The sequence below is a fragment of the Mustela nivalis genome, assembly GCF_964662115.1.
Source record: "Mustela nivalis genome assembly, chromosome: 11".
NCBI classification, from domain to species: Eukaryota; Metazoa; Chordata; class Mammalia; order Carnivora; family Mustelidae; genus Mustela; species Mustela nivalis.
The window spans coordinates 85,875,693-85,946,114 of record NC_139030.1 but is presented as its reverse complement, the minus strand read 5'-3'; the positions used below and the strand labels follow the sequence as shown (position 1 = coordinate 85,946,114).

General features: G+C 46.9%; 2 protein-coding genes across 8 annotated transcripts; one reads left to right on the top strand and one right to left on the bottom strand.

Moving 5' to 3' along the window:
- The first annotated feature begins 19,673 nt into the window (after positions 1 to 19,673).
- On the top strand, positions 19,674 to 54,693 carry CYP27A1 (cytochrome P450 family 27 subfamily A member 1). Of its 2 annotated transcripts, none has more exons than XM_082691493.1 (10): positions 19,674 to 19,874; positions 20,062 to 20,499; positions 48,512 to 48,702; positions 52,013 to 52,212; positions 52,335 to 52,532; positions 52,706 to 52,878; positions 53,452 to 53,618; positions 53,775 to 53,856; positions 53,937 to 54,149; positions 54,303 to 54,693. In XM_082691493.1, exons 2-10 carry the CDS (start codon positions 20,236 to 20,238, stop codon positions 54,420 to 54,422), a joined length of 1,608 nt encoding a protein of 535 aa, XP_082547619.1. In that variant the 5' UTR covers positions 19,674 to 19,874; positions 20,062 to 20,235; the 3' UTR covers positions 54,423 to 54,693. The 2 variants fall into 2 exon arrangements, with proteins under 2 accessions (XP_082547619.1, XP_082547618.1); XM_082691492.1 differs by having other exon boundaries at positions 19,674 to 19,895.
- Positions 54,694 to 57,447: 2,754 nt separating this feature from the next.
- On the bottom strand, positions 57,448 to 66,264 carry PRKAG3 (protein kinase AMP-activated non-catalytic subunit gamma 3). 6 transcript variants are annotated; one of them, XM_082691503.1, is made up of 14 exons: positions 66,212 to 66,264; positions 65,837 to 65,876; positions 65,230 to 65,385; positions 64,481 to 64,893; positions 63,277 to 63,358; positions 62,712 to 62,770; positions 62,546 to 62,591; positions 62,260 to 62,314; positions 61,955 to 62,081; positions 61,654 to 61,819; positions 61,333 to 61,370; positions 61,017 to 61,163; positions 60,433 to 60,666; positions 57,448 to 59,861 (listed from the first exon to the last, which is right to left on the bottom strand). In XM_082691503.1, the coding sequence occupies exons 1-13, from the start codon at positions 66,230 to 66,232 to the stop codon at positions 60,550 to 60,552; spliced, it is 1,467 nt and encodes a 488-aa protein (XP_082547629.1). In that variant the 5' UTR covers positions 66,233 to 66,264; the 3' UTR covers positions 57,448 to 59,861; positions 60,433 to 60,549. The 6 variants fall into 6 exon arrangements, with proteins under 6 accessions (XP_082547629.1, XP_082547625.1, XP_082547628.1 ...); XM_082691499.1 differs by having other exon boundaries at positions 61,654 to 62,081; XM_082691502.1 differs by having other exon boundaries at positions 60,433 to 60,594; positions 61,654 to 62,081.
- Positions 66,265 to 70,422: the final 4,158 nt, after the last annotated feature.

Genomic DNA, 70,422 nt, shown 5'->3' with positions numbered 1-70,422 from the left:
ACTCCGGACTCCCCTGTCTCACAGGATCCGTGCCCATAACACAGCCGTTGTCAGTTTAAGTCGCTGAGTGTTTGGACAGCTTGTTACACAACGGTAGTGGAAGTCTAATATAAATTGGTTTTAATGCCTAATGCTAGCTATGCTAGGACACGTGAGCTCCATTTACCCTTTCCTGCCTCTTGCATTATTATTGCCATACTGTGACTTACGGGATATACCTAGTCTTGCAGATGACCAAAATATATTTCTCATATACATTTGGTCTTTATCCATGGTTCCTGGCTCACAGTGCTCAAGGCCCTAGGAATTTCCTGAGCAGTAAGAACAATGGGAGAATCTTTTGCTATAATATTTGCTCTCTGGTCCTCAGTTCCTGAAACCACTCCAGAGCTGTAAAGGTGCAATGTGCACCGTGTGGTTGCTTTCGTTCTTTTTAAAAAGATTTTATTTATTTGTTTGACAGAGAGGGAGAGAGTACAAGTAGGGAAAGCAGCAGGCAGAGGGAGAGGGGGAAGCAGCGTCTCCACTGAGCAGGGAGCATGAAGCGGGGCTCCATCCCAGGACACTGCAATCATGACCTGAGCCGAGCGCAGCCAATTAATGACTGAGCCACACAGGTGCCCACGTCTTATGTTTCTAATGAGCCCCTTTCCACCCCAGCTGGGTTTACATTCATAAGGTAACTTTGGAAACACCTAAGAATGGAGGCTAGTTGCTAGGGGAACCAACCATGAATAGAGGATTGGAATTTTCAGTCCCCACCCCTGATTTCCAGGGAGGTTGACTCAATCACCAGCGGCCAATGACTTAATCAACATGCCTCTGTAATGAAGCCTCCAGAAAAACCCCAAAGGATGGAGTTCAGAGAGCTTTCAGTTTAGGGAACCAGAAGGCTTCTGAAACATGCCACCATCCTGGGCCCAAAGTCCATGGGGACTCCTTTGTTCTGGACATTGTCCTATGTTTCTCTTCATCTGGCGGTTGGTTTATCTCCTTTAAACTTCTTTGTAATAAACTAGCATCCTAGTGAGTAATTGGGTTTCTTGAGTTCTGGGAACTGCTCCAGCAAATTAATCAAAGCCCAAAACCTGGGACCCTCTGATTTAGAGCAGAGATAACAACCTGCTCTTGGGACAGGCATCTGAAGTCTAAGGATGGGGTCACGGGAACCTCCAAACTGCTGCTGGGTGGTCAGAAGCCCAGATCACCTGGGCTCGAGTTCAGCATCTGCAAGGGTGGGCGGCAGTCTTGTGGGACTGAGCCCCTCACATCTGAAATCTGATGCTGTCCCCCCAGGCCATAGATAGTGTCAGAATCCAGCTGAGCTGTAGGACACCCTGCTGGTGTCCAAGCACTACGTGATGGTGGTCCCTCCCAACTCCCCACCCCACCGACTCATTGGAATTAGGTGAGCAGAACATCTTGTTTAAAATTACATTTTAGGGGCTCCTGCTGGCTCAGATGGTTACGCGTCTGCCTTCGGCTCAGGTCATGATCCTAGTGATCCCAGGGTCCTGGGATAGAGCCCCGCTTCATGCTCCCTGCTCAGCAGGGAGTCTGCTTCTCCCTCTTCATTGGCCTCTCCCCTGCTTGTGCTCTCTCACACTTTCTATCATATAAATAACAATTTAAAAATAAAATAAAATTACATTTTAATTCTATATATATCATAAGACTGCTGAAAGCAATACTCTGCTTTTTGGAGGCTTTTCTTCTTTGTTTTTTAATCTCTCACTTTGCCACCTTAGAATCTGGCAAATATCCCCAGAGAGAAACTAGCTGTGTGCTGGGAGTCCCCTCTAAGTTCTGCCAACATTCTTTCTAGTTTCTCTGTCCCGCCTAAGTGGCTCTCCTTGAAATTAAAGCCTGGACTTTCAACCTCCAGCCTGTTTCGAGAATTTCCAAATGCTCCCAGCATGAAAATACCTGTAGGGATCAGCTAGACATTCTTTCCCTCAGTGGCTTCATCTCTCTGGACCTGCTACCCGAAATGTGGTCTGCAGGCCAGAGGTCTTGTGGTGACCTGGGAGCTTGTTAGAGATGGAGAATTCTGGCCCTCCTCCAGACCTCCTGAATCAAAACTTCCTATCCATGGTGAACAGAGCCCTGGCTTTAGATTAAACACAACACCCTGATAAATTACAATAATGGTAATCATTACTCGAGTGATGAACTTTACTTATATTATCTTTCATCCTCACAACAGCCCTGTAAATTTGGTATGCACTATTCTTATTTAATTCTTGAGAACTGAGGCTCATTCAAGGGGTTATGTAACTTGCCCAGAGTGTCCTAGCTTGTAAGTAACAAAGCCAGGACTGTGTGTCCATTACAACCCACAGGCTTTACTGCCCTGAATATTTTTATCTTATGACAAAAAATTCCTTTAAAAAATTAAGACAGCATCCAGAAAAGTATAAAGAATAAAAGTCACATAAAATTTACCACCATTATTAATTTTGGCATGTATATCTCCAATTGTGTGTGTGTGAGAGAGAGAGAGGGAGGGAGAGTAGAATTGTTGAAATGGTTTTGTAACTTGTTTTTGTTTCTTCTTCATGAAACATCGTGAGCATTTTAATACAACCCTTGCTCTTTTCGCCATATCATGCTACCTCTTGTTTCAATAAACTCTTTTGTGTCAGGGTTGGGAGCCCCATTCAAGTGTCAGAATATAACACTCCCAGTGGCTCCCTTTTGCGTGGGGGGTCCTCCCCCAAGAAGGGAGCAGAGGCTGGAGTGTTTCATCTCCTTCCTTTTTGGGAAAGACCTACCACCAGAGAAGAAAATAGTCATTTATTTGTTGCAAAAAATTTCAAGTTTAGATGTGTGATGGAATATTTAGAAAAAAACATATTTGGCTCCTGAGAGCCAGAATGTCCTGCTCTGAAGAGCCGACAAGTTCCTTGAGGTGGCAGAAAGGGAGGCACTGGCAAGGAGGTCTGGTGGAAGGAAGTCAGTACAGAGCATTGTAGAAAGTAAGATGGAGTCGCTCGCGTCAAGCAGAGGCCTGAGTCCAGCAGTGGTGCGGCAGCTGAGGGCACTGTGGTTCAGACCAGCTCTGGCGGAGAGCCGTCCCTGCTGACAACACACCCACAACTGAGAAGGGGCCGAAACAGAGCAGGTCTGCAAAGGCCAGACGCTGACTAAATCTATGTCTGACCACATCAGGAAGGCATCTGCAGCCAAAGGCTGTGCCCCACTGAACTCTGAACAGAACCGAGATCCTCCACGGCTTGGACACAATAAGCAGCAAGTGAGAGCGGACCTGCTGCACCTTGGCCTTGTATCAGGCCTTATCTCAGGGGCGGCTCAGACCCGCTGCACTTCTGATTCATTAACTTCCTACACCTAATCTATCTTGTTTGTTGTGTGAGTTGCTTGGTACCTTGCACGACTTTATTTTTTTTATTTTTATTTTTTTTAAAGGAGGCTCCACACCCATGGTGGGGCTTGAACTCGTGATCCTGAGATCAAGAACTGAGCTAAGATCAAGAGTCAAGCACTTGGGGTGCATGGGTGGCTCAGGAAGTTGAGCATCTGCTTTGGGCTCAGGTCATGATCTCAGGCGGGGGAGGGGGTTAGTCCTGGTATCAAGCCCCGGATCTGGCTCCCTGCTCAGCACCGAGTCTGCTTCTCCCTCTTCCTCTGCCCCCACCCCCCACCCCCCACCCCCCAGGCTTGAGATCTTCCTTTCTCTCTCTCTCAGGTGAATAAATGAATAAGTAAAATCCTTAAGGAAAAAAAAAAAAAAAGAAGTCAGGCACTTAACCAGCTGAGCCACCCAGGTGCCCCTCTTTGTGTAACTTCCTAGAAATCAAATTAAGCACGTGGTGAGATGCCATTGGGTTTGGAATCCTGAACGTGCTAATCATGTTACCCTTCCTTTGTGACTGAATGACACTGACATAGTGGAAAGACACAGCTCATGTGCAGGTCTACACAGCGTGCTCACAACCGTTCACAAGCGTTCATAATCACTGCAACTCCACTTTTGGAATTCTGGGCTCTGATTTTATTAGCTATATGACTCGGGAAGATTCTTTTTAATCTCTACCCCTCTGCTTTCTAAAATATTAGGATAAGACTACAAACTGTAGTGTTGATGGGGAATCAAATGAATTTAGAATACAGCCCAGACTGTACAGAAAAGTATCAGAACAGTGCCTGGCATGTAGCAAGCCCTCGAATGTTAATTCTTTCTCCTTCTCCCTTCTCTTTCTTCCTCCTCCTTCTAGGCTGATGTGTATCTTGAAATCAGGGCCCGTGTCCTGTACTCTTCCTCTGCCAGTGATTTTGAGAATCAGAGAACAGAAAAGACCTGTATCAGCTTCCTGGAAATGAAGTCCCCAAGATTCCCTCATGCCCCATTCAAGGCCCCCTGAGATATGTAGGCAGGGGGCCTGAGACAACCTCAAGGTTCTCCTGGCCCTGAGTTCAGGAAGAGCCAGATGCTCCCAGGAGACCATGAAGGATGTGGAAGTAGGAGAGAGGGGTGTGTGTGTGTGTGTGTGTGTGTGTGCGCGCGCGTGTGTTGGGTGGGGAAAGAGCGAGTGGGAGCCACATCTAGGAGCCCTTCAGTCAGGAATAGGGGCCAGGTTTGTGGCCAGGCAGAAGTGAGGGTATTTTAGGAAATGGCAGCAGGAGCCAAGAGCAGCTGAAGACCAAGTCCGGATCCTCACAGGCACTGGGCACAATGTCATTCCTTAAAATTAGACCCAGCCGCAGGGTACATACTGCAATTCTGACACGAACTCCTGACGTTAACCCAGACTGTACCGGTTAAGGTACGCATCCCCAGTAAGACAGTCCTCACTTCTCATGCCAGCTGTTACTTTGGGGCTCCCCAAGCTACCTATGCTTCTGACCAATGGGCTCCCACAACTTTATGAGGCTTGATGATTCACCAGGATGATTCACAGAACTTGGGAAAGATCTATACATAAAATTAGAGTTTTACTGGGGGACCTGGGTGGCTGACTCTTGATTTTGGTTCAAGTCACGATCTCAGGGTCCTGGAATTGAGCACCAGGTTGGGCTCCACGCTCAACAGGGAATCTGCTTGAGGATTCTCTCTTTCCCTCTCCTCCTGTCCCTCCCTCCCCGAGACCACAACTATCTCCCCAGGGGTCCCACCTTCTTACTGACCATTACCCAGCTCTGATTATCAGTGTAATAGTGTAACAGTATCTACTTCCCATTTCTGCAGTAGAAATGTTCATACAACTTAGTCCTTCTCCTCTTACTGCAAACCTGGCGGAAAGAACATGAAGTTCAGTACCTGAGTTCTGGGGTTTGTTCCAAGTCTGTAGTTACCTCTCTGAACTTCAAGTGTAATGACCTCTAACTATTCCAGGAGGCTGTGGTATTCACATACATTGTCGTGAGTAGGAAGTCTTTTTTTTTTTTTTTTAAAGATTTTATTTATTCATTTTACAGAGATCCCAAGTAGGCAGAGAGGCAGGCAGAGAGAGAGAGAGAGAGAGAGAGAGAGAGAGGAGGAAGCAGGCTCCCTGCCAAGCAGAGAGCTCGATGTGGGGCTCGATCTCAGGACTCTGGGATCATGACCTGAGCGGAAGGCAGAGGCTTTAACCTACTGAGCCACCCAGGCGCCCCATGAGTAGGAAGTCTTTTAAAAAAGAGGCAACAGGGCACCTGGCTGGTCAGATGGTTAAGCAGTTGCCTTCGACTCAGGTCATGATCCCAGGGTCCTAGGATCGAGTCCTTCATCCGGCTCCCTGTTCAGTAGGAAGCCTGCTTCTCCCTCTCCCACTCCCCCTGCATGTATTCCCTCTTTCACTCTCTCTCTCTCTCTCTCTCTGTGTTAAATAAATAAATATAATCTAAAAAAAAAATGCGGTTTAGACTGTACCATCTCTAAGGGGAAGAAAAGTAATTTGTCTCAGGTGAGATGCTCTGTCTTAGAGGTCAGCCAGTAGAGAAACCATCCCAGCAGCGCTGTGCCATGCTCACGGGCAGGAATATTGTGAATAAGACAGGAACTGGAGGTTCTTCCTTCACGCTCCCCCAGGAGCTGGGTGCCCACCCCCTCCTGCACCTGGTGTGGCCACTGGCTGCATCTCAGAGTTGAATGAAACCACCAAACCAGGACTCAGAACTTTATCCGAAGAAAAGAATCCAGGCTCCTTGGGAAAGAAGTGGGGAAGTAGAGGGAAGTAGAGTTTCCCTACTTTGAGACTTGAAGAGCATGCAGGCAGGACAAGCAACAAACCCAGTTCTGGAGAAGCCAGTTAGAAAGCTATTCGAGGGTGCCTGGGTGGCTCAGTGGGTTAAGCCTCTGCCTTCCGCTCAGGTCATGACCTCAAGTTCCTGGGATCAAGCCCAGCATAAGGCTCTCTGCTCAGCGGGGAGCCTGCTTCTCCCCACCTCTCTCTGCCTGCCTCTCTGCCTACTTGTGATCTCTGTCTGTCAAATAAATAAATAAATAATCTTTTTTTTTTTTTTTTTAAGATTTTATTTATTTATTTGACAGACAGAGATGACAAGTAGGCAGAGAGGCAGGCAGGCAGAGAGAGAGGAGGAAGCAGGCTCCTTGCTGAGCAGAAAGCCCTATGCGGGACCCGATCCCAGGAACCTGGGATCATGACCTGAGCTGAAGGCAGAGGCTTTAACCCACTGAGCCACCCAGGCGCCCTAAATAATCTTTAAAAAAAAAAAAAAAAAAGGAAGAAAGAAAAAGAAGAAAGCTGCTCTAGAAGCACCTGAATCACAGGGTCCTGAATGTCTAGGCTACCAGCTGCCCACCCTTGGGCAACTTGAGGGAGAACATTTGCTTCTGTGTAGAAATGTGTAGTTCTGTGAACTGTGTAGCAGTTCCCTTCTGGAAATGTCCTTTTGCTCAAGGAACATAGACTGCCCGCTCTGTTGGGCTTGTGAACGCTGAAGAGACGGAGCGGCACAACATGGAAGGGTGTGTCCCTTCCCACCTCCTCCCGGGCTCCAGTGAAGATAAAGGGTCACCCCTGGGCGAACTGTAACCCTGAGCTGCAGGTGGTCATTGCAATCTCAGAGGACGACCCGGGGACAGCGCCTGAAAGCTACAAGGCACCGAAGCCCTGTTCTGCTGTGAAATGGAAGATCAAATCTGCTGAGTCTTATAAGTTAAAGGCTCCTGCTGCCAGATGCAAGATGGGGGCACTCGGCATACTCCCGAGCTATTGTATAAAAAAAGATGTTGGAATAATTAGACGTTATTTAATTTAATGGTGCTGGAATAATTAGATATGTTAACACCTTAGTTCGCACCACAAATGAAAACTAATTCCAGATGGATTGGATTGCTCATTGTGAGAAAAAAATAATATGGCATATAAAAAACAAAACTATCAAATATAGAGTAAAATATATGAACTTTTTTTCTGCTAACACTCTTGGGGTAGTCCCAAGCAAGATATGAAACCAAGAGGTCATAAAAGGAAAAAAATAATGCCAGGCTGGACCACACAGAAATGAACAAAAGATACCTTACATGCAACCAAGATAGAAGGAACAGATGACCAGGAGGAAACACTTATAATATATAACAGTAAAAGGTTAATCTCCCTAAATAGGAAAAGAACACCACACTAATAAGAAAGACAACAACAACAAAAAAAAAAACACAACAAAAACCAAAACCAAACCAAAACAAAAACCCAACAGGAAAAAGATCAAAGGATATAATTAAGGACTTCAGAGAAAAATAGAAATGGTCAATAAGAATATATATTTTAGAAACCCTGAGCCCTTATAATATTTAAAGGAATTCACATTAAAGAATCAATATGACCCTTTTCACCTATAGGTGAAAAAGATTTGTAAATCCAGAATAAGGTCTAGAAGAATATGTGCTAAACCCTGAGCAGTGCTTCATTCTGAGGGAATATAATTGACCAAGCAGAGCAGGGATCTTTTATTTTGTTACTTTCTATTCACTGTCCATGTGGTGAGATTATGGGTGATTTTTACCGTGGGGATGTTTTGCTGTACAATTTAATTTCTTTGCAAGCTGTGCAAACATAAATATACTACTTTCGGGGTTTTGGAAAGTTTCTGTTTATTTTAGTTTTCAAAATCACACAAAAAAGTGTGAGTATATTAGACTCTCATAGCTTATTTTTTTTTTAGTGCAGGAGGGGCAGGAAGAGAGGGAAAGAGAATCTTAAACAGACTCCAAGACCTTGAGTTCATGACCTGAGCTGAAATGAGGAGTCGGACCTGAGCCTCCCAGGTACCCCTCAGATCATTTTTTTTTTAAAAGATTTTATTTATTTATTTGACAGACAGAGATCACAAGTGGGCAGAGAGGCAGGCAGAGAGAGAGGGAGGAAGCAGGCTCCCTGCTAAGCAGAGAGCCCGATGTGGGGCTTGATCCCAGGACTGTGAAATCACGACCTAAGCCAAAGGCAGAGAGGCTTTAACCCACTGAGCCACCCAGGCGCCCTGCCCCTCATACCAATTTTTATTCACTCTTTGTCCTTGTACTTAATTCATGGATATCTTTAATTATACATTTTCCCCAACATACTTCTTTCTAGATATCCCCCCCAACAACTGAAAATAGAAAAGAAAAAAAAAAAACAATGAAGAAAGGAAAAAAAGAAAAAAGATGGCACCATGTACATACGGATTTAATTATTTTAATATATTATCATTGCTATCACTAAAGTTTTGGCACTGGTGAGGACCAAAGTCACCAAGATAATAGATAGCCAGACAATACTTTGGGAAACAATTTTTCAGAAAGGTCAAAAAGAAATGTCCTTGCTATGTAACTTTTGAATAAGCCACTTGAAAAGAAGTCAGTATTACATGCACATATTACATAACTTAAAGAATCCAAAAGTGCATGTTGGAAAGTTGTGTCCCTGACACCTTTGCTCCTAAGGCATGTACTATTACAAATAGTGATATCTTATATATCCTTCCAGAGATGGTCTACCCACGGGCAAACGTTGGCATAATTATAGGGTAGCCCTCCGTAACATGGGTTTGCCTCTTGCTTATTTTACTTGAAAAAATATCTTAGAAATTGTTGTATATCAGTATCTATAACGCTGTATCATTGTTTTCAGTGATATGTAAATGCAAATGATTTCAGTCTGTGGATTAACTATAATTTAGCTCATCATTCCCCTACTGATAGGTGCTTATGTTGTTTTTAATATTTTATCGGTTCAAGAAATGTTGTAATATCCTCCTGTATTTGTAATTTTGCAAATGTGCATGTATATTTGTAGAAGAAATCCCTGCCAGTAGGGTTACTCCTTCATAATGTAGGTGTGTTTTAAATTTTAACTGCTCTGTAGTAATTTCTATTCCTTTGAGTCACAATTAAGAGTCTGTTTCCCTGTATCTTCAGCTACACAGTGATATAAAGCTTTTGACTTTTGCCAAGCTTCTAGGTGAAAAGTGGTCTCTTAGGTAGTTTTGATTTGTCTCTCTTTCATTGCAAGTGAAGTTGAATATTTTTGTATATGTTTAAGGCCATTTATATTTCCTCTCTTCTGAATTGTCCATTTATTATATCTTAATTTTACTCAATTTCATTTATTTTGTTTTTATAAAAATAATTTTTGCTATTTAAAGATTCTCTTGCTGGGTAAGGGAAAAAAAACCCAGCTACATGGTATTTATGAGAGATACTTCTAAATCAAAATAACTTAGAGTAACTGAAAATAGAGGGATGAATAAAGATATATTGAACACCTGAATAAAAAAATGAAGTAGGAATAACTATATTAAAACAAAACAAACTAAATCCAAAGCAATTTAATATTTCAGATTTATGATGTGCTATGTATCAAGAATATATAATAATCATGAATAGTTCATGAATCTAACAACAGATTTCAAAATATAAAACAAAAATGGTTAGAAATATAAGAAAATTTGACAAACTCACAAATATATACTATTTTGGGGATACTTAAATGTACCTCTCAGAAGTTAACAAATCAAGTAGACAAAAGTAAATAAGGTTATAGAAGATCTAAATAATAAAATTAAGTTAATAAACAGAGAATATATCTTTTTAAAAAAACATATGAAATGTTCAGAAAAAGAAACAATTATGAGACTATAAAAGCATTTAGATAATTCAAAAAAGCAGAACATATACACTCTGACCACAATGTAATAGCTATAAATCAATAATAAAAGAATGGGAACTTTCAAAACAGAAAACAGAACTGCAACTATTTATAAGAAAATAAAATCACCTTTCTGTAGGACTCTTCAAATAAAAAGAGAATCTAAATGGAAATTACAAACATGAATGACAATAAGAGAGAATGTGTACTGAATCTTAATGGAATGGCCTACACAGTAACGTAAAAATGTACAGCATTAAAAGTATTTATCGGAAAATCAGAAAATTTTACTAAGTAGTCAGTTTTTAAAAGGTTTTAAAAAATACAAAATATCAAGAAAATTAATTCAAGGGGAAAGAATAAAGATAAAAGTATACATCAGATTTCTACTTATTTTTAAGATTTTATTTGTTTATTTTTATAAGATTTTATTTATTTATTTGACAGACAGATCACAAGTAGGCAGAGAGGCAGGCAGAGAGAGGAGGAAGCAGGCTCCCCGCTGAGCAGAGAGCCTGATGTGGGGCTGGATCCCAGAACCCTGAGGTCATGACCTGAGCCGAAGACAGAGGCTTAACCCACTGAGCCACCCAGGCTCCCTCTACTTCTGTTAATACTGGACTTTCCTTCTAAGGAAAGCCAGAAAAGCTGTATGACTACAAATACATCACGCATCTACTTGAAGCATAAGCATCCATAAACACACAAGGTAATAGACAATAGAACCAGAAGACCCAGAGGCAAGTTAGGCATTAGGTACTGCATTCCTATTAATGGTATTTCCCATTTTCTTTTCTTGTTCTTGTTCTTCTTCTTTTTTTTTTTTTTTTTTAACTTTTGTGGGGTTTTTGGTTTGTTTTTCTTTTAAAGATTTTTTTTTACTTAGAATGTGTGAGAGAGAGAGAGAAATCATGAGGGTGGGGGGCGGAGGAGCAGGCTCTCCACTGAGCAGGGAGCCTGATGCGGGACTCAATCCCAGCACCCTGGCAACATAACCTGAGCCTAAGGCAGACTCTTAACCACCTGAGCCACCCAGGTGCCCTCCTGGTTTTGCTAGAGGAAGCTGAGTGGTTTAGCCTCACAGGGCTGAGTGAAGAAATGCTGGCATCCGTCATCTCTTAACCCAACTCTGGGTTGGGATGCCAAAGGCTTAAGAACTGGACTAGACTTGCTTTCTTTCTTTCTTTTTTTCTTTAATTATTTTTTATTTTTTGATGGAGACAGAGAGATTACAAGTAGGCAGAGAGAAAGGAAGGGAAACAGGCTCCCCAGTGAGCAGGGAGCCTGATGTGGGGGCTCAATTCCAGGACCCCAAGACCATGACCTGAGCTGAAGGCAGAGGCTTTAACCCACTGAGCCACCCAGCTGCACCTAGACTTGCTTTCTAAAGGATTGCAGCTTGACTTCAAAGAGTCCTACTCTGGGACACCTGGGTGGCTCAGTTGGTTAAGCAGCTGCCTTCAGCTCAGGTCATGATCCCAGCGTCCTGGGATCGAGTCCCACATCAGGCTCCTTGCTCAGCGGGGAGCCTGCTTCTCCCTCTGCCTCTGCCTACCATTCTGCCTGCCTGTGCTTGCTCTCTCCCCCCTTCTCTCTCTGATAAATAAATAAAATCTTAAAAAAAAAAAAAAAGACTCCCACTCTGGAAATTGAATTAGGCTGATTCTAGATTGCTTGTGCCTTCAGGCAACTATCAGAAACAAAAGTAAATTTTGCCTGAGGCAAATGAAATCATCCTACAGATGAGCTCCAGCAGAAGCTTAAAGAATGAGTTTTTCTGGCACACAATCAAAAGCAACCAGCCCTGGGGGAAAAAAAACCCCAGCAATACAGCCAAAACCCACTAGAAATAATAGACAATAGAAATCATTTCATGTACAACCCAGATATTGGAGTTATAGCTATAATTCTTAAAACAACTATGTTTACAAAATGTAAGGGGATAATTAAAGATGAAACTAAGAATTCTGACATAAAATAAGAAATATAAAAAGGACATAGATCTGAAAAAAATCTAATCAAAATTAAAAACTGAAAAATACAGTTGCTAAAATTAAGAATTCAGTGGACAGATTTAATAGAGTTAGACACAACTGAATGTAGAATTAACTAGCTAGAAAAGACAAGAGGATTTTTAAAAATGCAGAAGAGAGGGTAAGAGACAGGAAGGATCTCTTGGAAGGTCTAACACATGTATAATCTGAAGAAGGAGGGTGGAGAAAGAAGAATGGCATAGAAGAAATATTTGAACAGGTATGTCTGAAGAACTCCCAAACTGATGAAAGATTTCCAGTCACAGATTTAAGAAACCCCATGGCCGGGGCGCCTGAATGGCTCAGTGGGTTAAAGCCTCTACTTTTGGCTCAGGTCATGACCTCAGGGTCCTGGGATCAAGCCCCACATTGGGCTCTCTGTTTGGCAGGGAGCCTGCTTCCCTTCCTCTCTCTCTGCGTGTTTCTGCCTACTTGTGACTCTGTCAAATAAATAAAATCTTTAAAAAGAAACCCCATAGCCCCAAATGGCATAAATAAAAACATAAATTCACACCTAGCCTCGTTAACCGACCCTCTCATTGTTGCCCCTTTGAACCCAATACCCCGTGTCTCCCTCTGGCTCCTTATAATTAACCAATTCTTCCAATGTTCTTAGAACAAGATTTACCATCTGTTGTACCCGAGTTTTTGGGTCCAAGAAACCACCAAGGAGCCAACACCAATGCAATCACATGAGGGTTTATTTGACAAGCTTAAGCTTGGGCCCAAGTATACCCGACACAGCAGAGTAGGGACTTGGACCTCAAGCTTAGTTAAGGCAGGGGTATTTATGGGTTCCTGTTACTAAAGCAGGGTGGGGGTTTCTGGAACCAAAGCAGGGTGGGGGTCTCTGGAACTAAAGTAGGGTGGGGGTCTTTAGAACTAAAGTAGGGTGGGGCTTCCTGAAACTAAAGTAAAGTAGGGGAAAGTTCAGCCCTTGGGCACAGGGGTTTGAGATGACTGTACTTATGCTAAGGCTAAACCTGAGGTGGGATGGCCTTAGTTTTTCTCAGCCTCCACATTTCCCCCTCTCAGAGGAACCTAAGGAAGGACCCAATCAGGGGTCCAGGCTGGTCTCAGGAACAAGGTGTGGTGGCTGGTATTGCCGTCTGAGTACCATGAGCTTAACTGTACTGACTCTGTCTTTGACAAAAGTAAGCAACATTAGTGGCATACGTGAAAGTGGTGCAGTCTTAGCTTTAGGGTATTGTCCTTGTCGGGCTGACTTTTCCATTCTGGGATGAAGTCCTTGGGAATGGCGTGTGGGTCAGCTGGTTGGACATGGGTGTAGTGGACCCAGGGAGTAATCCCATTGACCTTGAGAGCAGTGGGAGTGGTCAGGATCACGATGTAGGGTCCCTTCCAGTGAGGATCCAAGTTTTCCACTTGGGGGCAGAGCATCCAAACCAAGCCCCTGGGTTGGTAAGGATGTGGTTCTAGCTCCATCTCTGTCTCAGTGTGGGCAGTCCGGATCCCTGCGTGAGCTCTTTTGAACATTATTTCAAATGGGGTCACCTTGTTTAAACAGGGTGTACATGGCGCCCTGAGGAGGGCAAAAGGAAGTAGGTCCACCCATCCACCACCAGTCTCCAGAATTAGCTTTGCCAAGGTCTGTCTCCTTGCCCAGAGCTCTGGGCCCGGTAGGCACAATGTAGCCCCCAACTAGTGTCCACGGCTTGGCCAATGCCTGCGAGACTGAACTCACAAATGCAGGGCTGTTGTTTGATCCAATTGCGAGAAGTAACCCAAACCTCTAGTAGTTTTTTGGCTACCACTCCTGCCATCTCATGTTTTGCAGAAAAAAAGCCTCTACCCAGCCTACGGTCCGTATAGATGTTGGCGATCTTACCCTTGGCCATCTGAAGTGCCTTGGTGAGTGCAATCAGCTCCACTTTTCCCGCCGAGGTTCCGTGTGGCAGGGCTGTCGTCCAGAGTTCCTGCTCAGGAGAAACCACCACAGCCCCCACACACCTCTTTCCATCGACCATGTAGCTACTCCCGTCTGTGAACAGAGTCATCTCCGCATCCGGGAGGGGAGTGTCTCTGAGATCCGGCCTTATTCCTGTGACCTGGGTTAGGACCTCTCCGCAGTCATGTGGGTGGTCAGTCAGCTCCTCTGGCAGCAACGTGGCTGGATTTACGCCGGGGGCCAGAAAATCACTTTTGGTTCATTGAGGAGGAGGGCCTGATACCCTGTCACTCAGGTGTTTGTCATCCACTGGTCTGGGTAGAGTCTGGAGAAGGGCCTTGATTGTGTGGGGGGTGTGGTCAAAATGAGATTTTGACCCAAAGTCAATTTACTTATATCCTTGTCCAGAAGGGCCATGGCAGCAATTATGTGGAGGCAAGGGGGAACCCAGCTGCTACTGGATCTAGTTTCTTGTTAAGATAGGCTATTGGCCTTTGCCGAGGCCCCAGAGTCTGAGTCACAACTCCTTTGGCCACCTCTGCCTCTTTACCCACATACAAGTGGGAGGGCTCGGTAACATCTGGGATGGCCAATGCTGGGACACTCAGTAAGGCTGTTTGTAATTTCCAAAATGCTCCATATATGTGGGGCTGACTGACTGGCAAAGGCAAGATCATCTAAACGAGTTATCCGGCAACTTCTCTGAAGTTTACCTCAAGTTGTCTAGTTTAGGTAAACAAGCATTTTAAAAACAATTAAATCTAGAATTTAACATCCATTAAGGTGTGTTATTAAAACAATTTTTCTCTCTAGAATAACCCTCATTTCCAGAGATAGTCAAATCAAGACTAATTTATTTGAAAAACAAGTCCAGTTTTAACAAACTTGGCCTAATTATTTACACAAGCTCAGCAAGAACAGTAAGTGTGATCATATAGATCTTTTAGAATCTGCTCTGCTGGAACTTCTTATAAGGAATCTCTAGGTTGAACTTTTAGTAGCCTCTCCAGGCCAGAAGCCAAGCCATGTAGTTGCCATCAGACATGCCTGTTGATTTGGGTGAATTCCTCTTCCTGAGGTCCTGCCTCTACCAGGAACTGATATTCTTTACTCACCTGGGGAGACTGCTGGGAACTCTGTTAGCAAGGTATCAGGCCAACAGTTCCAAAGGGCTTTATAGCTCCATGTATAAAATCAACCTTAGTTCCTTTAAGCTGTCTGGTCATACCTAAGCCTTTTCAAATATGACATTCCAGTCAAAGCCTTGGTAAAATAACCAGTGTTTCCAATGGTGTCCTGTTACAAGGAGAAAAGATTCTTATTGAACTCATGTAAATGATTGATTGCCATGGAAGAATGAATACTTGCTGAGATCTTTTGGTTTCAGAGATAGAGAGAAAAATTGAATACCTTGATTCGTTTACAAATTAATACTTTTAAATCTCTGTAAGTTACAGATAACTAAAGAAAAAGTTCCCCTAGTCTGGAGGAACAAACATTACAGAACCAGTCATGTTTAAAATAAGACAAAACATTAAGAGACACAACATTACAATCTTCCAGTTCCCATGTTACTAATTCTGGTTTAGTCTGAAGGCAGCTTTTACTTCTGTAAATTCTTATCCATTTCAGTTCCAGGATTTTAACATATCAAAGACCTGTATTTGTCCTGAAAATCTTCCCATATGAATTTCCTTTAAGGTGAGGTCATCTTTCAAGAGAATTAAAACAATTACAAATGACAAAAACTCAGAGTAGATATGGTTAAATATCAAGTGATGACCTTTATCAAAACATTAAAATTTTAGGAAATGTATAGAACATCTAGAGTAGTTACAGCATTTACCCAAATGTAACCCAAGGTTTATCATTGGTTTAGCAATTCTCCCTGAGTAATTTAGCATATCAAGGAAAAGCCTTACGAGTCAAAGAGATCTCATTTACAATTTTGGGCAGGCAAAGAGAAAACCATTTACATTTTCTTAACAGCAGATCAATTAATTTAAGAAAACTTTGTCCTTTTATTTTTTTTTAAAGATTTTATTTATTTATTTGACAGACAGAGATCACAAGTGGGCAGAGAGGGAGGCAGAGAGGAGAAAGCAGGCTCCCTGCTGAGCAGAGAGCCTGATGCGGGGCTCGATCTCAGGACCCTGAGATCATGACCCGAGTCGAAGGCAGAGGCTTTAACCCACTGGGCCACCCAGGTGCCCCAACTTTGTCCTTTTAAGCGGAGAATTTCAGTTTTATACCAATGTACCTTTAAAACCCATTCATTTCAATCTTAGTCCATCCTGACCATCCTAAATTTCATTTCAAAGATTTCCCTTCACAAACCTTCTACAACTTTCCTTTGCATTCAGGTTTTGTCCCAAGTCATTTCCTTCCAAACAACCATCTCATTTAGGACAAAATTACCTTCTTTTACTTTCAACAGAAGGTACTCCCACTCCTTAAATCTTTCTTACATATCGCCTACTTTGCTACATACAGCGTTGCTTCCTTTATTTCCATCAGTCTTTTTTTTTTCTTTTAAAAATTTTATTTATTTATTAAATAAATAAATAAAGAGAGAGACAGTGAGAGAGAGCATGAGCGAGGAGAAGGTCAGAGAGTGAAGCAGACTCCCCATGGAGCTGGGAGCCCGATGCGGGACTTGATTGAGGGACTCCGGGATCATGACCTGAGCCGAAGGCAGTCATCCAACCAACTGAGCCACCCAGGCGTCCCTCCATGAGTCTTCTTTTTTTTTTTTTTAACATTTTATTTATTTATTTGACACAGAGAGATCACAAGTAGGCAGAGAGGCAGGAAGAGAGAGAGGGGGAGAAGCAGGCTCCCCGCTGAGCAGAGAGCCCGATGTGGGTGGGACTCGATCCCAGGACCCTGAGATCATGACCCAAGCTGAAGGCAGAGGCTTAACCCACTGAGCCACCCAGGTGCCCCTATTTCCATCAGTCTTAGTTACACTTAGCATTTTGTACTTTTAGAAACACCTTAAAAACCTCTAGTTAATTATTAATCTGTTGTGAATGGTTATAACAGAATTCTTTAGATGTCAATTTATGAATCAGTTAAGCACAAAGCATGTTTACTAACAGATTTAAGTATTATTTTCTTTTTTTTTTTAAGATTTTATTTATTTATTTGACAGAGAGAGATCACAAGTAGATGGAGAGGCAGGTAGAGAGAGAGAGGGGGAAGCAGGCTCCCTGCTGAGCAGAGAGCCCGATGCGGGACTCGATCCCAGGACCCTGAGATCATGACCTGAGCCGAAGGCAGCGGCTTAACCCACTGAGCCACCCAGGCGCCCCAAGTATTATTTTCTTTGCTGTAAGAAGTCAAAAGCACAAACCTATGTTCAGTAATCAGTGACTTAGCATTTTATCCTCTTTGGAAAAGACGTAATGTCCAACAAATTTAATTCCATTTGTTATCCAAGCAAAACTTTAAACTTTCAGGTTACCAAAGACTTTGAAAGCGATCTCAGCAATTACCCATTAAAACTTTGAGACAGACAATTAACCATCAGTTTGGTCATTTCTTTGCTAACAGATTTTAACAAATAACACGAGCTTATTTGACCTTTAGTAAATAAAGTTTGAAGTTTCACATTTACTGCTAGTAACTTAAAAGATGTGTATATCTTAATTAAACCAACAAACTTAACTTAGTTCACATACTGATTTACGTTCCACCTGGGCCCACTCCACTTTGAATTTTTATCTGAGACACGAGTGGGAAGATCTGGATTGGGGAGTGTTAGGTCCAGGGGGTGCTCTTCTTGCTCCTTGACAGTGAAGAACAGAACAAAGTACCACCAGAGTGCAGAGAAACGGTTCCCAGTTCTAGAACTCATCAGCTCCAAGAGAGGAGGAGACGCCATGCTTTCCACCAGCAAGGTTGGGGGGGGGGGTGGCTAGGCAGTCCCCGTCCGGCCAGAGAGGGCAAGGAATGTCCCCAAAACAAAGGTAGTTTCAGCAGCTGCTTGGGCATATTCCTTAAAGTCTCTGTCTTGAGTTAGACTAACCCCAGTTGGCTCCAGTTATAGCCATTAACACATGAAATGAGTGAAGGAGAAGCCCCACATCTATTAGGAGGAACGGAGAGGCGAAAGTCAGTGTCCTTACTCTCTGCTTGCCTCATTTCTCCAAACACAACAACAACGCAACAGACAACAAAAAGACAGGACAAAGACAACCGCAGATCCAGCGGCCCTCCCGGGGCCATCCAGCATTAAAGGATGGCCATTCAGACATGCGGAAAGTCTGAAACTTTCCCTTTCATATGTCCGTGCTCAGGTTATGAGCTCTATCCCTAACATCCGAGAAGTGGTCAATCATCAGAGTCAGAGGAGTTGTCTGCGTCTCTCCCATCACGTCCTCAGTCCACAACAAGACAAATACACTTACGACAATGAACAAGAACACACTCACAAAGACAAACGATCCGGCGCGACCGCGAAGACAAAACTGGAAGGAAGTTAAGGGAGAATCCAGCTGTAATGGCAGCGGGCTCTCTTCACAGATGAGGACCTCATCCTCCAGGCTGGAGAAAGGGACGTCTCCACAAGTCCCCCGGGTCGACGACCCGCCACGGGTCCGCTTGAGCCAATGTCGACTTCAGATACTCAGATACTCAGATACTTAGACTCGGCCCAACCACGACAGCAGCCGAGCCTCCAGATTGGAATTCCTACAGGTAAAAATGCAGATTGGAGCTCCCTAAAAGTTTGCGTGCAAATAGATTAAAAACAAAAATGATTGCACTCACCAGCCGGGGCAGGACCCTCTGGGTCGGAGTCCTGGGGTCTCTCAGATCTGGGTGGAACCTCCAAATGTAGTACCCAAGTTTTTGCATCGGAGAGACCACCCAGGAGCCAACACCAATGCAATCACACGAGGGTTTATTCGACAGGCTTAAGCTTGGGCCCAAGTATACCCGATGCAGCAGAGTAGGGACTCGGACCAGAGCTTAGTTAAGGCAGGGGTATTTGTGGGTTCCTGCTACTAAAGCAGGGTGGGGGTCTTTAGAACTAAAGTAGGGTGGGCTTCCTGAAACTAAAGTAAAGTAGGGGAAAGTTCAGCCCTTGGGCACAGGGGTCTGAGATGGCTGTACTTATGCTAAGGCTAAACCTGAGGTGGGATGGCCTTAATTTTTCTCAGCCTCCACACCATCCTGCTTTTACCTTTCTGAAATAGAAATAACTTTTTAATATACTTTGAATATATAGGAGACAAAAGATTCATGAAACGCTACTCTTTCTTCTTGGCAGTGTTTTCTGGACCATTTTACTCTTTTCCATCTTATTAAAAAATAATTCTGGTCACAGTCCCTAAATCCGGGCTCAACCTACAGCTGGAAAAACTCTGCCTTAGCTGATTTAGGAATGTGGAGGGAATAGAATTGCACTAACGGACACCTAATACTTAAATTTGTTTGCTTGTCTTTCACCGGCCAGGAATCAGATGACCTTGGACAAGGGGCTGTTTTTCTTGCTGTGCTCTGCTTTGTTTCCTTTTTTTCTTTTCTTTTCTCTCCTTGCTGGGAGCTCAGACTCCTGGATCAACTCCCGGGGCTTGGGACGGGGTTGGGGGGGGGGGGGGTAGGGTGGGTGCGCATTAGGAAAAGCCAGCGGCCAGTTAAATCCCAGCAGCCGGTTCCTGCTCTCTGGGAAGTGAGGAGCACCGGGGCGAGGGCGCTGTGCGGTGGCGAACCTGTAGGTCAGGCAAGGGCCGGGCTCGCTGGCTGGCGCTTCCTGGCCTTGGAAGGGCCCCGGACTTCCAGAACTTTGCTGGACTGCGAGTCAAAGTACAGACCAAAGAACTTGACGTTCTCGCTGCGAGTGCGCGGAAATGCAAGGTGGGGAGTCGGAGCAGCGGCGGGCGCCGTCGGCGCTCGGGGCGGCGGGGGGGGGGGCGGTCTGGGTTAATCCCGGGGCGCATCCTCTGCAGTGGCGTTGGCCGGCGCCTCCCCTGGGCCGCAGTCCTACCGCTGGAGAAGGCGGCCTATGTGTGTTCTTCGTTAGGTTACGTTGGAGAGACCGACGACCGCAAGGGAAAGTGAGCAGTAAGGGGCCTGGCCGGCTTTCGCCCGGCCCACTCCCGGCCTCTGGCGCCCTTGAACCCGCCCCTCCGGGTAGATCTCTGAGCGGGCTCCAGGCACTCTTCACTCGCGGTCCAAAGGCTCAGCGGCGCGGGCAATGGATCTCGTGGCTGCTCTGCGGGGCGCGAGACTGCGGCGGACGCTGCTGGGGCCGCGGGTGGCCCTCCCAGGCCTCTGCCCACACGGGGCCAGAGCCAAGGCCGCCATCCCCGCCGCGGTCCCGGTTACCGCCGAGACTCCTGGAAACGGGCCTGGCGACCAGAGGCTGCGGACCCTGGAGGAGCTTCCTGGGCCCGGACCGCTGCGCTTCCTCTTCCAGCTGTTAGTGCAAGGCTACGTTCTGCGGTTACACAAGCTCCAGGTACCAGAACTGGCCTCGCGACCGGGGAAGGGGGAAGTGGGGGGAGTGAGCACCAGGACGGAAGAGCAGGAGATGGGGAGATGTTGGACAAAAAAGTGAAGGACGCGAAAATTTAGCTCAGGACCGACTGGAGCTATGGTCCTAGGCTGGACGTCGGTAGGGATCATGTGTAAAGGGTAGACAGAACTCTGTGAGCTGAAATGAGTAGGTGCAGAGCGGTAGGCACCAGGGAGGAGGTCACTTGGGAAGCCAAGTTCAAAATGCACGGAGGTTGAGAGAGGCCGAAACTGTCTTGGTAACGGAATGGCAGGTCCCAGTGTCTACCCTGTCAGATGTGGTAGAACCACTATTTAATTCTGGGGTGGTGTTGACTACCACAGACTTCTTCCAAAGGAAATGGCTTTGGGGAGGGTTATGGACATCTAGCAATTTGCAAGATAAGTTTTCCCATAGGGAGAAAAATGTCACTTCTGGGGGATTGAAAGCAAAATCATAGACGTTCAGGAAAAGATGCATTTTGTTGCCGTTGTTATTATTAAGGAATCAATGTCCAGTAAGGAGAAGAGTTTATTCAGGGGAACACTGAGGCAGGGATGGATGGATATCCCACTGCGAATGGACAGAGACTGGAAAACCCAATGTGGGTTAAGGTGGAGAGGTTTTAGGAGATGAACTGAAGAGATTCAGCTGGGATCTGTCTTCCCAATGACTATTACAAAGTACTGACGTACCAACTCTGCCCCAGGCATTTTTTCAAAGGGCTGGGATTCACTGGTCGGTGGCCAGTGTCTTCATGGTTTATAGGCCCCCTTGCGGGAGAAGGAGGACAAGGGTCTGAACGAGTCAATAAACTGCTAATTTCACAAAGGGAACTTGAGTGCAGTAGGACGGACTAGACGGACTAGACTAGACGGGAGAGGTGGAGAGGGCCTCAGGGAACGAAGGCTGGGGAGTGGCCTGTCTGAGCCGCCCTCCGGACAAAGCTGGACCAGAATTGAGGATGAAGTGATTCTGGGGTGTTGAAGCACTAACCGGACTAATTTCAGAGCTTCTGCTCCCACCGGGCTGCTGTCCTCTCCTGGGGTCTTCCCTGTTAGCTCCTGCTCCTGAAACTGGGTGGGCAGCTCCCGAGGTACTCAGAGATGGTTAAAAAAGCATTCCTTCCAGGCTCAGCGTCAAGAAACCAAGTAAGCCAAGAAACCAGAATCCTGTAAACTTTTCCTATGTGATTTAACCTCTGGAAATGTGAGAGGCCCAGTGAATGCCCCAGGGGGTGGGGACGAAGGATTTCTCACCACTTCTTAGGGAGAGTTTACTGCAAGGTTTTGCTTAGGATTTTCTCTGGAGCAGTAACTACCAAAGAAATTCTAGACCATCCGAACAGGTGTAGGAGGAAGCAGGAGAAACCCGGGAATGTGTAGCCTTTTATTTTATCTTATTTTACTTTATTTAAAATTTATTTATTTATTTGAGGGAGAGAGAGAGAGAGCGCGAGAGTCAAGGGAGAGGCAGAGGGAGAGGGAGAGAGAGAATCTCAAGCAGACTCCACTCCGAGCGTGGAGCCCTGAGATCATGACATCAACTGAAATCAAGAATCATCTGCTTAACCGACTGTGCCACCCAAGGGCCCCAGGCATGTGTAGACTTTTAAAGGGGCGGCCAGGGCTAGGATCCAGGAGAGCCCCCTGGCCTCCAGCCCCTAGATCCCAGAGATCTGGAGTCACATGAACCTTCCCAGGGCATCGATGAAAAATACATTAGCCCTTCTCAACCTGCGGCTGGTGTGAATTCATGAAGAGTGGAGGGTTGCACATCTATGAAACCCAGTTAGTACCCCTACTGAGAAGGAGGATACATTTCAGGGACACACACTGTATCAGTTCAAATTTATTTGGTTGCCACTCCCACTGGCTTCAGGTAGGCTTATTGGCTCCTATAACCAAAAAGTGTAATAGTTGGTTCCCTTAGCTATGTAGTGTGCTCTGGACATTCATGAGATGATCAAAGCTATAGTTTTTGTTTTTTGGCATGTGCCTTGGCTCTGCTGTCTTGCAGAAGTTAGATGACTGACCTGGGCTACCTACCCGTCTCTGAACCCATCACAGTGGCCAGAGACATACTCTAATTAGCTTAGACACGTACAGGCTCACCCCTAAAGCTGGGATTGGGGTCCCTCCCACCTAAACCAGGTGAGTACTGCACAAGGCATACGAGTAGAGTTGCTCTAAGGGCAGGGCAGCTGACCATAATACCCCCTGTACCCTCAGTTGTCAAAAACCGTGTATCACATGCAAAAATCATAAAATCAGCTCAGGGAAGCATTGTAGGGCTTAAGGGATAGAGTGGGGATTGGAACGTGTGAAAATCGTGCTAGCCCATAAATGCAGTTCCGTTCTCTAGCTAACTAAAATAATACCAAGTACTGGAAAAATGAAATGTGAATGTACATTAAATTTATATGTAGATTTAAATTAATTTCTTTCAAAGATGTCAGCTGAGAGAATGATGAGACCGGTTACATATTCCATTGCTCTAATTGGCGACTGTCTTGGCTGGGGACCCTTCGTGTGCCCCACAGTGCCCTGTGCACATAATTGTCATTTCATATGCATGTTTCTCTCTCTCTCTCTCTTTTCTTTTTAACAGTTACACATTTTTCTTCTTATGGTGCGAACTCTAAGATCTACTCTCTTAGAAACGTTCAAATGTGTCATAAGTATTAATAATTATAGTCACCAGGCTGAGCATTACATCCCCAGGATGTAATTTATGTTGTATTTATTTTGTATCTGGAAATTTGTATCTTTTGATCCCCTTCACCCATTCCGCCCCCTCCCACCTGTGGCTTCTGGCAGCCACCAGTCTGTTCTGTGTATCTATGAATTTGGTTTTGTTTGCTTTGTTTTTAGATCCCGCATGGAAGAGAGATCAGCCAATATTTGTCTTTCTCTGACTTATTTCACTTAGCACGATGCCCTCAAAGTCCATCCATTTGTCATAAATGTTGAGATGATCTTCTCTTGTGTGGCCAAATAATACTTCATTGTATATATACCGTAACTTCTCTACCAGTTCATCCCTTAATGGACACTTAGATTGCTTTCAGGTCTTGGCTCTTGTAAATAATGCAGCCATGAGAACGGGTGCCTACATCTTTTTGGTTAGTATTTTTTTTTCTTTAGATAAATACCCAGAGTGGAATTGCTGGATTACAGGGCAGTTCTATTTTTGATTTTTTGAAGAACCTCCCTAGGGACTGTACCAGTAGCTATCCTCACTGAGAGGACACGAGGGTTCTCTTTTCTCCACATCCTCACCAACCCTTATAATCTTTCGTCCTTTGGAGGTTCATGCTTCTTTTTTTTTTTTTAATAATTTTTATAAAGATTTTATTTATCTATTTAAGAGAGAGTGAGTGAGAGTTTGAGCAGGGAGGAGGGAGGAAATGCAGAGGGGGAGGGAGAAGCAAACTCCCCACGGAGCAGGGAGCCCAACGTGGGGCTCGATCCCAGGACCCTGGGATTGTGACCTGAGCCGAAGGCAGATGCTTAACCAACTGAGTCCTCCAAGTGCCCCCTTTTGAGGTTCATTCTAACAGGTGTGAGATGCTATCTCATTGTGGTTCTGATTTGCATTTCCCTGATGATGAGTGATGTTGAGAGTCTTTTCCTGTCCCTGTTGGCCATCTGGATGTCTTCTTGGGGAATATGTTTACTTGGATCTTCTGCTCATTTGTGAGGCTGATGATATTTTCTATTGTCTTTTTAGTCTTTATTTTATTTCTTTTCATCCTGATCTTTGTTGTTTTCTTCCAGAAACTAACTTTGAGATTAGTTGCGGTTCTTTTTCTAGTTCTTTAAAGTGTAAAGTTAGGTTGTTTATTTGAGATCTTTCTTATTTCTTTCTTTTCTTGTTTTTTTTTTTAAAGATTTTATTTATTTGAGAATAAGAGAGAGAGCATGAGAAGGGGAAGGTCAGAGGGTCAGCAGACTTCCCACTGAGCAGGGAGCCCCATGTAGGACTCGATCCCAGGACTCCAGGATTGTAACCTGAGCCAAAGGGAGTCGCTCAAGCAGCTGAGCCACCTAGACACCCATGAGATTGTTCTTGTATCTTTTTTTTTTTTTAAATTAAAAAAAAAATTTTTTTATTTGACAAAGAGAGAGATTACAAGTAGGTAGAACAGCAGGTGGGGGAGGGAGCAGGCTCCCCGTTGAGCAGAGAGCCCGATGCGGGGCTCAATCCCAGGACTCTGGGATCATGACCCGAGCCAAAAGCAGAGGCTTAACCCACTGAGCCACTCAGGCGCCCCTCGTTCTTGTTTCTTGATGTGGCATCTATCACTGTGAACTTCTCTCTTAGGATTGCTTTTGCTGTATCCATAAATTCTGGCTTTTACCAGCTCTTTCCATCCTTTCCTTAAGCCTGCATTCCCGTTCTCCACTGGACATGAGCATCAAAGGCCAGATGATCCGGGACCTTCTGAACCTAACAGGCATCATTCTGCGCAATGCAGAGGGTGTCATGTCCAGCTCCGCAGCCCCAGTGCCAGGTCAGCAGCAGGAGCAACCTCCTAAAGACTGTGGGAAGGAATGGGGCCTGGGCGCCCCCTCCTGCTCAGTCTCCCGTGCTGCCCACTCTGCCCCTGTAATTTACGTAAGCACCATGGCTGTGTCTGTGTCCCTAAAAGCATGTTTGATTCCCCAGCTCAGGAATCTCCACAGGGCCTGGGAATCAGCTTTTAACTTTTCACAGGGACATTTGAGGCCCTGGCCTCCCTTTCCCAGGTGCCCCCTTACTCTTTGAGGGTTTAGGATGCTCTATTTCCATTTTCATATGTCTTTAGGTATTTTCTGATTTTTTGCTTCTAGGTTTCTTCTCGGTTATTCAGTAGTCTGTTGTTTAATCGCCACATTTTTATGAATTTTCCAGTTTGGGGTTTTTTTTTTTTTTTTTGTAATCAGTTTCTAGTTTCATACCTTGTCAGGACAAAAGATGCTTGATAAGATTTTAATCTTCTTAAATTTGTTAAGACTTGTGTTGTGGCCTGTCATGTGATCTCTCCTGGAGAATGTTCCATGTGTGCTTGGAGAAGAATGCATCTTCTGTCATGTTTGGATGGAATGTTCTGGAATGTTCAGTGTGAGTCTGCTAAGTCCCTCTGGTCTGCTGTGTCATTTGAGGCCAGTGTTTCCTTATTGATTTTCTGTCTCGATGATCTGTCCGGGGGATATCAAATTCCCCTACTATTATTGTATCGCTGCTATTTCTCCCTGTAAGTCTGTTAGTATTTGTTTGACATACTCAGGTGCCCATGTTTTATACCATCGCCTGTTTATGGCTTAGAGGCTGATAAGTTCTGAGGGCTGGGCTTGTGTCCTTCCCACCTCTGTATCCCCCAGTGCCAGACACAGTCCCAGGTAGAGGGAAGGTTCTCAGTAATGTTTAATAAAAAACAAATTTCAGGGGCACCTGGGTGGCTCAGTCAGTCAAGTGTCCAATTCCTGACTTCAGCTGATGTCATGATCACAGGGTGGTGAGACGGAGTCCCGCGTTGGGCTCCGTGCTGGGCGTGGAGCCTGCTTGAGATTCTTTCTCTCCCTCTGTCCCTCCCTGCTCTCTCTAAAAAGAGAAAAAATATTAAAAAATATATAAAAACCAATAAATTTCATGTAGCAGCCAGAGGCCTGTGACGGATACTGAGCAGTGGCTCCCTCTGGTGGCAAACTTGGTGAGACTCTCGTCCGCTCTGTGGTCTGGCTTGGGCGACTTGAGCTGGGGTGAAGACGAGACAGCGAGGGCGGTGGGCAGAACGAGTAAGCCTGACCCTTCAGGTCTCAGCTTTTCAAGTTCAGAAACTAAATCGGCAAATTCAGCACAGGCAGACTATTAGGGACTGACCGACGTTGGCCAAACCCACAGAAACAAATTGTGGATAGGGGTGGCCGTGTATTTATTTACTAAGGACGCCAATCCTCTGGGGGATCCTAATATACTGAATCACATAGAAACTCTGTATCCCAGTTATCTATTGCTGTGTAACAACATAATGGCCTAAACCAACGTTTTGTTACATTCCTGATTCTGTGGGTCAGGAATTTGAGCAGTGCGCATCAGAACGAACTTAACTCAGCTTCACAGCGTAGTGGGGCTTCCCTTTGAATGGCTGGCGATGGCTGGGATGGCTCGAGCGGGGTCGTATTTCTGGGCCTTGCGCCTGGCTTTTGGCTGGCTTCTTCAGTTTTTCCCCATGTCATGACTCCTGGGCCTGGAATTTCCAAGATAGTTCCTTCAGTTGCATGTTCGGTGCCTGGGCTAATTTGGCCACATCAGCAGAGTTTCTCTCTCTCTCTCTCTCTCCATGTGGCTAGCCTGGGCTTCCGCACATCATGGTGGTCTCCGGATAGTCAGAGTTCTTGCAAGGTACTGGCTTCCCCCAAAGTGAGTTTCCAAGAGCTGGAAGGTGGACGTGCCAGTTTCTTAAGACCTGGGCCTGAAAACCAGCACAGTGTCATTCTGACTGTATTCTACCCATTGAAGCAGTTACAGAGCCCCCCCAGATTCCAGAGGAGAAGACATAGACCTCACCTCTCGATGGGAAGGGTGCCAACGAATCCGTGGCCATCTTTAATCCACCACATCCTCTTCCAGGATCCAAGTACCTAGGGAGAGAAAATAGTCATTACATTAGTGGTGCTTGGTGTCCAGAGGCCCCAGAATGAAAGGAGCAGAACTGCACGAAAGGAAATTTCATCTTGGCTTTGGAGAAACCTGGTTGAATGGGCCTCTCTGGTGCCTGTCCGTTAGATTAAGTATCTCTTGAGAGATGAAAGCTGCCAAATTCTTGCTGCTTGGCTTCCCTCTTCTGGGTTCTGTAATGGCCACTCTCATTCTGTTAACACATTCTTTCTTCGGTTTGGCTAATACCATTGATTAGATGGATTTTCTGCTCCAGGACTCCTGTTACCATCCAGCCTTTCAGAGATTATCCTCTAGTTACCTTTAGTTGGCTCTAGATGGATCTGGCAGACATGAGAGGTTGTCCTTGAGACTATGGCCAAACTGGGTGGATGACTTTTAAGCCACAGGGATGGGAAATTCGAAACCAGGTATTAAGGTCGAAGGTGTGAATCATACCAACTTAGCAATGGCTGTTAGAATTTTTATCTTACAGATAAAGTTCTGTGGTCAAAAGAATACCGAATAGTCAAGGTAGCCATATTTCCGATTGGGAGAGCGTAGAATGATGTACGTGTCCTGGTAAGGGACTAATTAATTATAGTATCTTCATATGATGGAATTTTATGCAACCATTAAAACATACCTTAGCTCTGTATATTAATATGAATTGTCTGCTAAGAGGTGGGAAGAAAGTAAGGCACAAAACTAAATATATGCATGTATATGTTTAGTAGGTGCCTAAAGTCTTTCTAGGAGGACACGCAAGAACTTGGTAATGAATGGTTGCCTCTGTGTGGGGGTCTTGGCATTGGAGAGGGGAGTTAGGATGAGGTCTTATCTTTTATTGCAGGACTGCTCTGGACCTCCACCAGGTTTTCTGAGAGGACCTATTACCATAAAAACAACAACATCCCTGGGCGCCTGGGTGGCTCAGTGGGTTAAAGCCTCTGCCTTCAGCTCAGGTCATGATCCCAGGGTCCTGGGATTGAGCCCCGCATCAGGCTCTCTGCTTAGCAGGGAGCCTGCTTCCTCCTCTCTCTCTCTCTCTCTCTCTCTCTCTCTGTCTACTTGGGATCTATGTCAAATAAATAAAAAAAAATCTTTAAAAACAACAACAACAACAACAGCCGAAGAACAGAAAGCAGGAGATAAGCGCATGGCTGACTGCGTGCTTCCTAGTGTAACATAGTATTTTGAGGTCCTCTGATAGCCCTTCCCCTGGCACCCTTGTTTGGCGCTGGGTCTTTTCGATTTCCACCTTTGTGCTACACCCTCTTTCCACTTCTGCGTCCGCTGCTGATGGCACATTCCTTGTTCTTGGGGCGCTCTCACGGTTCCACCCATGACCACGTGTAGGCAAAGTGCGCTCAGCTCAGCACACCGTGGATTTGCTTTGGGGTGGGTGAAGGCTACAGGTTTGGAGGGGGGGTAGTTGAGCGGTGCTTCTGTCTCCATCCCACAGCCCCTCAGAGGGCGCCCCAGGTGCCTTGTCTTGAATCACCCACTCCCCTCAGCCCGTTGTTTGTCTAGAGTGCTAAGTCCCAGGGAAATTCTCTTTTTTTAATGTATATTTTTCTTTTTTTTTAACATCTTAATTTTATTTTTTTCCGTGTTCCAAGATTCATTGTTTATGCACCATACCCAGTACTCCATGCAGTACATGCCCTCCTTAATACCCGCCACCAGGCTCACCCAATCCCCCATTCCCCTCCCATCCAAAATCCTCAGTTTCTCGGAGTCCACAGTCTCTCATGGTTCGTCTCCTTCTCCGATTTCCCCCAATTCATCATCACTAGCCGTCAGGGAAATTCAGATCAAAACGACATTGAGATACCACCTTACACCAGTTAGAACGGCCAAAATCAACAGGACAGTCCCAGGGAAATTCTTACTGGCCTACGGTGCGTGTCTTTGTAACTTAACAACACTTCTGTCTTCTTGCATAAAAACAGACATTTTTATGATTATTGAAGTAATGGATACACACGTGCATCACATTTTTTTTTTTGCAAACTTATTTGTAAAGTAAAAAAAAAAATCAGAACCATGTTAAATGCCCATGAGCAGGATAAAGAAATTGTGATATAGTCCTACAATGGAACAATATAGGACAGTCATAACAAATGCATAAGCTTTTAATGTACCCATATATAACTCAAAACAAGGTTGACTAGAATGATAGGTACAATAGAATACTATTTCTGTAAATTAAAAACCGCACAAAAGTACCATAGGCTGTCGCTGAACACATATATATGTAGTAAAATTATTTAAACATTGATGAAAAGAATACATTTCAAATTCAAAATAGTGGTTGTTCTGGGAAGGGAGGACAAAGGGAATGATAAGAAGGAGACTTGGAAATGTTTTCTTCTCTTTTTTTTTTTTTTTGATGTTTTTGTTTTTTAAAAAGATTTGAGGGGGCGCCTGGGTGGGTCAGTGGGTTAAGCCTCTGCCTTCAGCTCAGGTCATGATCTCAGGGTCCTGGGAGAGCCCCACATCCGGCTCTCTGCTCAGCGGGGAGCCTGCTTCCCCCTCTCTCTCTGCCTACTTCTCTGCCTACTTGTGATCTCTGTCTGTCAAATAAATAAATAAAATCTTAAAAAAAAAAAAGGTTTGAAACAAATATGACACATAATAACGGTTCTTAATTTTGGTGGGTGGGTGCGTATGTATTTATAATGGTATTTTCTTGAACTATCCAGTAAAATATCCAGTAAATATTCATAATAAAAAATACAAGCAGTCCTGCTCATCCTAAGTCCACTTGGAGCCACTGGCTTGGTCTGATCTCGGAGACCATTCAAGGCCAGGTTGAGAGCAAGGAGGACCCGGGAATGCTGTTAATTATTTAGCACCTTCTGTCTCCTGGAAATGTGAATTCCACTTGTGGGAGGGGGTTGGGGCTAAATTCCTGACGACACTTTGACAGTCCTGAGACAGGACTATCCCAGTGGGGCTCCTCTTCACCTCTGACCCAGAGTGGGCCTTCTTTCGGCCACACCTGTCAGTGGAAGCAGAGTGGCTCGTGCTGACTGTTCCCTCTCTCCTTCTGTCTATCCAGCTGATGGCTGCCAACTTTTAGGGGCAAGCTTGCTGCTACCCGCAAAATAGTACGTGGAGTCTGTGAGTTTACTTTTGTAAAGGAAAAGCTATTTCCTTGCTGTTTTCATGTGTTTTGTTTTGTTTTGTTTTGTTTTGCTGTACCGAGAGCCTCCCTGAGGAGTCCACTAGTCAGTACACGGAACAGGCCCTTAAGTAGGAAAACAGAACATTGCCATGTGGTATCAGTTTTTCCTAGCGGAGATTTTAGATAATTTTAATGTTATTTTTTTTTCCTCTTGTGACAGCTTTATGGAGGTAGAATCACGTGCCCTATCATCTATGCCACTGAACGGTTACAAGGCTTTTCGGAGATTCCCAGACTTATGTGACCATCACCACATTAATTTTAGAATATTTTCATTGCCCTGGAAAGAAACCCGGGGCTTTCTAGCATCACCCGGGCTCCATTCCCTCATCAGTCCCTGGCAACCACTCATCCGTTTTCCCTCTCTGTGGATTTGCCTATTCTGGGTATTTCATATAAACGGGCTCACTGGCTATGTGGTGGATTGTGAAAGGTGCCTTTCACATAGCAAGCTGTTTTCCAGATTCATCCTCGCTGGGGCCTCTATCAGTCCTTTGTTCCTTTTTATGGCTGAGTAATATTCCCTCCCAGGCTATGCCCCAATGTAGTCTTTTACCTGTCTGTTAATGGAGGTTCATGGGGTTTCCACTTTGGGGGTTGGTATTATTTTTTGAGTTTTCAAGGTACACATAACTGTCAAAGAGAAGCACAGGAGACATTCGTGAAAGTGGTGAAAACAGATTTTCCTCAGTAATGCGTGACAGGAGGGGAAAGAGATAAATTCCCTCTGCTTTGTGAGGCGGTGGGGGGTATGACGGGGCATTTTAAGAGGAGAGGGAGGGAGGGGGGAGCGTGACAGTGCCGGCCTGAGCAGAGTCAGGGAAATGAAAAATCACAAAAAGCAGGAAATAGGTGTTGGGTCCATGTGAGACTCATCTGGTTTGTTAGCCGGGGCTTATCAGAGTTAGAGGTCTACGTGTCCTCAGGGACTGGACACAGGGACCTTATTTTTGGGTGTCGGCTGGAACAAACAGGAAATTCTTTTGGCAGCCTTGGGTTTTCTTAGGCAGGCCTTTCTCGGAGGGATGAAGGTCATCCTAGGGATGCTACTCCGAGCTGTTAGAAAGCATGTTGGTGTGCTCGAGCCTTTCTTGGCCACAGCTGAGGCCTAGCGGAGAAGAGGGCTGGGAAGAACCTGACCAGAATCCTGCTAAGGAGCAAATCTCTATCCCAACCCAAAGCTGAGTTTCCTAATTCTATTTGGGTCCCCGACCTAACAAGATTAAAAATCTGGGGACGCCTGGATGGCTCAGTTGGTTAAGCAGCTGCCTTCGGCTCAGGTCATGATCCCAGCGTCCTGGGATCGAGTCCCACATCGGGCTCCTTGCTCAGCGGGGAGCCTGCTTCTCCCTCTGCCTCTGCCTGCCATTCTGTCTGCCTGTGCTCGCTCTCTACCCCCCTCTCTCTCTGATAAATAAATAAAATCTTTTAAAAAAAAGGATTAAAAATCTGAAAGCTATGGCCCTTTACAACAGCAAAAAATGAGTCTGTATGCAACATATTACATAGAATTTCAACTTTCCCTCCCCACCCCCAGCCTGTTTGCACACCCCAGGTAACCATCCCCTGCCTAGAGGCAGATTAGTGCATCCTAGGCACCATGCCTAAAATGTGCGCAGTGGCCATTATGACCTGCCTTGAGTTATTGACCTTAACATATGGCTAGCCACAGTGTACCTTGGGGATCAACTAATAGTATAGTTCTCTTATTTAACTGATGAAATGTCAAGAAGAAAAGGCAAAGCTAAGTCCCGACTGATTTAATCAATAAAGATAGGACAAGCCACTTTCAGGTTTGGACATATGACGGCTTACGTAGTGAAAGGAAAAAGAGGCAAAGGTGCCAGTTCCCCGTGAAGCCTGTCCCACACATTCAAAAGGACGACACTGAAACTTGCCCACCAGATGAGAGGAATGTGAGTTACAGGGTACCCCGTGGCTGACGCGTTCCTTCTAGACGGCAGCCAGAGGCATTTCTACTCTGTGACTCTTGTCGGGGTGGTGGTAACCAAAAGCCAGCACTTCATCAGAACCTAGGAGGTGAAGAGAAACTGTTTCATGACAACCTCCCAAGGGAGATTAGGAAGGTGAATGGGAGATCCCTTATAGCGGCTCCTTATGGGACATTCTCTCATATTCCAGGAAGATGGCAGAGTGTTCTGCCAAAACTCCTAAGCTATGGCTCAAGTCATCAAGGGTGTGGATGTGTACGGGGCTGCTCCGCGATTCTCCGCTGACCTTTACATATCCAGATATGAGAGAGAATTCTCGGGGCTGGGACCACCCCACCAGATAATCAGTCCAGTTCTACTGATAGGAGCTCATCCCAAATTTCTCCCTTATTTACCAACTACCATTCTAGAACCTTCCTGAACCCTGACAGCAGGACCCTGAGGAGTTGTCACCTCATAGTCATAACCGTTATCGGCAACATCTGTTAATGCCCAAGAGTGGCAAACATAGCTGAAGGCAAGGGAAGCACCAGGTTAGAGTTGTTCACCCCGACTCTCCTTGCTGTGTCCATATTCCAATAGGCTTGGTTTTCTAAGAGGCGGGTGTGGGAAGAAAAATGGTAGAATGAGAAGAGTTACTTATATGGCTGGGGTCCCCCACAGCTTATCCAGGCCTCTGGAGAGGATGGAAGGGGATCTGTACAGGCTGTGTGCCAGGCCGGGCCAGCACTGGTACCCCTCGCTCTGTGCCCCCACATTTCCTTTACCACTGGATTGTCTAGCGGGTGGTCCAGACATATTTTTCAGGCTTCTTTGGCTTTGCATGCCAGAGTCACTAGGCCTTGTTTGGGGGCCCAGTCTTGAATGGTAGATGGATTACTGTGCCCTGGTGCAATGGTGTACCCAGGTGTCTATAGGGTCCCTTCAGGGGCATCACAGGTCCCCTCTGTTTGCTGATTCCACCAATGTCCATCCAAGGAAACCTTCAGCCACGGGCATCCACTTGGGTCTCGGACAGAGGCTATGGGTCTTGTGTGATCTTCCGCCATATTGTTTCTTCCCAGAGAGCCTGAGATGTGTTCATTCAGGCATTCCGCTGCTAAGCATCAGCGCGCACTGTCAGGAATCAAGGGAAAATGTAGCAAGGTGCATTTGGGGAAGGCTTTTCCAGAATAAGTAGCACAGCTCACAGCTCTGCATGTTGAACAGTGAGGGTTCTCTTTTCCACGGATGGTTGTAAGCAGTTTTCTTTGGGACCACATAGCAGCAACAGCCCAGTATCCCCCATAGCTCTCAACTTAGCTCATCTGTCCGTGAACCATGCTCAGTCTTTGTCAAGGATCTCAGTGTGGTGAGGCCCCCAGGAAGTCTTAGGGGCTGGCCTAGACCCTGCAAGTGAATCAACACATCTGGAGGACAACTGACCACTGAATGGCTGGTAGATGACTTCCCCAGAGGAAATGCTGCCATCCATCTATTAGGGGATGCTTGTTAGGCCATGCCCACCTCGTTGGGGTTCTCATTTCCGACCCATCTCATGAGAGGGACACCAGATCGAGCCACACTTTGCTGTGTGGAACTCCATGTGCACTAGCTCTTGGCAACAAGCCAGTGACAGTCTCTCATGTGGGGTATTCTTGGAGCTAATGTCAGGCAAGGGCCAGGTTCCAAACCCTAGAGAACCAGCTTCCCGTGGCCACATCATTTTGCTGCAGAACTCAGTAGTCACTGACCTGTGTGACTTGAATGGTGCGTGAGGATTGACCCAAGTAGAATGGTAGTCTGTACTGTTGCATTATCTTGTGTTAAAAAAAATCAGTTCATTCATTCATTCATTCATTCATTCATTTTAATGACCTCTACATCCAATGCAGGGCTCAAACTCATGACCCTGAGATCAAGCGTCACAGGCTTTTCCCACTGAGCCAGCTAGGCACCCCCAGATTGTTTTCTTAAGCATCATGATTGTCTTTACCAGTTCTTTGATCGAGACAGTGATCTTTCCTTCTACCCCTTCCCTTTCCCTGGAATCCTGTACTACTTTATTGATAACACATGACTGAGCTGAGTCCACTGGGTCCACTCAACCCACTAACACACACTAGTGTGTGTTAGTGTGGGGAAGCACACTAACACTGTGCTTCCCCATTGGGAACATCCATTACAGTGCAGAGAAGTGTTAAATGTCCTGAACACATCTATTCCCATGACATATTCAGTAGTATCCATTACAACCCCCCGAGTGTATATTGGCTCAAAAAAGGCTCACCCATGATGATTGTTGATTTTCTGTGTCATCTTGGCTAGGTTATGATATTTGGGGAGTCTAGTCTAGGTATTTCCATGAAGGTGATTACCATTTAAATCAGTACCCCTTGAGTAGAGCAGTTACCCTCTCTAATGTGGGTTGGTGGGCCTCATCAAATCGGTGGATGGCCTTAAGTGAAAAGACTTAATGCCCCTAGAAGAAGGAGATCTGCCTCCAGGCTGTCTTCAGACTCAAGACTACAACATCAGCTGCTGCTGGAATCTCCAGCCTTCTGGCCTGCCCTATAAATTTGAGACTTGCTACCCCCCCACAACTGCATGAGCCAATTCCTTAAAATAAATCTCCCTCTAGATATACATATACCCCTGTGGTTTTGTTTCTCTAAAGAGGTCTGATTAACATACCCACAAAATTACATCAGTCCGTCGTCCCATCAGAGTCACTTCCAAATCCAGCTGAAGTAATTTTTCAGCCATGCCCTTGGGTATTTCTCAGCATCCTAATGACTTGTGCCCAGAGGCCAAAAACTGAAAAATTCTGACAACCTTGGTTGCCATCAAGTCCCGAACACATTTTAGCCAGTGAGTGCATAAGGACCCTGGTCCTCCTCAGGGAAGGAGGGACTTGGGCCTCTGCCCTAGTTGTGTTTGTTCTTGAAGGGCCTAAGGTCTGGGAAGAGGGGCAGAGTGGAGGCCCCAGTCTGCACCGCTCCAAACCACACAGACCTCAGCAAAGGTGCCTTGGTCCTCTTGACCCTCCTTCTGTTGGTCCACAGTCAGTGCCGATGGTGACTGGCGATTCTCCCCTCCTACAACCGGGGTCTTTCAGTTCTGGTAGTGAGAGAGAATTTCCTTCCTGGGCAAACTGTCAGTCTCCAGTTTGGCGACGTAGGTCAGATGGTCCAGATGGTCCTACATCCCGGATTCCTGTATTCCTATGTTGTCCCCATGTGTTCATTGTGCGAGGGTCACCATAACAAAGGACAACAAGCCGAGCAGCTTAACAGAGATGTACTGTCTCTTGGTTTCTGGAGGCCAGAAGCCCCGAACCAAGGTATTGGCAGGTTAGGTTCCTTCTGAGGGCTGTGCAGGGAGGAGCTTTTCCAGATCTTTTCTCTTGCCTGGTAGAATGCCTGTCTTCACATTCGCTTGCCGGTCTCCCTGTATGCATGTGCGTCTGCATCCAAATATCCTTTTCTTAGAACATCACTTATATTCGATTGGGCCCACCCTACTATTCGCTGGATTACTTCTTTATTCTATTTTAAAATAAGGTCACATTCTGAGGTACTGGGTGTTGGGACTTCAACATATGAATTTGCAGGGAGGGCACATTTCAATTCACAACACGCCCCTCTCCCTGCTTAGCCTGAGGGGCATTGACCTTACTCTCAATCTAGGCTTCCATTCTGGGAAGTTGGTTGCCCAGAGACGAATAGTTTCCCAGCATCTGTGTTTGGGGTGCAGGAGCAGATTTAACTGTCCCCTAAAGCCCGATGGTGCCCATTGAACAAACAGTTGGATCTCAGCATAAGTGACTAGCTCTGATCATCTGGGCACTCATGTTTTCCACTATAAATCCAGCTGTGGTTACAACGTCCCTCCGGGAAGTTATGGCTTCCTCCCTTGTCATCCCTGGGTGCTTATCAGATGGTGGTTTCGTTACGGATGGAAGGACCCAGTGCAACAAGCCATGATCCGTCTTCATCTGTCTTTCCCTCAACAGCTGAGGCATTTGTGCTCGTGGCTGGAGTGTCTAAGGATCATGGGGTCCATCATTAAGTGACATGTTGATTTCCATTCCTTCTCATCTGGTGGAACTGGTGTGGTTTTCTTTTCTTTTTTTTTTTTTTTTAAGATTTTATTTATTTGTCAGAGAGATTGAGAGAGAGAGGACAAGCAGTAGGAGCAGCAGGTAGAGGGAGAAGCAGTCTCCCTGCTGAGCAAGGAGCCCGATGTGGGACTATATTCCAGGATCCTAGGATCATGATTAGACCTGAGCCAAAAGCAGACGCTTAACGGACTGAGCCACCCACGTGTCGCTGGTGTGGTTTTCTCATCTGCTGTCTGAAGTGACCAGACTTCAGGGTCTCATTAGGCTTTTGCCCAAATCTTTTCCTTTCCTGTTCATTGTAAGAGGGGACTTCAGTGTATCTCTGAGCAACTGAGTGCCCTTGATAACAAGGCACATTTTACCTGTAGCCACAGCCAGCTGTCCCACGGAAACAGTGTTGCTTTCCTTGGTGATCCAGAAGAGTAAGGAACAACTGTGGAGTGCTTTTTAACCATTTTTTGAGGCCCTTTCCCCTTTTGCTCTAAAAACCAGCACAACTCACCAGGGCTCTCAGGGACCATGGTCAAAGACCCTTGTCACCTTGTCACTAAACAAGTCCACTGGGTCTGTGGCTGTCTACCAGGATCCTCTTACAGACTTTGCTAGCTGGCCTGTGGGTTCTCACTGCCTTTCTCCTAAAAGGATGCCGTGACCTCATCAGCTTTGACGAGGAGGGTTTAAAAACCCCACGTAAGTCAACCTGTCAGAAGCAATGGGCTGACACGCCCCCACCCCCGACCGGTGCTATGTGGTTCTTTTTTACAGGGGCAACTTTTTTTTTTAAAGATTTTTATTTATTTATTTGACACACACAGAGAGAGAGAAAGCACAAGCAGGGGGAGTGGCAGGCGGAGGGAAAAAGAGAAGCAGGCTCCCTGATGAGCAAGGATCCAGGTTCCTGGCCTGAGCCTAAGGCAGATGCTTAACCAACTGAGCCACCTAGGCGTCGTGCAGGTGCAACTTTTCTTTTTCTATCAGGAATATACTGCTTTTTAGTTGGCAAAAGACGGCCGTTTTTCTCTGGCTGCCAGAGAGATTCCATGCTACCTTACCAACATTGTTTCCAAAAGTACTTGGCAAATGGACTCTGAATCTTACCGGTCATTCCTTCTGAGACCTACAGCTTGCCAACCAAGCAAGCTTGGTTATACAATGAGAAGTTGAGACATCAGGGGAATGTTCCTGACACTTGAGGAACACTGTCAGGGAGACGTCTCAATACCGGCCGCTCATTTTACAACAGTTTGTAGGAGGAGTCGACTCATGGACCTCTCCCGGAATCACTTTCCCTTTTGTTCTTGTTTGGCTGCCATTTGTGTTCCAAACCATCAGTCGCTTTTTTTTTTTTTTTTAAAGATTATTTATTTATTTATTTGACAGAGATCACAAGTAGGCAGAGAGGCGGGGAGGGGGGGTGGGTGTGGGGAGCAGGCTCCCTGCTGAGCAGAGAGCCCAACGTGGGGCTCCCAGGACTCTGGGATCATGATCTGAGTCGAAGGCAGAGGCTTAACCCACTGAGCCACTCAGTCCCCCCCCACCCTGCCCTGCCGAATCAGTCGCTTTTTACAGAGATTCAGACCAAAGGGTTTAACTCAGGTGCTTCAGGAAGTGGGCAGGGGCTGGAAGGTCAGGGGAAAAGGAGCAGTGCAGGGGGACAGCTCCAACGGAAGGACAGCTTTGGAGTTAATTTCAATTTTCAGTGGCCTATTTATTTATTTATTTGCGAGAGCCCGAGAATGAGCGAGAACGAGTGGGAGGGGGGTGCGAAGGGAGACAGAGGTAGAGAACTCAAACAAACTCCCTGTTGAGCCTGGACCCTGCCCTGGGGCTCCATCTCATGACCTGTGAGATCATGACCTGAGCCGCAAAGTCAGCTGACTGAGCCACCACAGCACCTTTTCAGTGGCCTTTTATTTACAGGATGGAGAGGGTGGTGGGAAGACCCATGCTGCTCTGCCTTCTCTCTCCTGTTCTGGCCCATGCCATCCGCCAGTGGGAGGACACTTCCCCGCCCGCCCCCCAAATGCACTTATGTTCCTAGATCTTGGGTTTTGCTTTATCTCCATACCTGACCTTGTGGTCCCTATTCTCTAAAAGGGTATTGTAATTTTACCAGTCCTATGTTGGGCACCAGCTGTGTCCAGTTCACACATTAGACTAGGCAAGGCCAAGACGTAACCAATTTTTCCGGTAAAGATTTCGACAGTTCATTACTTACAGTAGGAGTGAAAAGAATAAGCCAAAGGTGGCAGCTCCCCAACGTCGTCATCCCACGCACGCAAAAGGATGGCCCAGAAACAAAAGGGATGGATGATGGAGTGTGAATTGCAGCGTACCCCATGGTGGGGGGGCCCCTTTCTCCATTGCAGCTTGGGGGGTGTATACTCTGTGGCTCATTCCTGAGGGGGGCGGGGCAGAAAACACACCGCTCAGCAGAGCCCAGAGAAGAAGCTGTCCGTCTCCTGACAGCCTTCCAGGGGACATGGGGGAGCAGGTGCTGGGTGGCCTCATGGTGGCTCCTGGTTGGCCTCCTGTCCTCCGGTGTCCCGGGAGGGTCACAGCTTGTTCAGCCCCGAAGACCCAGAGAAGGCTGACTTCTAGCCTTTGTGTGTATGGGTACACACAAGGTCAGGAGGGTGCCACAGTGAAGCTGTCATCCAACAAATTGACAAAGCCTGTTAGTGTTGGGGCTGGAACTGGAACAAAGCCTCTCACCAGGCGGTCCCTGATCCCGGCACCGATCTTGCCAGCTGTGAATGAGGGAAAAACACATGACAGCAACAGGCACTTTTTGCTGTAAAAATTACTCTTGTTTTTGGGGAGAAAAAATCACATGAATGCGAGTTGTGTGCTAATTATTTATGAGTGCATACCACCTGTAGGAGAAAATGTCATTTCGATGTGGCTGATGTAATTTGTAGGCTACTCAACAATATTCTGCACATATATATATATGTGTTTATTGTAGAGAAATCAGAAGATATAAAGACACAGAAAGAAGAAAATCCAAAGCGTCCATGATCCCCAAACCCTGCACAGGTCACAGTGCCTTGCACACGTAGGTGCTGGATAAACATTTGTGAAATGAACACATAAATACACACCTGATCTTAGTGATAAGTAAGCATTACCCCGTTTGCTTATACTTGGTGAATAGATTTCCACACCTTCCCCGACGTGTCATCAAATATATATATATATATATATATATATATATATATATATATATATATTAAAGATTTTACTTATTTATTTGACAGAGAGAGATCACAAGTAGACAGAGAGGCAGGCAGAGAGAGAAGGGGAAGCAGGCTTCCTGCTGAGCAGAGAGCCTGATGTGGGGCTCATCCCAGGACCCTGAGATCATGACCTGAGCGGAAGGCAGAGGCTTAACCCACTGAGCCACCCAGGTGCCCATATATATATATATATACACATATATAAACAACATATGATAAGCCTTCATTTTATATATGTATATATATAAAACAACATATGTATATATATAAAATGAAGGCTTACCATATGTTGTTTTTTGCAACCTGTCCTTTATTAGAAATAAATATGGGGGCTCCTGGGTGGCTCAGTTGGTTAAGCGACTGCCTTCGGCTCAGGTAATGATCTCAGGGTCTTGGGATCGAGCCCCGTGTGGTCGGGCTTCCAGCTCAGTGAAGGGTCTACTTCTCTCTCTCCCTCTGCTCCTTTTCCATGCTCATGCTGTCTTAAATAAGTTTTTTTGTTTAATCTAAAAATAAATAAATATGCATACCTTTCTATATCAACAAACACTTCTACAATAATTTTTAATGGCTAAATAGTGTTCTGTTGTATGGCTTCACCAGAATTTGCCGAACCTTACCGTTATATATTTAGATTTTTTTTTAATGTGTAAAGCTTTCACAAATATACCTATCACTAAATATCATGCCTGTCCTGATTTCATTCCACAGAATAAAGCCCTAAAATGGAATGGTTGTGCAAAAGATTTTGTTCAGAGGTTTGATATGTATGGCCTGCCAAATTATCACTTAGGAAAGTTGCAAACACAGGGGTTTTGCACAACAAAGGGCCCTCTCAGAGACTCTGCTGCTGTGTTCTTTCTGGAACAAACCAACCCACAAATACCCATCAAAGCTTAATCCTTTGTTCTGGGTTAGGAGCTGACAGCAGAAAGGAAAAGGTTGGTCTGGTTCTCTTTCCTCCTTGATCTACAAGAGAGAAAACCTTGGACCCAAAGAAGAACCAACTCAAGCGAACATTCCTTAGCCTCTTTTCTGTTCTCTCTTTTCTGAGGGGCTACTCTTTTAAAAAAAAATTTTTTTTTTTTTAAATTTATTTGACAGAGAGACAGAGAGAGAAGGAACACAAGCAGGGGGAGTGAGCGAGGGAGAAGCAGGCTGTGCACCAAGTAGGGAGCCCGATGTGGGGCTCAATTCCAGGACCCTGGGATCATGAGCCAAGCTGAAGTCAGACGCTTAACAACTGAGCCACCCCATCAGGGGCGGTTTTTTGTTCATAACAAGTTCTTGCTGAGGCTCTGGAAGCTTTGGGTGACCTAGGGCTTGAGTTCATGACCCGAGCTGAAATCAAGGCAGTGACTTCACCTGCTGAGCCATCCAGGTGCCCTTGGAGGTTTTAAATATCACCAACTTCTAGGCTTTTTGTTTTGTTTTGTTTTAGGGGACATTCACATAATACAATTAATCATCTGAGAGTGTCTATTAAGTGGCATTTAGTGTATTCTCAATGTTATGAAACCACTACCTCGCCCTAATGTCAAAACTTTTTCAGTTCCCCCGAAAAACACCCGTCCCAGTTCATCTCGCCTCATTCCTCTCTCCTACTACCCCCTTGATAATTATTAATCTCCTTTCTGTCTCTATGGATTTGCTTATCCAGATAAGTCATATAAAAAGGATCATACAGGGGCAACTGCATGGCTTTGTTGGTTAAGTGACTGACTCTTGATCTCAGCTCAGGTCTTGGTTGATCACAGGGTCCTGAGTTCAAGCCCTGCACTGGGCTCCATGCCAGTGTGGCACTTACTTGAAAAAAAAAAAAAGGATCATACAGTAAATGGCCGATTGTGTCTAACTTCTTCCATTTAACACGTTTTTAAGATTCACCCAAGTTGTGGCATGTATCCTACTTTATTCCTTTTTATGTGACATAGTATTCCATTGTATGTGTGGACCACAGTTTGCTTATCCACTCATCAACTGATGACATTCGGGTTGTTTCCACCTTTCAACTATTACGAATAATGCCGCTATAAACGTTCGTGTCCAAGTCTTTGTGTAGCATGTTTTCATCTCTCTTGGGCATATACTGAACAGTTGAATTGCTGGATCATATGGTAATTCAATGTTTACGTTTTTGGAGACCTGCCAAATGATTTTCCATAGCATCTGCACCATTTTTACAATTCCAGTGTACAAGGGTTTTACTTGCTCCATATCCTCACCAAAAACTCATTATTTTCTGGGTTTTTTTGGATTAAGGCCATCCTAGTGAGTGTGAAATGGTATCTTATTGTGGCATTGATTAGTATTTCCTTAATGACCAATGGTGCTGATGTGCTTTTTGGCCCTTTGTATGTCTTCTTTGGAGAAATGTCAAGTCCTTTGATCATTTTTAAGTCACTGTCTTTAAAGACTTCTTTGTATATTCTGGATATCAAATGCCCATCATATGATCTGCAAATATTTCCTCCCATTCTGTTTATTGTCTTTTCACATTCTTGATAATATCTGTGGATGTGCAAATATTTTAAATTTTTATGAAGTCCTATTCATCTTTTTTTTTCTTTTATTGCTCATGCTTTTAGTGTCAAATTAAATAATCTGTCGCCAGATCCAAGGTCATGAAGATTTGCCTCTATGCTTTGTTCTAAGACTTTTATAATTTTAGCTCTTATATTTAGGTTGTTGACCCATTTTAAGTTAATTTCTTTATAGGAAGTGAAATAGGAGTCCCACTTCATTTTTTAGGACTGGGTTTTCTAGTTGTTCCAGCATCATTTGTTGAGGAAGCTTTTTTTTCTCTCTACTGAATGGTTTTGGCAAGCTTCACAAAAATCCATTCACCATAGATGTGGACTGTCAGTTCTTGTCCATTGGTGTATATGTATATTCTTGTGCTACTACCACACTGTTTTGATTATTGTAGCTTTGTAGTAAGTTTTAAAATTAGGAAGTGTAGTGCTCGCTTCAGCAGCACATATACTAAAATTGGAAAGATAAAATTAGGAAGTGTAACTCTTCCAACTTTTTTTCTCTTTCTCAATATTTTATTGGCCAGTCAGGGCCTTTTGCAGTTCCATGTGAATTTTAGGATTGATTTTTTTTTTTTTTTAAGATTTTATTTATTTATTTGCCAGAGAGAGAGAAAGCACAACTGGGGGGGGGGGGGAGCAGCAGGCAGAGGGAGAGGCAAGCTGAGGGAGAATCAGGCTCCCTGCTGACCAAGATGTGGGACTGGATCCCAGGACCCTGGGATCATGACCTGAGCCGAAGGCAGATGCTTAACCGACTGAGCCACTCAGGTGACCCAGGATTTATTTTTCCATTTCTACAGAAAGGGTCATTGGCATTTTGGTGAAGATTGAATTGCATCTGTAGACTTTGGGAAGTATGCCATCTTAACAATATTAAGTCTCCCTATCCATGAACATGGGCTATCTTTCCATTTTATTTAGTTCTTTAATTTCTTCCAGCAATGTTTTGTAGTTTTCAGTGTACAAGTTTTCATCTCCTTGGCTAAATTTATTCCTACATATTTTATTCTTTTGGATGCTCTGTATTAGTCTTCTCTGGCTGCTATAACAAAATATGACAGATAATAATAAGACACCAAAACATGAGCGTCTTAAACAATATAAATTTATTTTCTCACAGTTCTGGAGGCTGGAAGTCTGAGATCAGGGTGCCAGCATCATTGGTTTCTGGTAACAGCTCTCTTTCTGGCTTGTAGACAGCCACCTTTTCCCTGTGTCCTCACATGGCCTTTCTTGGTGTCTACGTGCAGAGAGAGAGAGAGAATGCTCTCTGATGTCTCTTCTTATGTTGTCTCTTCTAATCCTATTGGATCAGGGACTCACTCTTATTTAATCTTAATTACTTGTTTAATCTTACTTCCTTAGAGGCCCCATCTCTAAATTCAGCTAGGTCTTCACCATATAAACTCCCCCGAACATAAATGTTCAGTCCAGAATGGACCCAATTGTAAAGGGAATCATTTTCTTAATTTCCTTTCAAATTACTCTTCCAGGCTTTTACAGCTAGTGACCACTCCTTTGGAGCCACTGGTATCAGTTTCCTGTGAATCTCCTTCCCCACCTCCTTTCTGTCTGTCTTTGTTTCTGTCTGCAGCCTGCATTGTCTGCAACTTTTCTCCACCTGATTCACTGACAACTATTAAATATTAAGTGTCTAAAATGGGTCTAGTGATAATGTCAGACAGTACGGGAAGCAATAACAAAGTATGACATGGTTCCTACCCTTGAAGATTTTCAATCTAGTTGAGGAGACAAGATGTAACTAGGGAGCAATTTATAAGCAACTCCAGTGTGTGGCTCATGCACTAAGATGTAAACTCTCTAAGGGGAGATGGCCTGCTGTGCTCACAGTTGTATCCTCAGTGCCGAGATCAGTATAGGAGAACAGGATATGAGCTCAGTAAATGAATGTTGAGTGAATTCATCGTTCTCCCCCTTCAGAATCTCACTTGGTGGAAACTACCCCTCCCATTCATCTTGGAAGATGATCCCTAGGGGACTGTGTTCTGCAAAGTGGCACTTGGACAGGATCTATCTGAGAACCTTGGGGCTTTATAACTGGCTCAGGTTACAGCCTAATGGTAGGTTCACAGATAGCGCACACTCTTTGAGCAAGTATCCTGGTGTCTTTCTAAAATAAGTGCTTACAGAAATAGATCCTAGTTAAGTTCCACTGAGTAAACTGAGAAGAGGAATACGAAGGAAGAGGGAAGAAAGCATAGTCTGTGGAAAGGGGAGATGTCTCAGAAATCTGCAAACTCAAAGCCAGGAAGAGGTGCTGGAGGCTTTGGATTCCAGAGAAGAAGCCAGTCCCCAAGGAAATGGTTATAGCTCTTATCTTTTAAAACATGACCCCCTCCATTCCAAGATCATGGTTTAAAATCTGAAAAACAAATTACAGTATAAAGAAGGAAGCAACCTATCTATAAACCATGGCTCAGAGATAACCACTATGTGCATTTTTATACAACTGTTGCATGTGATTGAATTTGAACTTACCACAAGGAAAAGAAACTGAACTCCAGATAAGTATTTTTTTTTTTCAAAATGAGGTTTTGTTTCTTAAAAAGAGTCCTCTAAAATTAAAGAATTAGAAATTAAAAATTTTAAATTTTAAGAATTAAAAATAAAAATAAAAGGTTGGGGTTACAAAACAACAACAAATAAACAAACCAACAATTAACAATGATAAAAAGTTGGGGGTTTTTATGGAGGTTCTCAACCTGCATGATTTTGCCCCTCTGGGGACATTTTGGCCATGTCCGGAAATGTTTTGATTGTCACAACTTGGAGGGCAGAGAGATGCTCATGGGTAAAGGCCAAGGATACTGCTAAACATCATACAATACACACGGCAATTTTAACTCAACCAAGAATCATTCAGCCCCAAATGTCAGTAGTTCAGTGAGGACCCCTGATTTATTGTGTAGTTATGTTGGTTTTAAATAGTACCTATTTTTAAAGGCTCTAAGTTTGTTTCTGGTCAGTAAGTCACAGTCACTTTCCTCAGGGGTCAGTTTTCTCAAGTGGTGGAGAGCATGACCTCCATCTCAGTGGTCTGAGTTTGAATTCTGACTCTTCTACTTCCCAGTAATGTGACCTTGGCCAACCTCCTTGGGCCTAAGTTCCCTCATCTACAAAACTGTGGTAATGTTGGGGCGCCTGGGTGGCTCAGTGGGTTGGGCCTCTGCCTTCGGTTTAGGTCATGATCTCAGGATTCTGGGATCGAGTCCCACATTGGGCTCTCTGCTCAGCAGGGTGCCTGCTTCCCTTCCTCTCTCTCTCTGCCTGCCTCTGTGCCTACTTGTGATTTCTCTCTGTCAAATAAATAAATAAAAATCTTAAAAAAAAAACCTGTGGTAATGTTACACCCCTCTCCTACAGTTGTAGTGAAGATGGAATTTTTTTTTTTTAAGATTTTATTTATTTATTTGACAGAGAGAGACACAGAGATAGAGGGAACACAAGCAGGGGGAAAGGGAGAGGAAGAGGCAAGCTTCCCGCTGAGCAGGGAGCCCAATGCAGGGCTCGATCCCAGGATCCTGGGATCATTACCTTAGTCTAAGGCAGATGCTCAATGACTGAGCCACCCAGGCGCCCAGAACTGAATTTCTAAAATAAGTCAAGTGCTTGGAACAGTGTCTGGTTTATGCTAAGCTCCATGGAAATATTTATTATGATTATCATTATTATTATGCCATTAGTATCTTAAATAAACCAACTGGAAATGAATTAAAATTTACATTTAGGATAATTCTCCTAAGGAATTCAGTACAGAAAAACAGACATATAAGGACTTACAACTTACTTTTTAGAGACAGAGAAGGGGTGAGAGTGCAGAGGGAGAAAAGAGAAAGAATCCTAAGCGGGATCCACACCCATTGCAGAGCCCAGCATGGGCCTTGATCCCATAACCCTGAGATTATGACCTGAGTCAAAATCAAGAGTTGGAACTTAACCAACTGGGCCATCCAGGTGCCCCTATAAAAGTACTGCTTAAAAAAATGGAACCTTTATGAGAAATAAACCAAGCGAACAAAGCTAGGGCCCGCTTAAAAATCTAAGGAGTGTATTCATGAATCGAGAGGTTTAGTAAGACTTTCCTGCTTTCTGGAATTACCTGATGAACAGCAGGTGACTCATTATTTCACAAAACACTTTCTTTTTTTTCCCTTTAGATTAAAAAAAAATTTGAATTCATTCTCGTAGTTCAAAACCCAAAACAATATGACAAGATATACTTCGTGCTGTCTTGCCTCCCAGTACCATCCCCTCCACCAGCCCATAGCTAATCACTTCCGTTAGTTTCTTTCTAAAAGCGAATGTAAATGCTGTGTATTCTTATTTGGCCCACCTTTCTTAGACAGAAGATACCATACTTTTAAATTTAACCGCCTGCTTTGGTTATCTATCAGTCTTCCCACATTATAGTCTATCTTTCCATATTACTACACAAGGAGCTGCTCATCCTCTTTTAAGGTGACATAGTATTCTGTTATGTAGACATCCCATACTTTGTTTATAAATATTAGTGTATTGTCTTCAATGTAGATTTGTGTCATTTTAGACTCCCACCAGCAATGTATGGATATGCCTGTTTTTCTCCAAGAATCACTGTAGTTTCCAGACAGTCATCTGTTCCAAACCAGACCAGCAGGCATTACTGGGACGTAGAAGTAGGAAACAAAACTAAAAAGGTGTTGGGGGTTTGTCAAGATTGTTCTCCTAGGAACTGACAGAATCAGCTGTTAGTTCAGGGTGGATTCTGGGTAACTGAGTAATATATTGAAGGCAATTGAGTCACATGGGTCCTGGGAGAATCTGGTTTTCAACGTCAATAGTAGAACCCAGGAAGATGGCTGTTTTTCTGAACCACGAGTTGGGCGAAGTTTCCTTCTATAATTTGAAGGAAAGATCACCTCTCTATAATTTTAACACATCTTCTACAGAAATGCTTTGGTCTACTTTTTGTACTGGGGAGATTCTGATCCTCTTAACATCTTTTCAGTAACAGACTATGAAGGATGAAGTACCTGGGAAAACTCTATGTTTCATATTCTTTAAGTCTGTAAGTGTAACTTTGCCAGTAAGTTTAGCCTCAGTATTTGTGGATTCTTCTTAAGTTTTACCCCCTACACCCAAAATATATTTATTTCCCCCCTCATTTTCAGCGACTATAAAAACATTATACTCCTGTCAATTTCATACATGCAATTGTCAAGTGCTTTAGAAATTCTAAGATAAAATATTTGAAAATTATGTTACCTAACACAGCTAATAAATTTTTTTATTTAAAAAAAATTCATGGGGCACCTGGGTGGCTCAGTCATTGAGCGTCTGCCTTCAGCTTAGGTCATGATTCCAGGGTCCTGTTATCTAGCCCTGCTTTGGGCTCTCTGCTTGGCAGGAAACCTGCTTCTCCCTCTCTCACTCCCCCTACTTGTGTTTCCTCTCTCACTGTGTCTCTCTCTGTCAAATAAATAAATAATAAAAATCTCATTAAAAATTTTTAAAGACTAAAAAAAGAAATAAAAATAAAAACAATTCATACCAGAGTGCCTGGGTGGCATAGTTGGTTAAGCATCTGACCCTTGGTTTTGGCTCAGGTCATGATCTCGGGGTGCTGGGATCGAGCCCCCTCATGGAGCTCTGAGCCCAGCATGGAGTCTGCCTGAGATTCTCTCTCTCTCCCTCTCTCCATCGGCCCCTCCCACTTGTATTGTCCCTCTCTTTCTCTAAATAAATAAATAAATTCCTTAAAAATAAATAAAAATAAATTTAAAAATTTATACTACATAGTGTACTTCCTATTTGAATCTTGGTTTTCTCATTCAGCTTCTTGTTTTTCCTGGAGTTTCTATTGTGGGTTTTTTTTCTTATTGATTATATGAGATATTTATCTTTATCTCATTGACAGCAAGCTGCATTCTATTTAAATGCTTAGGCATTCCACTGTACCTCACTAAAGGGTTCAATTTTTCTAAAACCTCAGACCCCAAATATCTGTACCTCAAAACAGACCCCAGTTTGCCACATATCCCATTTTTCTAAAATTTCATTTCTCCAAGGACTTCGACTGCCCCAGTTCTGCCAGCTACTCATTGCTCTCAGTATTCTAACTCCTGTGTACCCATGTTTTCAGTGTTCTTTGAGAATCACAGTCCATCCTAGTGTCTGCCTCCTATACAATGCGCTTTTGCCCAGCCCACTTACCCTGGTGTGACTATCAGATACTCCCTGATCCCATCTCCTCTCTAGTAAATGCCTGCCTGGATAGGCCATGGTTATTCAGCTTTGGTTGAACCCCACAGGTGCTGAACAAGGCCAAGTATGGTCCAATGTGGGTAACCCGCGTAGGGCCTCAGACCCATGTGAACCTGGCCAGTGCCCCCCTCCTGGAGCGAGTGATGCGGCAAGAGGGCAAGTACCCAGTACGGAACGACATGGAACTATGGAAGGAGCACCGAGACCAGCAGGGCCTGGCCTATGGGCCCTTCACCACGTGAGCTGGGGCCTGAAGGGACTGGTACAAGGCCTCAGAGGGCCAGGCCCAAGGACAGTGGTATTGGGAAGCCAGTGGATAACGGGTAGAGTGGGCTCTCCCTGCATCCTCTGAGCCTGATACTCAGTCTAAAAAGTTGTGGTTGGGATGGCTGAAGCCTAGGTACCATTCGTTATCTTTTCCACTAGTATATTGTGGACAAAGGAATAATTTCACCTTCCTTGGCCTTCTGTTTCTCTTATGTAAAATGGGAAGTTTGGAGTGGAATATCTCCAAGCTATCTCTAGGACATTTCAAGCTCCATTATTCCACATTATGATTGAAAATATACCAACTTCATCATAATAGGACATTTCTGTATATAGTTGAAAAAAACACCATCACCATACTAGTTAGGAAGGCTGAATTTAACTTTAAAAATATTTCCCAAATTATGTACTATAGGTTTGTTATTGGATATAACTTTCACAGATGCTCTCCATACACAGAGACAGATGTAAGTTTCGGCCTTGAAGTTACACCCAGAAGAGTTAAGGTTATTTTGGCAGTGACAAATTCAAGGATGGGCTGAATATGCCATATACGCAAATGCCAATTGAGATAAAGCATTGAGAATCATTGGTGATGAACCATTCCCAGTGCCACAGGTTGTAACTGGGTATATACAGGGCTTTTTATAAATTGTTTTTTATTTTAATTCCAGTATAGTTAACATCCAGGGTTCTATTTGTTTCAGATGTACCCTGTAATGATTGAACAATTCTGATTCTACTCAGTGCTCATCAGCATAAGTGTACTCTTTAATCCCCATCACTTTTTCACCCTAGTACATGTAAATATGTAATATGTAACTTTTTTTTGCTGTAATATGTAAACAGAGCTTCAGAAATAATGAAAGACTTTTATTTTCCCTAGTTGCTTGACATCTCATGCTTTCGTTATTTCTTAAGGGATTAAAGTCGGTCCTGGCCGTGGTTGCAGTAGCCACACCAGTAATAATAATAGCTAAGCAGGTGTTTAGAACATGCCTGGCATCAGGCTAGTCTCTTTACATGTATTATTTCATTTTATTCTCACCAGCCCAAGAGAGTGTGATTATCTCCATTTACAAATGGAGAAACTGAAGCCTAGAGAGATTTTTGCATCACTTGCCACTAGTGAGTGGTGGAATCGATCTCTCTGATTCTGGGATTTAAGAACTTAATGCCTTGATACTTTTGGAAAGGAAGCAAACCAGTTGGTGGGTGCATTTCATCTGTCTTTGATGCCTGGATGTTCATTCTCGCATCGCATGTTTGTTTCTTTTTTGTGGTTCCTTCACAGGTGGACAGTTACAGAACTGCAACACTTCATGAGCCTTTTATTCAAAGTTATGAAAAGAGAATCGAATGTCTGTCCTTCCAGAGCTCTTTAACTTGATGTCCGGCTTTGAGGGAAGGACTTGGGTCTTGGGTTTTCACCAGGTCAGGTCTTCACTAGAGTTGATGGCTCAGGATTTAGAATTGGAGCTGGACATTATGCATATCCCTATTTATCTATTTATAAGTTTTTCACTCTACAGCCAGTTTCCTAATTATATTATATCATTTATATGTATTTTAAAGTTATTTTGCTAACCAATGAGAAGGTCTTTTTGTTTTAAAATGTATATGTGTGTGTATATATGCGTATGTGTGTGTGTGTATATATATATATATATATATATATACACACATTTTTAAAAAATCTCATTTTATGAAACATTGTTCTCCCAGGAAATATTTTAACAACCACTGAAATGTTCTCATTTAAATTCTGCAAATCTGATTGCTACTATTGGGAGAATTATTTTACTCTTGGAGAAGCACCCACACCCTGAAGTTCCAGTAAATGAGTCTATTCTGGTTTTCATTTCTTTTTCAGCAGCATTTCAGTTGACCTTTCTGCAGCTTTTCCCAACATAATAAAGAAAGCTCCTGGGGTTTGAGGCTCATTTAAATAAATAGCTTTCCAAATTAGAAAAAACCACAATTCTTTCTGTAAGCCTTTTTTAATATCTTTCTTTTCTTTTTAAAAAGATTTTGTTTATTTATTAGACAGAAAGAAAGAGGGAGAGAGAGCAGAAGCAGGGGGAACAGCAGGCAGAGGAGAAGGAGGCTCCCCGCTGAGCAGAGAGCCTGATGTGGGGCTTGAACCCAGGACCCTGGGATCATGACCTGAGCTGAAGGCAGATGCTTAACCCACTGAGCCACCCAGGCACCCATAATATCTCTCTTTTTAAAATACCTTATTGGTTTTTTAATAATTCAAAAGTAGTGCTTATTGTAAAAAGTCCAATAATAAAACATTGTCTTCCTACTGCCCACTCCCATCCCAATCCTTCTAAGTAATCCTGACAGTTTGGTGGGTATTCTCCCCTACTTTATGTGGAAACATGTGAATATACATATGGATCTATAGGGTTTCTTTTCTTCCTCCTAAAATTGGGCCATATTGTACTTACCACTCTGCATCGAGCTTTTAAGCTTTTAAAAAATTGACCCATGCCCAGCTTGCTTAGGAAAGGTAGTAGTTTTGGGGGACAGTTGTGGGTGGGGACAGCCCCTAGACCTGAAGCCCCCCTGTGGGAGGCAGGTTCCCACCCTGATGAGCATCCCTGTCTAATCCGGGTGGGACCCAACCCCCTACTGGATGATTGTAGCAAGAAGATTCTAGGGTATCTCCCAGGTGGGTCTCTCTGTCCCTTTGGCTCACTGAGCCAAGCAGAACGTGAAGGTCCAGAATCTGAGCTTCCCAAAACCCTAATTTGCTCCTCCTTTATTCCTTATCCTCCATGCAGAAGGACTGGAACCATTGCACTTCTTCCTTAATTTCACATACAGAAGATTCTGGAATTATATCATCCTAAGATAATCACAGTCAACATTCATTAAGCATTCTCCATGTGCCAGGCTCTGATCGAAGCCCTGTAATTGACCCTACTAAGATAGGCACGTTTATTATTCCCATTTTACTGAAGGGGAAACTGAGGCACAGAAGTCACCTGCGTAAGGTCACTCAGCCAGTAGTCATCAGACCTGTAATCATCATTTGGCCCCGGGTAGTCTGACTCCAGATGCCCACCTTGACTACTTCCTCGATGCTGTCATGAGACTCCGAAGTTTTGTGATTTGAAGATTCTGGTCTTTGAAGTTCAGTGATTCTATAATTCTAAACCGAGGAGCCAGAGGTCTTCCCAGACTCTGTTGGGGTCACAGGGCAGGGGGGAGACGCCCCTGAATCCAGCCTCCGTCAGCTACTCACAAGTGTGCGCTTCCTCCACTCCCCACAGGGAAGGACAGCACTGGTACCAGCTGCGCCAGGCTCTGAACCAGCGGATGCTGAAGCCCGGTGAGGCTGCACTCTACGCTGGTGTCGTGAATGAGGTGATCGACGACTTCATGGCCCACCTGAACCGGCTGTTGGCAGAGAGCCCCTCGGGCGACCAGGTGTCTGACATGGCTCACAATTTCTACTACTTTGCTTTGGAAGGTACCCATGTTGGGAGAGGGTCCTAGGAGGAGGAGGAGGCAGGGGTCAGGGGTCAGGGGCGGGGCCGCTGGCTAGCGGGCGCCATGACACCGCCTCCCTTCACGTCCTTTGTGCACCACCAGCTATTTGCTACATCCTGTTTGAGAAACGTATTGGCTGCCTGGAGCGCCCCATCCCCCAGGACACGGTGGCCTTTGTCAGATCTGTCGGGCTCATGTTCCAGAACTCAGTCTATGTCACCTTCCTCCCCAAGTGGACCCGTTCCCTGCTCCCTTTCTGGAAGCGCTATCTGGATGGCTGGAACACCATCTTCTCTTTTGGTAAGGAGGCCCGGGAAGGAAGTGGCAGGTGTAGGGGTGAGGAGGAGGAGAGTGGGTTCCAAGGTCTGTGCCAGGACGTTCTGCCTCCTGCTACCAGCTGTCAGAGTGGCTCTTGGTCCTTGGAGATCATGACTTTTGACCTTGATTGCCTTTGTTCTCCATTGTCCCTGCAGGGAAGAAGCTGATTGATGAGAAACTCAAGGAGATAGAGACTCAGCTGCAGACAAGGGGGCCAGATGAGGTCCAGATATCTGGCTACCTGCACTTTCTGCTGACCAGAGGACAGCTCAGTACTCATGACGCCATGGGCAGCCTGCCTGAGCTGCTCCTGGCTGGCGTAGACACGGTGCGTGAGGGGGGCCAGCGAGGAGACCAGGGGCTCCCAGCTCCTATCCTGAACCAATTCCCCATTACCCTCACCTGAGCCTGACCTTCGTCCCTCCAGGTACCTGCTTCTCTTTCTGTATGCTAGATGTAGAGCTAGATGGAAAACAGGGGGGAGGTCATTCAACCTGGAGGAGGTGGGCAGGGAACTGTCCTTTTGTAAGAGGGACCCCATCGCCTCCTGGAGCCTCTCTTGGCCACCTAGAAGTTTTGTCTCACATCTATTTAAGGTGTAACTTAAGTAGAGAGCTCAACCACAAGCATCTTCTTAGTTGGTCTCTGCTTTCCTTTTGTTGCATGGGGTTGCTGTCTGTTCCAAACTCCTTGTTAGAGCTCGATTCTCCGTCTCATGGGTCCTCACGTGCTGTGGAGTCACGCTCGGCAAGGAGCGTCCTCATGAGCCCCTGTGTCTATTTCCACCATGCTTCTGGCACATTCATTTTACGGTGCATGCCCACTCAGCCTCCTACTACCCTCCTCTCTAGCCTTTTGCCTAGAAATCCCTCCTCACTTCCCCTCTCCCTCTGCCTTCCAGACATCCAACACGATGACGTGGGCCCTGTACCATCTTTCAAAGAACCCAGAGATCCAGGCTGCATTGCATAAGGAAGTGGTGGGCGTGGTGCCAGCCGGACAGGTGCCCCAGCCCAAGGACTTTGCCCACATGCCCTTGCTCAAAGCTGTGCTTAAGGAGACCCTGCGGTAGGCGGTAGTTCCTGGGAGTGCGGGGTCTGCACGAAGGAGGACTCGAGGACAGGAGTCGGGAGCGGGGGCTAGGGGTTGGAACTAGGACCAGGGGCGAGGTGAAAAGAAGGACTTGGGGGACCAGAGGCAAACGTGCACCTTTTTTCCCTGCAGCCTCTACCCTGTGGTCCCCATGAACTCCCGGGTCATCACAGAAAAGGAAATTGAAGTCAATGGCTTCCTCTTCCCCAAGAATGTGAGTGGAGCTGAAGAGCTGGGATTCCCAGGGCTGCCCTGGAGCCCTAAGCTGACGTGCTGCCCGTTCTTGCCCTGCAGACCCAGTTTGTGTTCTGTCACTACGTGGTGTCCCGGGACCCTGACATCTTCCCTGAGCCGGAGAGCTTCCAGCCTTACCGCTGGCTGAGGAAGAGCCAGCCTGCTGCCCTTGGAGTCCAACATCCGTTTGGCTCTGTGCCCTTTGGCTATGGGGTCCGGGCCTGCCTGGGCCGCAGGATTGCAGAGCTGGAGATGCAGCTGCTGCTGTCAAGGGTGAGTGGGGAGAGGCTGGAAGGCCAAGTGGGGCCAGGGAGGGCTGGTGGAGACCAGGGCAGGGAGTGGAAGGTTGGCACAGGGAAGGAGCAGGGGAGGGAGGGGAGCGGCTGGAGATCGCAGATTCTCATGCCCAGGCGTGTTCCCTCCCAGCTGATCCAGAAGTACGAGGTGGCCGTGGCCCCTGAGACAGGGGAGGTGAGGAGCATGGCACGCATTGTCCTGGTTCCCAATAAGAAGGTGAGCCTGCGCTTCCAGGAGAGACAGTACTGAGCTGGGCCCATGCCTCCTGGGAGCAGTCCCTTTCTCCATCCCTGGAGCACTTATTCCTAGCCATGGCTGTGTCTCAGGTCAGAAGGTGGAGAAGGTGGAGAAGGTGGCTTCCAGGCACCAGAGGTCGAAGGAACTTAGAGTACTTTCTGTAGGACCCTGAGCTTTTGCCACTTTTATCATTCTGAATGTCTGTCTCTCCGATAAAGAGCCACCCCTGTGTCACATTGCTGTCTTTGGAGAAAATATAGAATAAAGGGACTTATATTGGTAATTGGAGACCTTTGTCATTCTTTTTGATGACCCAGTGTCTGAGCCCCTTGCTGTGTTGAGGGAACAGCCTCTTCCCACTTAGGGATCTTGTGGGAGGCAGAGCCCTTTCGTGAGAACACCAGTGCTTTCCTGGACCTCATGGAGAGAGCTTTGCTTCACCTGGTGCTGGCTGAAGCCCAGCCTGAGCAGAACTTGCAAAGCGGTCCTCCAGGTCCCAAGAGGGGCACCCTCTTTTGAACAGAAAGTGCTGGGACATAAGCATCGAAGTGCTGTAGGAATGGGTGGAGGCGTTCTGCGCTGGGTCTCCAGGGATGGCTCCCCAGGGGGCTCCAATCAGCCTGGGAAGCACCTGGTTGGCCTCCCTCAGGAGCACGAGTGTGGGGACGCTCTCGCCACAGCTGCTGGTCCCAGTGCATCTCCATATCTCTGGGCAGTGCTGCCTGTGGGGGAGAAAACGTCCTCTCTGCCCCCACACCTGGCCTGTGACTCCCCTCCCCAAAGGTGATAGCAACAGCGACAGAGGGAGGAACAGGAGCAGCAGAAGCATGGCCTCTGTCCTGCGCCCACCTTCCACACATCTCCCATGCAACCCAGAGCTGGAAGCCGGGCTGCCTTGGAACCTGAGCTGCAAGGCAGTATGGGGATTATAGTTTTTAGCTCTCCAACCTCTTCAATACAGGAAGCCGACCAGAAGGAAAGCGGGCTGGTGCAGACAGAGTGTACCCCAGGTTTGAGGAGGTTAAGGAATCCCATCCTCACAGAGTCCTAGCCCCAGGGGTAAATTTCTATTGGGTCGTAGAAAACTAAAGTCAAATTTCTTATGTTGGTGAGATTAAAAATTGTCCTTATTAAAATCCTCCAGTGGCTTCTCTCAGCCCTGAATCAAAGTCCTACGTCCTTATTCCGGTTCAGAAAACTCTTGAACACCCTGCCCTCCACCCCTACACCCTGCCCAGACGCCCATTCCACAGCCTACCCCAATTCCTTGTATTGCCCTGAGCACATTCCTCTCTTTCTGGCCTCAATACTTGGTTCTTCATGTCCCCTCTCCTTGGAACACTCTCTTCACCGGTGATGCCATTCCAGAGAACGGGCTCTTCCTTAGGGCTCAAATGTCACTGCCTTTGAATAAGCCTCCCCTGACCTCGCTGGGGGAGCAAAAGCACTTGCTTTGTGCTCCCCGCCTCCCCCTGCAAATGTTACAGAACAGCGCACTTAGCCTGTTCCCCTTGTCGCCAACCCAACTGTCTCCCCAGCCACCTGTGTACCCCCTGGAGGGCACAAACAAAACTCCTTTTGGTTTGGATCCCAGTGGCCACCTCTGTGTCTGGCACCTGGGAGGCAGTTCATCAACGTTCGGTTTGTCGGATGAGAAGAGCCTGGAAGAGTAGGCAGGGGAAGGAAGAAGAGGGGATGATGCAGAGCCTTTCCTACTGACTACGGGGAAGAACTCACAAGAGAATTGGGAGGAATTCCTGATGATAAGGGCATAGCTCTTGACCACCCCCCCACCCACCTGTGCTGGGATTCCGCTGGGAGAGCACCTGATACATCAGAGCGTGGGGGCCGGGCTCGGAGGGGGGCAGGGATTTCTACCAACCAGAGCCACTTCTCCCTTTCCGGTGGGCTGTTCCTTCGGACCACCGGACCATCAGGGGTCTGCTGTCTCAGGGAGTGCCCACCTAAGTCACAGACTCAGGTCATGATTCCAGGATCCTGGGATGGAGCCCTGCATCAGGCGCCCTGCTCAGCGGAGAGCCTGCTTCTCCCCTGCCTGCTGCTCCCTCTACTTGTACTTGCCCTCTACCTCTCTGTATGTGTCAAAGAAATACCTAAAATCTTTAAAAAAAGAAAAGAAAAGAAAAGAAATCAGCTTTCCCTTTTGAAAAACATTCAGGCAGCACTCCCAGGAGTAAAAATAAATCAAGTACCTCATGTTTTCTGGCTGTCTACCTGCTCCTGATCTTAGATGTTTTAGCTCTGGATGCGGTTTGACTTGTTAATACTAGCTTGGTTCTAGTTCCTTATTTCTGATTCCAGTTTTAGGATGCATGTCAAATAAAAATTATGATAACTGCCTTCACAGGATGGGTATACAGGACATCGTACTGAATTCTTCTGTATTTGTGGGTGTTTGGAAGGCCAGCAAGATTGCCAGCAAATTGTATCTCTCCTACGCTGTGTTCCTGCCCTTAGCCAGCTCTTCTTGTAGATCTCAGTCCTGACAAATAATACAGATGCAATAACGTGATGAGTGATTTTCCTAATTATGGAAACGAGGCATCCTTATCTCTCGGCAAGCCATCATGCTCATCACGTGCTATGCATCATAAATCTCTACTGTCTACAGAAAATAAATACAGTTGCCCAGGTCCCACCCCCAAGTCAGGATATTAGCATCTCTAGGCATGGGCCCTGGAATTTCCATCTTATAAAGCTCCCCCACTCACCCCCTGCTCCGGGGTGGGGGTGGGGGGATCCTGGTACACTGCCAAGGTTGACATGACAGTAGAGATGGTGTGAGAGAAGAGAGGGCTGAGAACCCAAGGGGAGTCCAGGCTGGAGGCCCCGGAAACTTGGAGGCGCTTCGGAGGTTGGGGCAGGAGTCAGGGGTTTGGAGCCAATGATGCCTGAAGAGTGTAGCCAGCCCCAGGCTCAGAAGTATGAACAGAAGGTCAAGCAGGGTGGGTTTCAACACTTTTTTTTTTTTTTTTTAGATTTTATTTATTTATTTGACAGAGAGAGATTACAAGTAGGCAGAGAGGCAGGCAGAGAGAGAGGAAGGGAAGCAGGCCCCTGCTGAGCAGAGAGCCCGATGTGGGACCTGATCCCAGGACCCTGAGATCATGACCTGAGCCAAAGGCAGCGGCTTAACCCACTGACCCAGCCAGGCGCCCGGTTTCAACACTCTTATTCAGGAGTAGTCCCTATGGCAACCCTTAGACTCTGTTCCAAAAGCCATGGTGCTGGAGACTATTGGGAACTGAGGGCTGGCTGTCATCCGAGAAGGAGGGCTGAAGCAGGGGGCTGGCGGGGCTGGCGTGGTCCCTCATAGAAGGGCCCAGGGGGGAATGGCTGGGTCCTCAGCACGGTGGAGGCTGGAGACCTATCTGCTCTCAAGGGGAGCAGGAAGGGGAAGGAGTGACTTCCTCAGGATGCCTTTTCTGTCGGTACTATGACTCCTGAAGGTCTGCTTATGGGGCGCCATCTTGGGCAACCACTCAGAGACTGACCCACTATACTTACCCTCCAGTTAGCTGCAGCTGGAGGCAGCCTGCCCCAGGCTCTCTGAGGACAGTGTCCCTTGACACAGGCCCAGAGAAGCACCCCCATCCCATCATCCCACTTGAGCCCAAGATCCGGGGCCTTCCTAGGGAGGGCCAGAGCAGAGCTGGCACTGAACCGTGGTTTTGGCAAAATTGGAAACAGAGGCTGGGCGTCTATGAAAAAAGGCCTTCATTTGCTGTCCGACTCATCAGACACAAGTGTCTCCACTCTGTTGCTCTGTGAGGGGAATGAGGTGGGATCATATTTTAGGAATATTAGCCTATCCTCTCCCCACTGGAAGGCAGACCTACAGTGTCCATTGCCTCAGGGGAGTGATGAAACAACAGAAATCGGGTCTTGGTTTTGGAATTTGACCCTCAAGATAGGTGGCAAGAAACACAAGACACGTACAGTGGGTTTGGAAGAATGCATAGTGGGTTAGAGAAAAGGCCCCACTCATAAAGATTCCCTAGGTTGATGAGGGTTGGGGAAGCAAAGAGAATGTGGAGATCTCTGAGGTCCACATTTCAGGGGCCCCTGAGAAGAGGGCCCCGAGAAGGGAGCTGTATCTGAAGGGAAGGGGGGAGTGTGACAAATAACCCCAGAGAGATCTGTAGATGACAAGGGTAGAAGAGCCCTGTGCCCTATGTTTCAGGGTAGAGGCTGAAGTAAAGCAAAATGCAGAATAAAGCAGACCACTTGCTGTCGGTCTGAGCCGATGGGCTTGGAACTGCTCTGCAGAGCTTCTGAAAGCCCAGACGAGAGCAGGTCTGGAAACTAGAACGTCCTCACATCCCAGGAGCAGGCAGGCCCAGGGAGGCTTTGTGACAGGGACTGAGAGAGCACCTAGCAGGTGCCAGGTCCACCCATGACCAACCCAGTGACAACCAGATGGGAACAGGTTTTTTTAGCTGGTGTGGCCATGCGCGGATGATGATGACAGAGGAACAAAGGCTCACACTACTTAAAGCGTTCCCCTCTTGTCCCCACCAGATTCAGCCCAGGAAAAGGTGGGGGAGATGAGCCCCAAACTGACTGAGACTCATTTCTCCTACCTGGTGAAGTGGGGGTTCATCACAGAAACTCCATTCTGTGTTAGAAAAATAAAGTTATGTTTCCTGCACATGAGTTCGTAGACTGAGTTGTATTTACTGCATAATTAACTAATTCATATCTTCTTCATTGTTTTGTTATAAATAAAAGATGAAAAAAGGAATTTCAGTGGGCTAACACCCTATGCGCCAATGAAATGCCAGTCGTGGTGTTTGTCCATCACAGACCTTCCCTCGTGTCTTTGAATTCAGAAAGCACAGAGGTCGGGCCATAAGTTCGGGTCAAATGACTGGCATTCTCTGAGGGAAACTTCTACAATTCAAGTTCATGGGCTGTTCTTTTTCCATTTATGCTTCCTCAAGGGTTCATCCTCAGTGATCCAAACACAGGGGCCTGAGAACAGCACTTGCTGGTGCTCAGGATGAGGATGAGGGAGGACCCCCCCAACCCCGGGCTGCTGTTCCATGGCGACCACCAACAGCCCTGAAATGACAATTCTGGGAAGAGCTGGGGGGCAGGGGCACAGCGGTGGGGAACCATGTTAGTGGTTGTAGGAGAACAGCTGGGACTCCCAGGCAGTCCAGAAGCTGAGGAAGCCAGAGCCCCGCAGTGAACCCCAACAGCTGAGTGCTTGCTGCCCTGCTGGGCCCGGTCACGCCCCAGGTAGGGGGGGAAAGTGACACGGATGGCCCCAGGGCAGCTGGCCCTGGGGTAATCCCAGTGCTTCTGGCTCATGGATCTCCAGGCTTGACTCAGCCGTTCTCCTTCATTTCATCGTCCCATGGTGCACTGGGCATTCGTGAGGGCTTCTGGGAGCATAGGCAGGGCAGGGGCAAAGGCTGGAGAAGCCTGTGGGGAAAAGAGAAGGGAAGACAGTGAGTACACGGTGGGAGGGGAGGTTGCCTTTCCAATAGGGGAACCTCGTGTCGCCATCCACGGCCAAGCACGTGGAGTCTGTTTGAGTCCCTAGCAAGCATGCTACCAGCCAAGAGTCTGAGAGGATTTACTGAGATGAGTACTTAGAGAGAAGCTCCCTCCTGTCACCGTAGCTCCTACTGAGCATGGAAATTCCACTCAACAAAGATTTACTGACTTGCTTCCTTCCAGTGGAATTCCAAGCAGGTGAAAATTGAGTTGGGAGAGGGCGAGTCAGTCTCCCCAGAGCATCTGAAATCACAGCATTGTCCTTGCCTTTACCCCAGCCTTTGCCTATCCCTCTTAGGAGGACCTCTGTGACTTCAGCTGAGATGGGGACAAAGAGGGATCTCCTTGGGGAGTCCCGACCCTTGGAGTTTTCATGGGGCTCCTCAGCCATGAGCTGAGCCACTCCCATCATTGAGGTGCCCCGGTCTGAGATCTGAGAGCGCCCCGAAAAATCGATTGTCAGGTGCTGAGGCCATTGGCCCAGAGTAGAGCCTACCTGAACCAAGGCCAAACCAGCAAATGGGGGTGGGGGAAGACGGAGGCCGGATCGCCTGGCTCCCTTCGTCCTCTTCGGCATGTGAGAGATGGCCTTGGAGGAAGGACTCAGATACTCTCAGGCCCCAAGGGCGTCGATACCAGCAGGACTGAGCACCAGTGCCTGAAGGATGTCAGAGAGTGACACGATGCCCAGGAGATGCTGGCTCTCGTCCACTAGCACCAGCCGGTGCACCTGTGGGTGCACAGAGGGTCAGTGAGGGCTCGGGCATTGTCGTGAGGCGACAGCAGCCAGCAAGGTTGGCACCAAGAATCAGGGGCATGAATGCAACGTAATGGGGAGGAAAAGCGTGTCTCCTAGAAATCAGTTGGGGAGGGCTCTGACCACTCTGGGCAAGGCAAAGTGTCCCTTTTGCATGGGGGCCCCAGGAACAAGAGCAGTGGCAGACCAGTGTGGACACTGAGAGCTCGGAATGGCCATGAAATGGGAGGACAGGGCAGGTGCCCGGTGTGTAGGGACAGCTGGAGCTGCTCAGGGGAATGGGCCGTATGTCTTGGGGGCACATAGGCAGAGGCATGGGGTACCTGCTCCCGGACGATGCGGTCGATGACATCCCCCAAGCTCTCGTGGGGCTGGCAGGAAAGGACCCCTTCCAGACACAGTGTCCTCTGCTTCAATGCTTCTCTCACACTAATGTCTAGGTGGTTGTAGGTTTGCTGGGCGGCCAAGTGCTGGGGCAGGGAGGAAGTGCCATGGGAGTCAGCCCCTCAGCCAGACCCCAGACCCCCAGACGCTGCCCCCTTTACACCCGTAAAGGTCCACAGACATCCCTCCACCAATCCTCGCACCCACAGCCTCTCCCCATGGCACCCTCAGTTCCCCATCCCCCCACACACTTACAATCACATCAAAGCGGGAGTAGAGGCCCACAACCTGTCCTGCAGCGGTGAGGGTGGGGAGAGAAAGAGAAGAGGTTCACATCAGGACCAGGACACCATGCAAAGGCCAGGGGTAGGCTTTCAGAAGGAATTACTGGACACCCCTTCCAGGCTACTGGCTTCAAAATGACGCCTGAGACACAGAGAGGCTAAGTCATGGGTCCAAGACTCAAAGCAGGCAGACCTATAGCCCCAGCTCCAACCTGGGTCCTGAACCGATCGATGCCAGACCCCTGCCTGCTGCCACCCCAGCCCAGCCAGCTCCACTGCCGGGTTCAGGTACCAGCTTCATTGATCACAGGCAGCGCAGACACGCGGCGGTCCACAAAGATGTCCAGTGCTGTCAGGATGGGCGCCGTGTCCAGCACCACGGCCAAGTCCCGGAATGTCCCGATGCCCAGATCTTGGATAGTGCGGGAGAGGAAGGAGGGCTGGGGCAGCAGGGCGCCCTGGTGGGTCAGGGACAGGTGGGGGGTCAGTGGGGGGCAGGTCCCTGAGGGCTCCCAGTGGCCCCCTCCCCAGTCCGTTGGGCCAAGGGCTGTGTGACCCCCTCGGGGCCCCCCGGAGGCTGTGCTCCAGCTCACAAAGATATGCAAGAACTTGAGCAGCCGCTTGTGTGTGAGGATGTGGAGCACGGCGCCCGAGACTGGGTCCAGGACCGGCAGACGGTGGATCCGGTTCTTAATGAGGATGTAGACAGCTTCAAACAGGCTGCAGAGGTGGGAGCAGTGGGTCTGGGGGAGAGACACCCTCCACCCCAGCCCATGTAAAAGGAAGAAAGGGTGTGCAGGCTGCCTTGTCCCAAGCAGGATGAGCCCATGAGTTCGGAATCGCGGAGCTGGGGAAGGGGACTGTGGGGAGGTGCAGGTGGGTGGCTGAGGAATCTTACCTGCTGTTGGGAGAGATGGAGACCAGAGGCTTGAAGCAGCCTTGAAGGTAGATTTCTATAGGCAAAGCCAGAGTCAGGCCCAGGGATCTGGATGCCTTGCCCATCACCAGGTGACTCCCAGATGGTCTTCTGCCCTCCGGTCCCTGGGCTCCATCTCACCCCTCCCTTGCTCCTTCCAGGAAATCCCCACTGCCCAGCCTCAACCTCAGGTGCTTGGCCCCACCCTCATCCACACACCCTCAGTTCCTTCCAGTTCCCCCCATCAGGCCCACCAACAGCAGCTCACCTCTCCAGGTCTCAATCTTGTGTTCTTCAATCTCATGGATCTGGACCTAGAGACATGGACAGACTCCAGAAGTCAGAACACGGGCCCCTCAGGACACCAGGCTCCCTGAGCCAACCTCTGCCCCAGCCCAAATGGGAGCCTCCGGGACCCCCAGCCCACTCCTCACCAGTGGGGATCTATAATAGCGGTGCAGCACCAAGATGAAATCCGTGATGGTCAGCATCCCTGTGGGGTCGTGGGGGGGCGGGGGTCAGCCTGGGGCTTTGTGGTGAGAGGCAGGCTGAAGGGTCAGACCCCTTTCCCTGCTCTGCCAGAGGCCGAGGACTGAGACAGCTGTGGGAGCTGTGGACAGAGGGAAGCAGGCCAGCCCCCTCCCACGCCTGAGAAATGAGGTTGTCCCTTTTACGCTTCCCCTGTCATCTCTCTCCTCCCCCACCTTCTGTGCTCCTAATTTCTCCCTCTTCCTCTCCTCTCTTCCCATCTAGCACCTGTAACGTGGGACCATGGAGGAGTAGAGCTGGACCGGTCAGCCAGTCACACCTACTCCACATGTAGGGTCTCCCGCCTGGAGGCCACAAGACTGGGATCTGGGTTCCCCATGCCAACCCCCAGCTGGGCTCGGCCCGAGGGTCTGCTCAAGCCCGCGCGGCGCGTCAGAGCTCAACCCCAGAATCACCACAAAGGATCTTTTTTCCCTTCCCCACCACCTCTGCCTCCCTGCCCCTCCTCACCCACAAAGCTTTGCTTCTTGCTGTCCCACAGAGGTGCCGCCCGGATGCCGTTGGCCACAAGGGCAAAGAAGGCCTTCTTGATCTGAGGTCCAGAGAGAACGGTGAGGGGTGAGGCTCTCCTTGCCCCTCAGTGGTACCCTGTCCCAACCAGGAACCTTCCCTGGGGCCTTCTGCCGGGGTCTCCAGTACATGAGCTCTACAGCCTTTCCTGTGCTACGGCGCCCCCTAGACATGGTCCTCAGCAGAGACACTTGCTTAGAGATGAGGCTGCTGGTGGCCGGAGGCGGTGATCCCTTCCCCTGGCTCCCCCGGATGTGGAACCTAAGCCAGCGTTTCCACTCGGAAGCCATATGTGGGCAGTCACACACCATCTAGTTTTTCCTAATCTAAGCCCTGGAGGTATACTTAATTACATAATACTTACAGAATACCCTTCTCTAAATAAATTTTGATTTCGATTCATGTGGCCTCATCTGAACATCTACACGAGTGGCATTTATTCTGGGTGTATTTTTCTAACGCATATAAAAATAAATACAAAGCTACTAAAATAAACAAATTTGTTCGTCTACCACGAGACTCAGGGCTCTGTGAGTGGTTCTCATGCCATGCTTCTGGAGACATCGGCCCATGCTCTGTGACGGGGAGAATGGAGTCAGGCATTCGGGAGCTTAGCCTAGTGGAAGAGAAGGGACTGGAGCGCATCTTAATTTTCTGTTACCAAGATTTCTCTGCTGTTTGTCCTGGACCACCCTGCTGTGTCTTCCACATACTCTGGGGTTTTCAAGTGCTCCTATTTATCCTGGGTTGTCCCAGGAGTTCTCTGAAGCATATTATAGGGTAAAGCAGGCATTCCTGTCCCCATTTTATTTTCTTATTTATTTATGACTATCATTATTTTTAGTACTCTCTCCACCCAATGTGGGGCTCGAACTCATGATGCCAAGATCAAGAGTGGCATGCCCTTCTGACCAATCCCTATCTTAGAGACGAGAGAGCTAAACTGACTGACCCAAGACCCTACAGATACTAAATGGCGGATGGCAGTTAGGTTAGGGAAGTCCTCCCCAGCCCTAGCCTCCGGGGTGTTCTAAAGGCATCCTGGGAGGGGACTCTTCGGGGGGTGCCTGGCAGAGTGTCCTGGAGGCTGTGAGCGGGGACTGCAGCCCCAGCGGAGGGTAGCGGGGCAGAGCCACGGCCTCACCTCCAGCGTGGTGTCGAAGATGACCAGCTTGGAGCTGGTTGCCATGGCATCGTAGCAGGTGTGTTCCTGCATAAAATGCATGTAGACCTGGGCCCCCGGCTTCTGCAACTCATCGTCCCAGCCCGGCTTGGGTAGCAGGGCCCGCGGGGAGGGGCACAAGGCAGGCCTCTCTTCCACCATGCCCAGTTCGTACCCCCAGGCCCCAGTGGCCGGGAATTCTAGGTCTAGCTCCAGACAATCTGTGCTGGAGCCCGCGGTGGAGGCTACGTCGTCGGAGGGGAAGATGTCCCACTCTGTGGGTGAGGAGCCCAACCGGGCCAAGGGAGCAGCTTGGGACAAGTGCGTCGCCTCTGGGAATGTGGCCTCCAGCCCGGCATACTCAGCAGGTGGCCTGGCCTGGGGATCGGTTGGATCTGTTGGAGGGGCAGAGAACAGTAAGCCTGTCTTGTGGAGCACTTTCGTATATGCTGGCTCAGGTCAACTTCACAGCAGCCTTGGAAAGTGTGGCAGCTGCAGTCCTATTTTGCAGGTGAGAAAGCGGAGTCAGTGGGTCTGTCCTGAGTTGGCTGTGCTGGGCCCCTGGGTCTGCAATGCAGTTAACCTTTCTCATCTGGAAAGACTGAGGCTACGAGATGAGGCTTCGTTCGGTCCATCTCTGTGCTATGGAAGGATCCAGAGCAGAGCTCCAGCCCCAGGCTCTGGCACAGCCCATTGCCCTCCACTCCCGACCCCCCAGAACTTGGCCTCACCTTCCCCCAGACCCAGCAGCTCTCTTTCCTCCACAGCTTCCTGCCTTGTCCATCGCAAGGCCTTGGCGCCCTGTTTCCCATGGCTTCTCTCTGAGCCAGTGCTCGTGGCCGGTGATGGCCATGAAGTGTTCTCTCCTTGTTCTAGGAAGCTCATCTCTGGAAGGGGGAATGGGGCCTGTTTGATTAATAGGGAGTAACACAACAAAATCAATTAAAATGTTATCAATAATAATATTTAATATTTGCAAGCTCCCTTAGGGTTTTCCTTCTACATATTTGTCACTCAAACCTCACAGCAATCTTATAACAGAGGTATTAATGATCATCCTTATTTTACTAAAGAAGGACCTGAGATCAGAAAGGCTAAGCAACTTGCCACAGTTCACACAGCTAGTAAGTGATAAAGTCAGAACCGGGATCAGTCTTCAGACTCTAGATCTGTCCCCCTTCTTCTGAAAGATGGAGGAGGAGGTGAGGTACAAAGGGAAAAGAGACAGGGTAAAGCAGGAAAAGGAGAGAGAGACAAAAGCCGGGCTATGAGAGCAGAGGAGATTGGGGGCCCAGAAAGGGGGGAGACAAAGGAAGTGGGAGAAGAGGCTCCACTTACCTTGATGCTCCGGTCCCCCAAGGCGGCTCCAGGATGGGTTCTGTGGGGAGAAGAAGGCCTGAAGAGGTGGGAACATGTCCCACATTCCCAAACAACAAAAGAGCTTTTTTTCCCAACACATGTGTGTGCACGTCCACACACACACGTACACCCCCCACAGCGCACGCGCACACACACGCACGCACGCACACACACTTACTTCTACACATCCAGAAAACCACACACTCAACCATTCCCAGACGCACACAGAACCACAGACGTCCCTTACACGAAGAATAACCATACACACAGACACCCACATGCACACACACACAGCCGTGTGCTCGCAGTCCCCTGGCCTCTGCTGCCCCAGCGCCCGTCCCCCGGGACCCCTACCCCGCACAGCGTGTGCTCCATGCGGCCAACCCCGACCAAGTGGGGAGCGAGTGCGCAACACAGGGCGCACAGCACTATTCTGGGCCCCGCGGTTGGCGCTTTGCCCTCCCCGGATCAGTTTCGCTCTGATTGGGTGTCAGGCGGCGGGAGGGAGGGCCCCACAGGCTCCCGGGCTTCTGCCCGGAGCCTGTGGCGGGGTGGGGAGGGCAGGGGCGCACCTGGAATCTGGAGGCTTCCTCCTAGGCTCCCTCCTGGGTCTTCAAGGACAAGCTTGAAGGACGTTGCTATGGGGGGAGGTGGCTTGGAGCCCTGGGTGGGGAGTAGGGGTGGGGGCACCGGTAGGAGGAGGTGGGCTCTGGGAGTCCTGGGTTTCTTCTCATCTTTGTCAGGTGGCAAAGGAGGGAAAAATGGAGGCAAGTTGAGCTCAACCGTTGTTACTCGTACAAACTTCAGTCGTGGGTGATGCTGGAGTTAAAAAGGGCAAGTTGGAGTCGGCTGGGAGGCTGGGGCCAAGGGGTTTGTGGGCGGTCCCAGGAGAGGGCCATTGTGTGTCCCGATGTCCCCATTGGAGTCCCAGGAGCCTGTCCCTTCCCCTGCTGGAAGAGTTGGGGTGGGATGGCCGGGAAGATGGGGAACTGGGAGAAGTCATGAAGCTGTGCGGTGGCCCTGAGGGCCCAGGGTGGCAGACATCTGTTTCTACCGGTGGTTTGGTGGTGGGTCCCAGTGTGTGGGAGCCCCGGTCCCAACGTCCCTCTGTGCGTGCTGTCCCTACATCTTCTTGTGCCAAGGGATCCCAGCCTGGCTCTGGTGGCTGCCCACCCGCCCTTCCTGGGCATTCCTGGGGCCTGAGTCAGCGTCCAAATCGGGAATGCTGTCACAGCTGCTCTAGCTCCCCTCTCTCTGCCTGCCCCTCCTCTCCCCCTTCCAGGCTCTTCCATCCCAATCTTGGGCCCTGGAGTGGACACTAAGTAATGGATTACTGGATTTCTTGCTGAATGTACCAAACACACTTCTCATCACCCCTCAAAGCCCCTGTCCTGCCTCCAGGGAGGGTGGAGAACAGAAAAGGAAAGGACTTTGCCTTTCTGTGTGTGTCTTGGGTAGTACCAGGGCTGAGTGCAGCTCTCATTCTGTGGGATTCCTGTAGCCTGTTCCCGGCTTGTCCCAGATGATGGAATGTCTAAGGCACCGCTAAGAGGACGCCTCAAGGGACGCCTGGGTGGCTCAGTTGGTTAAGCAGCTGCCTTCGGCTCAGGTCATGATCCCAGCGTCCTGGGATCAAGTCCCACATCGGGCTCCTTGCTCCCCAGGGAGCCTGCTTCTCCCTCTGACTCTTCCTTCCACTCTGTCTGCCTGTGCTCGCTCTCACTCACTCTCTCTGACAAATAAATAAAATTAAAAAAAAAAAAAAAAGAGGACGCCTCAACTGGTGGAAGGATCAAGTGGACCATCCTTGGAGAGATGGGATGAATTGGACCTGGAAAGCTTCTACCCATCCCCCCATCCTTAAGCTCCAGGACACCTTCACTATCAAACCAGATACAAAACAGGTGCAGATCATACCACTGCCTTCTCCAGCGGTGATCCCACCCCCTTCTACCTCAGGCCTGTTTCCTCTACAGGGCCAGTAGGAGGGTTCTTCTTTAAGATGGTCTTGCCTGATGGTATCACTCTCACTGCACTGGTCTTCCTATAGCACAGGTTCTATGTGCCTATCTCAGGGTACACAAAGCTGACATTTACATAACTATCCACGTGCGAAGGTTCTGTATCTTCAAATAAACAGTGGGCACCTTGATGACCAAAATATGTTGGCTGGATGTAATGGAAAACCTGTTTTACGGTCAGATGGACCTGATTAAAATTCATGTTCTGCCGTTTGTTTGCCATATGACCTTAAAAAGCATTGCTTGTTTGCTCTGAGCCTGTTCCTACCCATGAAAAATGAGGATAAAACATTCTGTGGCAGACTGCCAGTTGCCTCCCACTATCTATTTTTCTCTTCTTCTTTTAGTAGTAGAACTACTTGAATGTTAGCTGGAGAGTGAGTGGCTGCCTGTAATAAAGACTCAGATTCCCAATCTTCCTTGCAGCTAAATGAGACCTTGTGACTAATCTTGGCCAAAGTGATGTGACTAGAAGGGATGTGAGCAAGTTCCAGATCAGTCCTTAAAAGAAAGAGGTGTGGGTTCCTTCTCTTCCTTTACCCCTTCTGCTGGCTGGAAGGTTGCTGTGATGGCAGGATCTGGGGCAGCTCTTTTGTACCTAAAATGGAAGATGCTTGTTAAAGGCTTCAAAGTCACCTTACCAGCTTTAGACTGTCTGTGGACTATTTTATATGAGGAAGAAATACATTTTCTTGTTTAAATCATTCTTAAGTTGGGCCTTGGGTACAGCAACCAAACGTGCATCCTAATGAATACAGAATTAATATCTGTAAGTGGCACTGCTCTAAAAAGCCCAAAACAAGTGACATTGGTTTAGATATTAGGCAGCAGATAGCCAAGAAAAGTACTGTCCGCTGGTAAGGCGGTGACCCTTGTTATATTACAGCGAGACATTTGGTGTGACCGTTATCTGTAATGCCACAATAGAGCCTATAAGTCACAGAAACTGGATGGAAACACTCAGACTGTTAATGTGCATTGGCCGTTGCTTGTAACTACTAGCAAAGACCTACAGGAGAGATGCTCTCAGGCTGGATATAAGAGGTGGTTTAGAAGAGGAAGCCTTAGCCAGGGTTGTACCAGTAGTTCCAAACCTTTCTCAAGCACACTCTGTTCAGCAGCCATGGGAGCTGGCTCAGTGGGCAGAATAAGGGAGGCGCCCTTCACAGCCAAGCATATTTTTTCATTTGGCCTCAAGGCAGCCACCAGCAGTTTGAGAGAGAATAGAAGGTACACCACGTCCAGAGTATCAGGCACAGAAATCATGGCTCTGTGAGACCACTGGCTGTGGTTACTCAAATATGGAACCAGTCAGTAGCCTTTTAGGGTTTGGAGGGTGATGATGTCTGCATGGCTCAGTCCCTTAAGTGTCTGCCTTCAGCTCAGGTCATGATCTCAGGGTCCTGAAAGGAGCTCAGTGGGGAGTCTGCTCGTCCCTCTCCCTCTCCCTCAGCCCCTCCCCCAGCTCATACTCTCTGTCCCTCTCTTAAATAAACAAATAAAATCTTTTTAAAAGATTTTGAGGGTGTTGTATCAGCAAAGAAACAACAAACGTGGTCACCAAAAGCTGATTCGATCGGCCTCCCAGATGTGCACTGGCAGGAAGAGGTCTATAGAAGCTACATGGTCTGCAAGGACCTGGTCTCTGGTACAGCTGTAGAGGATCTTGAGTAAGGGATCACTTACCAAGAGGCAACACCAGATGCCACATAGGCTAATAGAAAGGGGAGGTCCTTCCAGAGAGCAGAACCAGTGGCTGCCAGAGGCATCACCCAAGAACTTACCCCTCTGTGGGGGAGCAGGTCTGCAATGCCTCCCCAGATGAATTTGGTAATTGACAAGACCCGGTGACTGCTGGGTGTTTGCCTTTCTTTCTTGTTCCAAGAAAGAAATTTTTATTTAAATTTAAAAAAAAAATTTTGTGTGTGAATTCAATTTAGTTAACATACACTGTATTGTTAATTTCAGTGGCAGAATTTAGTGATTTATCAGTTGCGTACCACACCTGGTGATCATTACATCAGGTGCCCTCCCTAACGCCCATCAGGGGTGGATGCATAAAGCCAGCAGCAGACCTGTCCAGAGAGACCTGGCAGGCCAGAAAGATCTGGCATGATGTCATTCAACATGCTAAATAGGGAAAAGATGTAGCCAAGAATACTTTATCCAGCAAGGCTGTCATTCAGAATGAGATAGAGTTTCCAGACAAATAAAAACTAAATGAATTTGTGAACACTAAACAAGCCCCATAAGAAATATTAAAGGGAACCCTTTGAGCAGAGAGAGAGAGAGCCCAAAACTAACAGAAACCAGAAAGAAACAGAGACAATCTACAGAAACCGTGACTCTACAGATAATAATTCAATGGCACTAAATTCATATCTTTCAATAATTATCTGAATGTAAATGGACTAAATGCTCCAATCAAAACACATGGTATCAGAAAGAATTAAAAAACAAAGACCCATCGGGTGCCTGGGTGGCTCAGTGGGTTAAAGCCTCTGCCTTTGGCTCAGATCATGATCCCAGCATCCTGGGATCAAG

Coding starts and splice junctions, on each gene's coding strand:
- PRKAG3 (XM_082691499.1), bottom strand. CDS start 66,232: ATGGAGCACACGCTGTGCGGG. Junction 63,359..64,480: donor TCTTCGACACCACGCTGGAG/GTGAGGCCGTGG, acceptor TCTGGACCTCAG/ATCAAGAAGGCCTTCTTTGC. Junction 62,771..63,276: donor CAAGAAGCAAAGCTTTGTGG/GTGAGGAGGGGC, acceptor ACGACCCCACAG/GGATGCTGACCATCACGGAT.
- CYP27A1 (XM_082691493.1), top strand. CDS start 20,236: ATGGATCTCGTGGCTGCTCTGCGGGGCGCGAGACTGCGGCGGACGCTG. Junction 48,703..52,012: donor GCCTATGGGCCCTTCACCAC/GTGAGCTGGGGC, acceptor CACTCCCCACAG/GGAAGGACAGCACTGGTACC. Junction 53,857..53,936: donor GCTTCCTCTTCCCCAAGAAT/GTGAGTGGAGCT, acceptor CTTGCCCTGCAG/ACCCAGTTTGTGTTCTGTCA.